The sequence below is a fragment of the Salmo salar genome, chromosome ssa13 (genome assembly GCF_905237065.1).
Source record: "Salmo salar chromosome ssa13, Ssal_v3.1, whole genome shotgun sequence".
Taxonomy (NCBI): domain Eukaryota; kingdom Metazoa; phylum Chordata; class Actinopteri; order Salmoniformes; family Salmonidae; genus Salmo; species Salmo salar.
Window position 1 is genome coordinate 29,054,026 of NC_059454.1, and position 65,042 is coordinate 29,119,067.

Here is a 65,042-nt window from a genome sequence, read left to right on the forward strand (position 1 = left end):
GCTTATTACTATAAGGCAGTAATTCACATTTAGATTTATCTGGATTAAGTTGTCTTTTCTGATTACCCATCTTGTACAGATTTGATGAAACATTTTTTCAATATTGTTTAGTTTTGAAATGCAAATAAAAACAGGACAGAAAGAGCGTCTCACGTTGGTCTTGCTAGAGGGAAAAAAGTGCCAGTTCTACAGTTTCACTCTGACTGGCACTGAGGTAGTTAATTAACTGTGACACGGTTGGCTTGAGAGGTAGCAAGAATGGGACAAGCGGCTTGAACGCTAGAGCTCAGAGGGCGGTGGAGGAAGAACAAACGCATAGAGCCTAACACCTGCCAGACGGTTTTACTATTTTAAGTGTTAATATTTCCTGGATTTGTCTATGCCTGGATTTGTCATTCCGGAGTTTTCAGAGGACGATGACTTAAATGGAAACGTGAGAGATTTCTAAAGCATCACGTAATTTCCATGCATGTAATTTGAGGAAAAGTGCTCTCTTTTCCTCAACTTTTTGACAACTTGCGAAACCTTACCAAGCAGTGGGTCTACGCGAAGCAGTGGGTCTACGTGAAGCAGTATTACACGTTTACATTGCCTACGGTGATACACATTTTCTACTATTAGTTTGGAGGCAGATTTCAAACGTTATCATTTTCGGAAGGCTAAACAACGCCACAGAATGTGACATCTACTGTCTATCGACGACGCCGACTGAGCATACCTGCATTCCAAGTGAGTTTGTTATTCATTTCTGTTTAGAGCACCTTTTGTCACGGGTAAAGTCCCATTCTTGTCTGCAAAACTAGGCTAGTTACTTTTCTTTCAACCCCATTGTAGTCCATATTGGTCTTTGGCATCTTCAGTCGCAGTTAGACCATAGGCTACGCTATACTTATAAAGTTTATGTATAACTCATCAAATCTTCATACGTCAGAAATAATTTGTAAATCATACAAAGAAATGTTGTTATAAAAAAGGTGTAAACCTACGTGTACTGCTTTGACAAATGTAGCAAAACCCTTACCATCCTTATAGCGTGTATTTGCCGCTTATGAATGACATGAAGCATCTATAAAACCATTATAAACATTTTAATAAGGCTTTACTAAGCTTTCAAAGACGGGGTTCAACCTTAGGTTTTGCCCCATCAGCCTCCCTCAACATGATCAAATTATGGCAAATGATACCACATGCGCTGACGTTTCCTCAGTCCCCACATTTTCAAATATGCCCACTTTCCTGATGATGGGGCATTTATTCAATTCTCTATCATCTCATTTTAGCTTTACTGATCTGACTGATAATTCTGGTAGTAAACTAGGCTATAAATTCACTCCCCACATGGCAGGCACACATCCACCTGAGTGATGTTATCTTCATTAAACAAACTCATGAGCAAACTTTTTGAGGACCAGAGATGAGGTTTCAGAATGCACATTATATGTTCCCCTCTTAGTGGGCCTATGTATAATTCATACTCATCCTCCCTGGCAGAAGTGCTTATGAATAATGCATTTTAAGTTAAAAGCACAACACTTTTTGTGACATAGGCTATCTGCCCATACTCAAATAATGTCAGAACAAATTATTATCCTCTTAGCTGGACTATTATTAGTATAGGGCCCCGTCTTATAGTGTTGTTTATGTTGTGTTTAATCTAAGAGATAAATAGGGTCTTTGTTCAGTGTAGGCCTACTAGTTCTTCACAAGTTGTATGGTCCTGTGACCTGTGGTCATGCTGCGAATTGTTCCCTACCTACACACTATTCCCTATGACACTGGTAAGTCTACGCCAGTACCTTATGAACAAATGACATAAAGCTGAAAAACACCAGCAGGGACACTGTAATTTCTGATAAGGAAATAATATAATAAAAACATCTATCTGAATTTACAGCAACAAAAAAATCTGCTACATTTTCTAAGCTGCTCCTTCTATTTTAGTGTGTCAAACAGTGTTCTAGCCTTGTGCTAGGTGTGAGGGCCTCGACAAATACACGAGGAAAAACATGAAAAAGCTCTCAGTAGTTTTCGCTCTTTACAGCCACGGTTGGACATCTATCATTTTAGTGAAATCATGTAATGGTTTTGCATTTTCAATGTGTGGCGGGAAAGGGGGGAAAATAAAGTAATGATAGCTTTAATTGCTCACACGTGCAATCCATGGAAAATGTATCTGAATAGTTCAAATGCAGATTATGGCCCTTAAATATTTACATTGTAGCTACCGCTACAAACATACCATTAACAACACGGTAACCATATTAACACCGTGCACTTTCATATTGCCATGGTTGTTGCACAAATACATTTTCCTCTCATATTCGACATCTGACAATGCAGCAAATGTTAATGTCTCGTTTTAGTAGTACTAGTCAGACATTAGCTTGAAATGCAGCTATAGACAGCTCCTATCAATTCTGAATGTCTATGAGACCTCATTATGTTGTCTTGACAGGTGCTTTAACACTGCACATGTCATAATGCTGGCAGTTGTTCGTTTTTGCCCCTATTTGTGGAATTAACTTGACATTTTTATCACATTGTCGCTTCCAATTTGAATCATTGTGTAAATTAAGCATTGTGAATATTCCATTCTATTTCTCAACATCCCGTGTACAAGTTGGATTCTGCATTATTGGTGCATTTTCTTTGCCCTCAGAAAGTTGTAAATATGCGAAGGTTAGGTAAATGCTTGAAAGTCAGGTTTGAAAGTTTGAAAACATGAAAGAAATCATATGTTAGGTGTATTGGAATATAGAATGAATTATGGAATTTGAGTTTGAAGTGAAAAGATTATGGGAGTGCAAAGGGGTATTAAATAAATTGAGTGTAGGATTATGAAATGTCTCTCTGCAGCTTTTAAAATGCATTATTTTCATAACCAGAATTTAAAATAATCCATCTCTGTATGGTCATTAATGTCTCTTGTTAATATGCACTTCTATGAACGTTTTCCTCTTATCTGAATAGCAAACTCTTACTTTTGGTTAGCATGTCTCTCTGTATAGTCTATACTCCAATCGCTCATGTTGAGCCTTGCTTGACTCAAAGCCATTCTGTTTCCTGAAACTTTATCTCCCCTTCTGTTTGAAATAGAAACAGGCTATGTGTAGGTTCTCATACTCCAGTGTAGGTTCATTTTATTTAGCAAAACCACCTATCCAACTTTGACTTATCGTTGAGTCCTGGCACAGTCGCCTGGCAATGGTTGGTTGAAACATTGTGAGCGACAATTTTCATTGCTACTATGTTTATGGCCAGCTCCTAAGTCATGTTTGTCCAACTGCAAAATATCTCTATTTTTATTTGACAGTTTTACCTTTTACCTTTAACTTTTATCTTAGTGTTTATCTTAGCTCTTCAAAAGAGATTGCCATAACATCTCCAAGAATCCCTGCGGATTAGATAGGCAGGTGAGAGTGTAAGGAGAAAGAAAGAGAAAAGCTATCTGTCTGACATTTTGCAATAAATAGTAGAAATATATTTTGACTTGTGTAATTTACTGTCGCACCTGATGTATATTTGTGGCATTATGCTTTTAATTATGCTAGGTTACCTGACACCCCGGCAGGTTAGAATGTTGGGCCAGTAACCGAAAGGTTGCTAGATCAAATCCCTGAGCCGTCAAGGTAAAAATCTGTCGTTCTTCCCCTGAACAAGGCAGTTAACCCACTGTTCCTAGGCTGTCATTGTAAATACGAATTTGTTCTTAACTGACTTGCCAAGGTAAATAAAGGTAAAATATATATATATATATATATATATATAAACATATATATATAAACATATATATATTTAAACATATATATATTTAAACATATATTTAAACATTTCAGTTTAGGGGGAATCTCAGCATTCACAAACTTTATTGCAGGGATAAAACATTGGTAGGTTTACTGGGACATATTTATCCCTACTTTGCAAACCTTGGCAAAACGATTTGTTTCATTTTTGTACTGTATGTAAATCATTTTGTGTTGCGTGTATGAAGGTGCTATACTAAGGAAGTTGTTATTATAGTTAGTAACACTTTACATAAAGTAGAGAGGTATAATGCTGTATTACTTGTTATAACCACGTATAAGCCTTTATAATGTCTTATTATAAGAAGGACTCTATAAAATCTGCCATGCGGAGAACGCGGATGGAATCACGGAATCCATACATTAAAACGGAATTCAACACTAATCAAAAATGTATTAAACTTAGTAGGAAATAAACTAAATATTTGTATTGAAAATGTGTTAATTTGGCCAAGTATATCATAAAGCATGAACCGAATGCATCAGTGATTCGTATTTCCTGCAACTTTCTGTAAGAGGCAATGATAATTCCCCCTCTGTGTGTATGTGCGGTGGGTGCGAGTCTACCCCTTTGTGCAGCCGTTAGAGATGATGCTAATGAAAGTCTTCTGGTAGATGGAAAGGCTTTCTCAAAAACCTTGTAAATTAATTGTTAACTACAAAGTAGCCTATGCTTACATGGCAGATTGATATCATGATTATCCAGTGGGTATTTGTTTCGCAAACTCTACCATCACATGTGTGCTACAAAAACACAGCTAAACAACAGCCTCTTGCTAGGTGCACACTGGAATTAAAGGGTAACTAGACCCAAAAATCAACATTTCAACAACAAAAATCCCAGACCTCAAAAGTGGTCTCCTGATGTAGTTTAAGCATTGTTGTCGACTTAGAAGGTGTAATTTTGAGAGCAAAAACCTGAAGGAAAAAAAACGGGAACCTGGAAAAACTAAACGGTGAAACTGGAACATGGGGAAAACAAAACGGAATCAAGCAACAAATAAAACAGATTTTATAAGGCCCTATACATGTATAATGTAACGGGCGTCGTAAGGATTAGACCAAGGTGCAGCGGGAACGTGTATACTCATCTTCTTTATTAAATCAAAAGAAGGAAAAACAAACAAATCACGTATACAAAACAACGAACGCCACTAAACAGTCCTGTCAGGTGCACAGACACAAAACAGGAAACAACTACCCACAAACCCCCATAGCACAAACACCCCTATACATAGGACCTTCAATCAGAGGCAACGAGGAACAGCTGCCTCCAATTGAAGGTCAACCAACAAACCCTAAACATAGAAGTAGAAAACTAGACTGAACATAGAAAAACACTAACCTAGAACATAGACCAAAAACCCCGCAACACTCTAAACAAACACCCCTCTTACGTAAGTACGTAGCCCAACAAACCCCGAACCACATAAAACAAACACCCTCTGCCACGTCCTGACCAAACTACAATAACAAATATCCCCTTTACTGGTCAGGACGTGACATATAAGGCTTATAATATGCCTCTCTATGTTGCAGATTTGCAACTAAGTACACTAATTGAAGGTAGACTCAATGATATGACATAGATGCAGAAAGTAAACAGCATAGGCTCAACTTCTCCGCTGTTTTGGTGCCCTGGCTACGACGCTGTGAACAGCGTGAAGCAATTCCGTGCACATGCGCAGATACTGTGGGTGACTGTGTGAGAGCGAAGTCTTGCATCTCTCTCATCTCAATATCTGTGGTGCTGCTCTTGGCAACATCATTTCGCTGAGTCTACCTTTAAATGTTCCATCTTGACGTTTGATGTAGGGTAACAACTGGAGGTGATCCACAGTGTATCAGAAGCCAACCACAAAGCTGGTGTCATGTAGATATATGTTCAGATAGGGACCTGGCTATGGTTCGTCATCACTTTCCCTGACAATCTCCCTGCCTTAAATTTGTCATCAAGGATTTGGGGCATTCAAGCAGTTGCCAGGCTCCAACTCACCACAAATACAACTGGTCTCTTGAGACGGTTGTCATGACAGCCTCAGTGAGTTTTGCTGGGGTCAAATGAGGGCCAGCCTGGGCCCTAGAGGTTAAGAGGAGGGGGAAGGGGGGAAGAGAGTGATTGTTGGGTATACCAGTGAGTGTGGCAGACTTAAAATATATAGGCCCGCTAATGTTGTTGCCATATTTAATTTTATGAGCAGTACCATGGTTAAATACATTCTCAAATGTTTTTGTCGTTTTTGTCCTGGGGTTTCTTTTTCCCCAAATGATTTTGTGACTAAACACAATACCCTAGATGTACTAGGCTGTATGATGCAGGAAGAGAATTGCAGAACCTGGCATGTTCTTTGCATTACTCCGGACAGCACTCTTTTTCAATCCTTGAAGTTTACCTCACCACATCAAAGACAATGTGGCACTCCATGAAAAAGACAAGTAGCTCTCAGGTGAGCAAGGGGCAGAGTTCTCTTTTATTATCAATGTCAGCCCACTGACAGTCAGAGATAGTATCAGACTGATTATATACTATTTATACCATATAAATATTGTATACTGCCAGCCACACAGCACTTGTGCCTGTCACCAGGACTTCAAAAGCAGAAGCACCTGACTTGACTTTAGAATGTTATCCCCCTCCCTCTCCCCTCCCTACCATCCTTCCTAAATCTGGTGCCACTTTTACAGGGAAAGGCACAATACAGGGGGCGTCAATGACAGCAGGCAAGGGGAGCTAATCCATGCAGCTGTCAGCCCGCGGGGTATTAAGCCTCCATTCTGAAGATTCTTGGCCTCCTGCCAGAGGTAGAGACAGTCTTTTTCAGACAGGCATGGAGTATAGGCATGGAGGGCCTGGTGCTAGGCCTCTGTATCCACTGTACTCAAACTGAAGTAAATTCTTTGAACCCAATGCACCATTCTTCAAGCCTTTTACTGAGTGAAGATGTAGCCAGCGACTGTGTAAATCTAGAGAGCCATTGATCATGTCTGGTGTCCCTGGGCCTCACTTTGATTGGCTCACTTGTTCACTGGTCTCTTGCCCCGTAGACTCAAGCTCTTGTGGACTTGGATACTATGTACTGTTGTTTTAGAGTTCAGTGTTACATTTTCTATGTTCTGATTTGAATAAAGAATGTTCTATTGAACATAGAATTCTGGATGTGCAGTGCAGCCTTGACTGTACTTGACTGTAATGTGTGTGAAATCTATATCTAAACACAGCAACCTTTCTGAAGGTCTGTTAAGCCAGGATTTGGGTCTGGCAAAAACAAACATGCATGTAAAAAATAAAACAAATAAAAAGATGTTCTGTCATATGCCAATCCAATGCTGGAAAACAGCTGTAGGGTATAAATAGTAGGGAAAGACGTTTTAGTAATTGCAAAGGAATCCAGTGTTTATTGTGTAAATCAAAAGAGTAAGCCCATTTGAAACAGGTGTTGGAATGTGACAGGAGGGTGTCCATAGATCGCCCTCTCTTTTTTTGCAAAATAGCTCTCTAATGCTCCATCGCTCATTTTGTACCATTACAGCACACATGACCTCCACTTTGAGGGAATGAGTTCTGGGGGGCTGGATTACCAACAGAGACATGAAAGGGAGGAACGATGGACTGCATAAATGTGGGGTGACGCAAATGCTCCCCTTTTGTGCTATCACATAAGGGGGAGGGCAGGGGGCATCCATGTGTTGTCCCCTTGCCCTCACTGTCCTTCTAGATTCAGGGAAACAGCAATGTTTGCCAACATTGTTTGAGACTATCTTTGGAGCTCTTTCGATTTTTAGTTGACGCAAACAAAAGCAGATGCAAATGTATCTTCTAAATGTCTTTTTTGTTGTTGCTGCCAGTAGTCTTGTAGCCAGACACCGTAATCTTGTGGATATCATTTTGTCAAAGAGTGGGCTTGGGTGAAGTGGAACAAGTATATGCTAGCTAACACATATAGCTCTGGTTACACCTGAATGACAGGTGACATTTCATGGACTATGACTTAGCTAGCTAGCTAGTATGTTCAGTCATCGTTTTTCTAATGTAGCATTTCTGAAACACTTCAATTGTGTTGATGCCAGCAGCTACCAAGCTTTTTGTTGTAGTTGAAAATATAGGCAACTCATTCCTTAAATTCACTGAGTTTGCCAAGTGTGACACTTCCCTTGTGAAATAGCCTAGAAATGAAGGCTATGCTGCCAGTAACACTTTGAAGGAAACTGGATCCTTTCAAATGTTTGTAGTTATTTCTTCTCGAAAAGTAACAAATTAGTTTCAAATTGAAGTTCAGTCAGTCCGTCTCTCACCCACTACTTGTCCTGAGTCTTGTGCTTGCTGACAGGCCTATTGTGGAGCTACAGGAGACATGGTCATGGTCGTGGAAGTGTAGTACTTCAAAGAGGAGCAGATAAGACAGCGGGAGCTTAACAGCCTTTGAAGGGAGGTGCTGAATCCAGTATTTAGACGCGCAGGAGCTTAACGGTCAACTCCAAAGTTCATCACTTGGCCTGGATTACACATTGGACCCTAGACCTGTGTGGAGGGAGCCTGGTTACAGCTGCTACTGGAGAGGAGCCACAACACACCCACTGTAGGACCCTCCGGACAGACCATAGCACTTTCCTCTCCTCAAACACACAATTGGGTTCTAGAACACTGGGCTCTTGATTTAGGCAATGATGTCATAACACATGAAGCCAAAAGTGACAAAAGAGACATCAGATTAACAGGAGACACTCCCTACAAACATAATATGCTATGTATGCATGGTGTCATGGTTCACCAAACAGACTGTTCTTGTGACGCGTCAGAAATAGGAATCATGATTGATTAAAAGTCTCAGGACCACGGCACAGGTGCATCCGCAAGTGGAGTGGAGGCATTGACAGTCTGTGAATGAAATATTTCTGCTGTGAGTCGGAGGCCCTCTGACTGGCCAAGCATTTGTCCCCTGAGCGAGGATGAAACATGCTGTACCCTCCACAGAATTAAATAGGTGTTGACACGTGCTGATACTGAAACAGACCAAGGGAGAACAGGCAGGGAGGCACAGGTCAGTCACTCCACACAGTAATGTTGTACGGATCCTGATTGGTGATACAGCATTGTATTAGAAGAAGTTTCACAGGGGTATTTGTTTGACTTTCATTATCCTATGATATATATGGCATGTGCTGTTGCCATTCTGGAGATAGAGAGAGAACGAGACAGACAGAAAGACAGAGAGAGAAACCCACCTGGTGTTGGGGAGATGGCGCTAACAGCAAGGGTTGGGCTTAGGTAAATAATGATTAGGTTTTCGGCAGACGATGTGGAAACATGACCCCCATTGACCCGTGCTGGCAGTCTCCGTCCCTCCTGGGGCCGCCCTCCAAGCCTGTCGCAGCTTTCTTTCCAAGAGGCCGTGCTAATGAGCTCTCACGTTGACAGCCCTGTCCCCGATCGGCGCGTGTGGAGAGGTGCTGCATGGGGACGACCACTCGGACCAACATCAGGGACTAATTGTTGGCCAAGCTAGCGGGCCCAGTCATAGAGATAAAACACTCGTTTTGTATGGCTAGTTTTATCTCTGTGGTCCCTGTACTGTTGGAGATGCAGTATGCATGGTGATATACACAAGCCTCTCGTGGGAACCTCTTTCCTTTTCCCCTGTGACCATGTGCCCTAGAAAACCATATGCAATCTGTCACTTCAACCAGCTCCTAATCTGCACTTCAAATCTGCAGGAAGGATTCAAACAGCCTTATGACCCACCCATTTTATGCCTTTATATTTTTCCGTCCATATCCACAGCTTTCCAGCCAGGAAAGTGCCTTTAGGAAAAAACAACCTCCATAAACCTATCGGTTATACGAAACAAATAAAACCAAGATCAGGAGGATTACTATGAATGTTGGCTTTTGGAAATGTATCACCATCTTTTATGGACACTAAACCCTCAAAGTCCTGGGTAAACTTCTGCCCTCTTTAGTCTTCGTTTGTATACTAGTGCATTCTGGGTCAAATTACAGTTTGTATACTTAGTGCATTCTGGGTAAAATTACAGTTTGTATACTTAGTGGATTCTGGGTCAAATTACAGTTGTCCAGATGTAGAATGATGAGAGTATGCACAATCAGGGAGCAGGCTGCAAATTAGAAACTCAAGTACAGTACTCTATTATCTCTGGTTATACCAAAGTGAAGGCCATTGATTAAAAAGAAAATGCTTGAGACAAATAGAAATCAATTTGATATGACTTATTCAATACATTCATGCCTCAAGGAAAGCCATGTATGTTGGTGAATTCCTGTGCCGTTGCAACATCAATTTATTGTGTAACTGTTAGTGATTAATGTAATCATTATACAGTATGCTAAGATCCAGGATTAGCCCTCAAGTATAGCCTGTCTCTGTTTTTTTATGGGACAATAATGGTGTGAAAAGTTGTATCAGCTGTGGCAGGTTTTCAGGCCCCAACATGTTTTCTCTAGGGTGCAGCACACAGCTCTTTCTGCACTACTTTAATGAGTCTGATTGCATCGTGAGATGTGGACAGACAGTAGTGTGTGAGATAGATGTTGATATGTTTTCAGGAGCCATGGCCACACTTCTGTCGGCTTAAACCTATGACAGGTTGGATTACGGGGTCAAGAATTTTGTTGCAACGCCAACATGGCGGATTCACTTAATCAACTAACGTTGAAGAATCATATTTTTTTTGGGTACATTTTTGAGACAAATATTTTTGGGACTGAAATGGAGTCTCTGACAAAATAAACATGTACAACTTTGCTTGAAAAGTCTGTACTAGCTTGTTTAATTTCATTCCTCTTTCATTGAGTTCCGTATGAGGGATCCTTTGATGCATTCCTTTGTTTGTCTCGTTCTGTGGATCTGTGCATTCCTTATCGCAATTGTGGTTTGCGTTGCTAGGACCACCCCATCTAGACTTCTAATGTGAACTGTTAGTCATTTGGAACTAACTCCAGAATACGGCTGTGAACCCCACATTATTTCCATGGACTTTTCACCACAGGTCATTGCATTGCCTATGAAGCGACCACATCTGACCACACAGGAGCATCTATGACATCATAAGCAGAGCTAGTGCTCCATTGTCCATTATGATGTTCCCTGTGTCTAGAAATGACTGTTCTGTTGAAAATGTTTCACCTATCTTTGCTCCGTGATATACTCCTTCTGCTATCCAGTCACTTGAAAGACTGAATGCCCTTTGCAAGCCACTGCTGGCAATTTTGCTGGTTTCACGGAAACAACATTTATTTTTGAGGAGAATTTCACTACGCTACAACCCAAAACTGAGGTTTAGCTAGCTTCTCGTTGTTTGTCTTCAAGCTTACACTTGGCAGAGGAATTGAGGCAGTGGAAAGGAACTTGATGGCTTTTTGTTGTTTATCTACTGTGGACACAGGTCCAAATTCATGACTCAAACGTGAAAATCCTACCTTTTTTGTGTGATTTGTTTTGCTCTCCAACATGTTTTGTGTCCATTCCCTCTCTCATCCCACTCTCTTGCTTTCTCTCTCTCTCTCCCTCTCTCTTTTACTCTTTTTTTATTTCCTCCTCCCATCCCCCTGTTATGTGGCATGGATACGCTTGTACAGTCTGGCACATCTCATTAGATCTATGCACTAGTCCTCAGGTCGAATAGATCAGTTGTAAAACATGCAGAACCAGCAATAGCTAATTGCAAATAGTACAGTAAGAACCAATGTTTCATGAATATGCTTGAACCAGGTTGGACTTTAGAGAGAGTAAACACACTCAAGTACTTAGTACCCTGCTCTTCTTTTCCTCTGAGGTTCTAGTAGTAACCATATTTTTTGTGCATTCTTCATAAAGAGTTGTTTTTTTCCTACCCTGCGACCATGTATCTGACCATCCAGATCTCCTCTTATCTTCAGCAGTTCAACCTATTTGAGAGTATGGTCTGTTTGCATTGGCGAGGCCCATGCTTCTGTCTCCACTCTCCAATGTGCAGGTGGAACTTCCTCTTAGACCAAGGCTCTCTCTGGGATGATAATAACATGCTCTCAGTCACCTGTGGCTTGTGATTAGAGGCTAACATGCTATATGCAGACTCAGACTCCTCCACAACACCCTGTCATGCGAGCTCATTGGGATGATTTATGTAATGCTTTTCTGATATTTAAAAAAGGCCACAATTCTTAGGATATATACTATATATACACACTATCGTTCAAAAGTTTGGGGTCACTTAGAAATGTCGGTGTTTTTGAAAGAAAAGCCAATGTTTTGTCCATTAAAATAACATCAAATTGATCAGAAATATAGTGTAGACATTGTTAATGTTGTAAATGACTACTGTAGCTGGAAACAGCAGATTTTTAATGCAATATCTACATAGGCGTACAGAGGCCCATTATCAGCAACCATCACTCCTGTGTTCCAATGGCACGTTGTGTTAGCTAATCCAAGTTTATCATTTGAAAAGGCTAATTGATCATTAGAAAACCCTTTTGCAATTATGTTAGCACAGCTGAAAACGGTTGTCCTGATTAAAGAAGCAATAAAACTGTCCTTCTTTAGACTAGTTGAGTATCTGGAGCTTCAGCATTTGTGGGTTCAATTACAGGCTCAAAATGGCCAGAAACAAAGACCTCTCTTCTGAAACTCGTCAGTCTATTCTTGTTCTGAGAAATGAAGGCTATTCCATACAAGAAATTGCCAAGAAACTGCAGATCTTGTACAACGCTGTGTACTACTCCCTTCACAGAACAGCGCAAACTGGCTCTAACCGGAATAGAAAGAGGAGTGGGAGGCCCCGGTGCACAACTGAGCAAGAGGACAAGTACATTAAAGTGTCTAGTTTCAGAAACAGGTGCCTCACAAGTCCTCAACTGGCAGCTTCATTAAATAGTACCTGCAAAACACCAGTCTCAACGTCAACAGTGAAGAGGTGACTCCGGGATGCTGGCCTTCTAGGCAGAGTTGCAAAGAAAAAGCCATATCTCAGACTGGCCAATAAAAATAAAATATTAAGATGGGCAAAAGAACACAGACCCTGGACAGAGGAACGCTGCCTAGAAGACCAGCATCCCGGAGTCGCCTCTTCACTGTTGAGTGTTGGTCCCATGTTTCATGAGCTGAAATAAAACATCCCAGAAATGTTCAATACTCACAAAATGTGAATTCTCTCAAATTTTATGAACAAATGTATTTACATGTCACGACTTCCGCCAAAGTTGGCCCCTCTCCTTGTTCATTCGGCGGTCGACGTCACCGACCTTCTAGCCATCGCCGATCCACTTTTCATTTTCCATTGGTTTTGTCTTGTCTCCATCACACCTGGTTCCAATTCCATCAATTACATGTTGTGTATTTAACCCTCTGTTCCCCCCCATGTCCTTGTCCGTAATTGTTTGTTGTAGTGCTTGTGCACGGTATGCTGGCTATTAGCGGGTTTTGTTTGACCCATTTATTGTATTTGTTCTGTTGACGGTGGTTTATGGTTATTAAACACAACCGTTGTAAATCAGTTTCCGCTCTCCTGCGCCTGACTTCTCTGCTGCCAGTAGCATCGCATTACATTTCATCCCTGTTAGTGAAGATTTTCTCCTTTGAGAAAATAACCCATCCACCTGACAGGTGTGGCATAGAAGCTGATAGAAGCTGATTAAGAAACTGATTAAATAGCACGGTCATTACACAGGTGCACCTTGTGCTGGGGACAATAAAAGGCTACCCAAAAATGTGCAGTTTTGTCACACAACACAATGCCACAGATGTCTCAAGTTATGAGGGCGCGTGCAATTGGCATGCTGACTGCAGGAATGTCTACCAGAGCTTTGCCATAGAATTGAATGTTAATTTCTCTACCATAAGCTGCCTCCAACGTCGCTTTAGAGAATTTGGCAGTACGTCCAACTGGCCTCACAACCGCAGACCACGTGTAACCATGCCAGCCCAGGACTTCCCCATCCAGCTTCTTCACCTGTGGGCTGAGGAGTATTTCTGTCTGTAATAAAGCTCTTTTGTGGGGGAAAACTAATTCTGAATGGCTGCACCCCTGCCCAGTCATGTGAAATCCATAGATTAGGACTTAATGAATTTATTTCAATTGACTGATTTCCTTTTGTGAACTGTAACTCAGTTAAATATTTGAAATTGTTGCATGTTGCTTTTATATTTTTGTTCAGTATAGCTTAATACGATTCACATATAGCTGATAATTATGAAGTTACAAGCTTGCTTTTTTTATGTAGGTATCTTGTTTTGTCTTTATTGGTCAAAGGTAATGCAGTAGCATGGGAGTGGGCAGTGCTTCTCAAATGTACATTTTTATGTGTTCTCCACAATCTTGTCCTCACAAGAGCGTACTCAAGAGAACGTCCTCGGAGAACGAACTCGGAGCAGAGAGTGTGGAGCACAGTAGTATGTAGATTGAGAAACATCCAATGTGTCATGTTCAAAGGCAGCCTAATGTCCTGATACCCTCCGGGACCATACAGAAGCAACAGACTGTGGAGAATGTTGCTGAGCAAGTCAAGCAGAGGCCCCACTGCTCTCATATTCACCATAACAGCAAGCATATAATGGAGCCTATTATTATGACTTAATTAAACAGTATTATGATAATGTAAGACTTGGGGCTCAACTCAGTCAAACTAGCAGTGAGGTGATTACGCACTAGCTCTTTTTCCCGTGGTGGAATAAAATTATGGTTTTGGTACTGTAAAAAAATACTACTGTACTACTACTGCATTACTACTACTGCTGCTACTACTACTGCTGCTACTACTACTACTACTACTACTACTACTACTACTTCTGCTACTGCTGCTGCTGCTGCTGCTTCTGCTGTTGCTGCTACTACTACTACTACTACTGCTACTATTACTGTGGTAATTTTGTTGGATAAGTATGGATGTAAGCATGTTGACAGAGAAAAGCAATATTATCATTTAGGGCTGTGATGATACCAGTATTGCAATATTTTTTCCATGGCCAAAATAAAAACACGAAGCAGACGAAACGCTTTGGTCCTTTAAAAATCTGCTGTATGTAAAATATTTTGTGCTATAATGTGACTCTGGATGACAACATAATGATGTTTGTTTCCAACGAACAGCTAAAAGCAGCAAGTAGCCGTGTTGTGTAAGCGATCGCCCTACTGGGTGACTACGAATGGTGGCTGTTTGCGTCAATTCAACATGTAGAATCGTCGTGACATGTTGTCTGATATTCTGGTCAGAGGCGATAGGACGGCCACACGCTCCTTTTAACCCTTCTTCTTTGTGGTGTGTCTGAGGTTAGGCGAAGGTGTTTATGTTCCGGTTATGATAACCCGTCATTAACCTTGGGTATATGTGTGGAAAATACAGTACAGCACCCACACCCTAACTTAAACAGACCTGATTTACATTAGATTCCGAAGCCTAGTGAGTAAGTGAGTGTGATCCTTATTGGTGGTTCTCTTGCTTTTAGACAGTCTCTTACTAAAGGAGTTTAAGATTTAAAGCAAGACAATGTGACTGGGATTTGTATTAGCTGCCAGGATTTGGCTGCAGTGTTTAAGAACTCTCAGTCTCGGAGTGCATACTTTCCTAATCTCCTTTGGAGTGTGTCACTCCCGGGAAGTCCTTGTTGCCCCACTCTCACACAGTCTTTTTTACTCCACCACTGTCCCAGTGACAGAGGAAGGGCACACAGGTCAAATAGAGATGGTCACTTTGTGCTGCTCCCTGGCTATTTGAGACCCAAGCTATTTCACAATAACCCAGTCATAGGAACGGGAACAAGACATTGTCCCAAACTGAATCATGTGGACAAGGTTGTGTTCTCTGTCTATGGCTTCTCTGTCTTGTTGTCATTGATTGTTATCCGATTTATCTGGGTGTCCCTGTTATAAAGAAGCCTCTGAATGTGGAGGACTTGATGAGGCTTCCTACAAAGTCATACAATTCAATGATTCGTTAATTGACAATTTCTCAGTATGTTAAATAGGATAGTTTTCTTAGTGTCAGCTTCCCAGACACAGTATTAGGCCTTGTCCTAACTAAAAAAGCACATCTATTGAAAGTGCTTCTCTATTGAAACATCTCTATTGAAATACTAGGTTTAATCTGTGTCAGGCAAACTGGCACCTAATATTTACTAGTACCCAACGTTTCTGCATCAGTTTGTAGTTGATTGTGCGCACTCTTTTGTTGTCCTGTTATTGATAGTGTTCCTGAAATGGGAATTTGTAGCGATTGACATGGTAATGATATCTCTCAGTAATGAGGTATTTTTATTCTTAACTCTGGTTCTGACAAAGAAAGCTCTGATGCTCACTGACCTGCAAACAGATTATTACAAGGGTCAAGGTGATTTCAGTGTCAGAAGACTGGAAGCTAATTTAAAACGTATCATCTGCTTTTTAACTTCTCAAATCTACTCTTTTCTGTGCAAGGGATGTTGCATTGGATGTGGAACTCTCTCTAAATGGCAGCAAATTATATGATGGTTTTAAGTGACATTCAGTTAATCTGTAATGCTTTTCCCTTTCCCCTTTGTAGGACTCCAAAGGTTAACGCTGCTGTCATTGCTATGGAGACCACCCAAGCCCTCCTCTTCTTTCTCCTGAGTTTATGTGTCTACAGTTGCCATGCCGACGCTCGGACTGCTCCCAGAGTGCATTTGTCTTACAAAGGTGAGCCTTACTTGTTTTCAGTGAGTGTTCACTTGACAGATATCGTTTGGGATATTCTTAGTGGGAAGATTTACCATCGCTTTAGTGAAATTCAGTGTAAATGAAATAAAAAGCTCTTTAAACTTCTAAACAGCCACATCTTTTCTTTCAAAGTAAAACAGATCTGGAGCTTAACTTAATAACTTTTTGTGGACTGCCTAAAGTTAATGCTGGTAAATGTATACACATTGGCGCTTTAAGGCTGATATTATAATAATTATCCAACAGCAATATTCCCCATCACTTAAGATAATTTGTCAGTGCATTTAACTATGACATTTTTGTTTTATGTGAAAGACATCAAAGTTGGGATCTTGAGAGCGACTTTTTCAATATAATACATATTTCACTTTATACACCAAAAAACAATGATAAAACGAAAGCAGGCACCCTTTGAACACAATAGTAATTTAGAAACGCAAAAGCTGACTGGCATTTTGACCCAAGAGCAAAAGGACACTTTCCCTCGATACTGACAATAAGATTCTTTCTCATCAAAAATACCTCAAAAATACCTGGCTGTGTCTCTGTGGAGCTCTGTGTCTGAATGTGCTATATGTAACTCAAACGGACACAGCTTGCCACCCTCTGTACAGGGGAGGGAGTACAGGATCTGTTGGCCCTCTGTACAGGGGAGGGAGTACAGGATCTGTTGGCCCTCTGTACAGGGGAGGGGGTACAGGATCTGTTGGCCCTCTGTACAGGGGAGGGGGTACAGGATCTGTTGGCCCTCTGTACAGGGGAGGGGGTACAGGATCTGTTGGCCCTCTGTACAGGGGAGGGGGTACAGGATCTGTTGGCCCTCTGTACAGGGGAGGGGGTACAGGATCTGTTGGCCCTCTGTACAGGGGAGGGAGTACAGGATCTGTTGGCCCTCTGTACAGGGGAGGGGGTACAGGATCTGTTGGCCCTCTGTACAGGGGAGGGGGTACAGGATCTGTTGGCCCTCTGTACAGGGGAGGGGGTACAGGATCTGTTGGCCCTCTGTACAGGGGAGGGAGTACAGGATCTGTTGGCCCTCTGTACAGGGGAGGGGGTACAGGATCTGTTGGCCCTCTGTACAGGGGAGGGGGTACAGGATCTGTTGGCCCTCTGTACAGGGGAGGGGGTACAGGATCTGTTGGCCCTCTGTACAGGGGAGGGGGTACAGGATCTGTTGGCCCTCTGTACAGGGGAGGGGGTACAGGATCTGTTGGCCCTCTGTACAGGGGAGGGAGTACAGGATCTGTTGGCCCTCTGTACAGGGGAGGGGGTACAGGATCTGTTGGCCCTCTGTACAGGGGAGGGGGTACAGGATCTGTTGGCCCTCTGTACAGGGGAGGGAGTACAGGATCTGTTGGCCCTCTGTACAGGGGAGGGAGTACAGGATCTGTTGGCCCTCTGTACAGGGGAGGGGGTACAGGATCTGTTGGCCCTCTGTACAGGGGAGGGGGTACAGGATCTGTTGGCCCTCTGTACAGGGGAGGGGGTACAGGATCTGTTGGCCCTCTGTACAGGGGAGGGGGTACAGGATCTGTTGGCCCTCTGTACAGGGGAGGGGTTACAGGATCTGTTGGCCCTCTGTACAGGGGAGGGGGTACAGGATCTGGACACTGGTGGCGCCCATGTCTCAGGAGGTCTGAGCTCGCCATGTAACACTAGAGCCACACGGAATGGAGGGGTGGATGGGTGATGAAGGGAGGAAGGAAGAAGATAAATCTGGTGAAGTAGATGGAGAAGAGAAGGAAAGAGAGTTTGAGATGAGAGGCATTGGAGAGAGTAAGGGATAGAAAGAGTGGTGAGAATGAGAAATGGAGACAGACATGGGTGTGGGTATTAGGGAAGGGGAGGGGTGTCACTGTGAGGGAGAGAGAGGTGACAGGGGGTGGTGGTCTATCCTGGGTTATTGTGTGCGTAGGTAACAGTGAAACGGATTCCTCTTCTGAGAAGCAGGATAGGGCACTGGTGTTACCGGGGTATAAATAGCCTGCCATGGTTGCTGTGTTTACCTCAGCAAACGCACAGGGAAGCCCCCTGAAGAACGCAAGGGCCCAGATCCAACAACCTGCTCCAATATGCAAGACAGACATGCCTGTTATGCAGAGCGGGGCCTGTCATCTTGTTCCAGACGGACTCTCTCAAGGCAGAGTGCAGAAGCTACTGCCACCTCAGTCGAGTTATCCTGCAATGAGTACGTTTACATGCACACTAATAATTCAAGATTAAACTGATTATGGCACTAGGCCAAGTATGTAAACACCTTACTCTGCTTACAGTTATCTTAATCGGTGTAAGGTCAAAATCGAACTATTAGGACATGTAAATAGCTTCATCGACGTTGCAGCTGTGTATTTGATCTACATGTGCCAGCACCGGTAGCGCGAGTGAAGTGAGTTTGGAAAAACTGACAAACTGTATCTTAGAAATAGTTTTCGCATACAAACTTTATATATCTGAACTCAAAATCCAAAAGGTTTCGCAAAATGAACATGGCCACTGTGGTAGAACGTTTATTTTGATTGCCGATATTCTGCATTTATCAAAAGTCCCATAGGTAGCCTGATTTCAGATGTGTCCATGTACACAGGATTTTTAGGGAAATCGTTCTTCTTGCATGTAAACAATTTAAAAAAACTATTATATTAATTTGACTATCCACAATAATCATATTATTGTGTGCATGTAACTTTACTGACTGTGTCTGAAATCAGTTTAATAACATTTTACTCCAGTGGGCTAAATCAGGGCCACACAGACTGTTTATTGGTAGTCTTAAACAAATCTACTTTGAAACAAAGTATATACACCACACACATACATTTTGGGCTTAAAAAAAGTTACCTGTAGCATGTTAGATATGAGTTGAAATGTATTCTGAGTTTTCATCCCAATATTACACTTTATATACATCACAGAAGACTGAAATATAACAAACAGTTTGAAATAGAAACACCAGATTTTTGGTGGGTTTTTTGAAATAATGGTTATTTATTCTGAAAAATATTAATAACATTCCACCCGTTACATTTTAGTCATTTAGCAGACACTCTTATCCAGAGCGACTTACAGTAGTGAGTGCATACATTTCATACATTTTCTTCTCATACTGGTCCCCCGTGGGAATCGAACCCACAACCCTGGCGTTGCAAACACCATGCTCTACCAACTGAGCCACACGGGACCATGAGGCCACTAGAGGGCAATTTGGTCATATTCTGAAACCCAGTATTACAGGCAGGGAAGAAAAAACACACACTGAAAATAATAGAATGGATGCATCATACGGTATGTTCCATCCAAATGTTAACGTGCAAATATCCATTTGGAAAACTACCTTTTGTCTGGCAATATTGTCCCCTATCTCCTTAAACCTTCACGGCATTCTTCTTCTACACAACTCGTCTGGTCTACTCTTTGTCCCCCCATTCGGCCTCTGTTGAAACAGCAGCCGTAGAGCATACTTAATGTCTCTTCATTCTAGGGTGGTTGATGGTTTTTCCATCGATCTCTGACACAGACCAGGCACTACCAGGAACTGAAGAACTTCCCAGAGTAGTCAACTACCTCCGGAATGACTATGACGCTTCTTGTGGGAAATACTTTCATTGGGAAAGAATAACAGCCACTGTGTCAATTAGAGGAAAACACACCGAGATCTGGGAAGAGGATTTAAATAACTTGGTGGGAAGGGAATGTCCAGTGCTTGGTGTCATAGTTTAAACTTAACATAACCCTGGACCCAAACATTGAATAAGAGGAATATTTATTTAAAGAATGAATATATTTTGTGTGACGATCCATTGATCAGCCATTCCAGGTGTAGAAATGCTGATGCTATCCATTTTCACTTGTGCTCAACTCAACACTGCATCTTAATATCCAATGATAGAATTTCAGAAAGAATATCTTCAAATTATTGCACTTCAGAAAGAGTCATATCCATCATATGATATCACTTCAGAAAGAGTCATATCCATCATATGATATCACTTCAGAAAGAGTCATATCCATCATATGATATCACTTCAGAAAGAGTCATATCCATCATATGATATCACTTCAGAAAGAGTCATATCCATCATATGATATCACTTCAGAAAGAGTCATATCCATCATATGATATCACTTCAGAAAGAGTCATATCCATCATATGATATCACTTCAGAAAGAGCAACATACTTTCCGCTTCCCTTTGCATTTGCAGCTGAGGACCCTTGTGCAGTGTATTGAGTTAGAGACACATTGTATTGAGTTAATGCAGTCACCATTCCTAGATTAAAAAGCCTGCAAATGGGCCAAATAGTCATATTAGGTAATGCTCTATTTGGAAATAGAATGTTCATTGGAACATTGATGGATAGAATACCAGCAAATAATCAAGGTCCAGCGGCTGAGAACCAAGCATTGCCTGATTACATTTCTTTCCCTTGAGAAGTTTTGTGGAATTCAGCCCAAAAGAGATACTTGACCGGCCAAGCCTTGTAAAAAGTCAGCCCCTTAAAGGACCCTTGTGTCAATAGCAGTCTCTGTCCCAACGAGCTGGCCACCTGCCAGGACTTGGCTTTCAGACACTAATTCAGTCCAAAGTGCTTCTAATGATTGAAAACTAAGGGACCGCTGTCAGGGGGGCCAGTGGTACGCTGTTGAGTCTTGCTCATTTAGTTGAGCCAGTCATTAGCTATAGGGCACACACCAGAAATCAGATAAAGAAAGTGAACATTTCCTCAAGGAGCCCCCATATGACTGGAAAGCATTGGAAGTAGTGTGGAAATAGCACCTGCAGTGGTATTGCCTAGTACCCAGACTAATACCAGGTTTAGCATGAGACCCCTATGGATGGTCCAAAACATTATCTATGAGACCTCTTGTCACTCACTCACTCACTCACTCACTCACTCACTCACTCACTCACTCACTCACTCACTCACTCAACTCACTCACTCACTCACTCACTCACTCACTCACTCACTCACTCACTCACTCACCCATCCCGGTGGATTGAGTTATTTGGGAGGTCCAAAAAAGTGATCTTGATTTAAATTCTACAGTAAGAAGTCAGACCAATCTGCTAGTGAGAGATACTACTTCTACACTTGGCAAAGTCCACATACTCTTTAAGTTGTTTCCATAGAAGTGAGAACACTGATAATCTTCTGTCACACTTTATTCTAGGCAAGAAAGTTAACAATAGCACTAGCAATTTAGGCATTCATTGGATATAGAGCCTACCAAACTACTGCAAAGTTAGATTTTTAGATTGTTTTCTACAAAATTGTCGGTCAATCGACCTAGATTCAGATAATAGGCGACATAATATGGTTACCTAATGGCTGTAAAATAAAAACATTTGTCATTATTTCTGTAAGTGCAAATAGATGACTAGGATTGGCACCAGAGGCCTGGTTATATTAACTTTATTTGTGAGCAGTCCTGATTCCTATAGCACCCGTTAGTTAGTGTTTGCAAGTGGAAAATGTGACCACTTTTTGTGCCTCACTAATAAATCCTATAACAAGACTATCTGGCAGCTCTTTTGGCCCTGGCACATTGGCACACATACAGACACACACACACACACACACACACACAGCCATGGCCAACTGGCAAACAAAGCTAGATTCCACTGTGGTAAAGAAGGAACTCCTCCCAAACCTTGCTCTGTCTCCATCCAGTGCTGCTCTAACATACTGTAGATTGGGGCTAAGGCAGGATTGTTATTGTCAGGATGAGCCCAGAGGTGATATGAAGTGTATTATTGTTTTTTTTATCGCTTTGGATGCCATTTTCACAAGTATGTGGTGAATTTTCAAAACTCTTAGTATACAACTCAGAACTGGTAAGACTTGTAACGCAGCAAGTCTCATATTCAGAACTTTTTCTTGTGCATTAATTTTGCTTGAAGACATCTTTCACCGCACAACCATTGATCCAAAATATAAATATACTTTGAAATACCATGACAACATTGATTTTAATCACCAAAACACATAATGATATCTTCTCAATTTAGTTATTTTAATAACCAGTTAATCCAATGGCTAAAAATGCAAGATACATGTTCCAAAATTGCCCTTTGAATGTAATATGCTCAAGAGAGCCAGTTTCATCGTAGCGCTTGATGGTTTTTGCGACTGCACTTGAAGAAACTTTCAAAGTTCTTGAAATTTTCCGGATTGACTGACCTTCATGTCTTAAAGTAATGATGGACTGTGGTTTCTCTGTGCTTATTTGAGGTGTCCTTGCCATAATATGGACTGGGTCTTTTACCAAATAGGTCTATCTTCTGTATACCACCACTACCTTGTCACAACACAACTGATTGGCTCAAATGCATTAAGACGGAAATAAATTCCACAAATTAACTTTCAACAAGGCACACCTGTTAATCCAGGTGACAACCTTATGAAGCTGGTTGAGAGAATGCCAATAGTGTGCAAAGCTGTTGTCAAGGCAAAGGGTGACTACTTTGAAGAATCTAAAATATTTAGATTTGTTGAACACTTTTTGTTTACTACATGATTCCATATGTGTTATTTCATAGTTTTAATGTCTTCACTATTATTCTACAATGCAGAAAATAGTGAAAATAAAGAAAAACCCTTGAATGAGTAGTTGTGTCCAAACTTTTCACTGGTACTGTAGGTCCTGACTGATGTCATTGCATGCGTCATCCATGGCCAGAAGGACGGTGGTACAGATGATGGATCTTAATTTGAGCCAGGTTCACATATCAGGAAAATAATCCTGCAGAAACAGGAAATGTGAATTGTTACAGTATGTGGATTATAATTAATGGATATTTTTTGCAGGGGTTGAAGAATTTTTTCTTTAGGGCAAATCAGGTTTAAATGTTAAAGTCGAAATTACAAACTTAAGAAGCCTTTTTAAACCTTAAATACACTACAAGTTTGCATTTCCTGCAGTGCAGGAAAATTCCTGCAACAACAGGATGATCAAATTAAGATACGGCATATGTACACTCATGGGGAAGGCAATCATATATCTTCCACCTGTATTGTAATCATATATTGTATTGTACTTATGTATTGTAGGGGTCATGTACGTGGCTCAGTTCGTAAGAGCATGGCACTAGCAACACCAGTTGTGGGTTTGATTCCCACTGGGATCACATCTGAAAATATGTGGACTAACTGTTGTCACTTTGGATAAAAGCGTCCGCTACAGAAATTGCCTGGCCAATACAGTACTGTATTGGCCTATGCAATTTTAGTAAAGCAGTGTTACATATTTACTGTATAGGGGATGCATTTGTTACATACAGTATATCTCTGATATTGTCAATATCAGGTTTGTTCAAATTTACTGTGAAGTAAAATCATAATAATCATCATCATAATAGTACATTAGAGTATATATCCTATTTTATATGTTTACACTTTACGGACCTACATTTTCATTATGTAGTTCTCCAAATCTGTAGTAGACAAACGTGTTTAAAATCTCTACTGTGGGTTTACCAAACTGTTAAGTGATTATCAATCAAGAGCAGTCACTTTAAGTAATAGTAAAATGTATTTTAACAAATGAGAAGAGAATCATATCAAAAGTAATGTGAGCATTGTATTGTTAAAGGCAATTAATTGCTTTATATGAATATGTATTTCTAGACACTGATTAAGTTTGGTGAAAAAGTGACTGTGTGATATTGTGTGTTCATCAATTAACAATGTACTTTGAGTTTTGAAACAACTGCCTTTTTGATGATCTTTTTTTAACTTACGAAGAGTTGTAAAAAGGTACCACATACTTGTGAAAATTGGAAATTGGAATTGGACATTTATTTATTTCACCTTTATTTAACCAGGTAGGCTAGTTGAGAACAAGTTCTCATTTGCAACTGCGACCTGGCCAAGATAAAGCGTAGCAATTCGACACACAACAACACAGTTACACATTGAAATAAACAAAACATACAGTTAATAATACAGTAGAACAAAATAAAACAAAAAGTCTATATACAGTGAGTGCAAATGAAGTAAGTTAAGGCAATAAATAGGCCATGGTGGCGAAGTAATTACAATATAGCAATTAAACACTGGAATGGTAGATGTGCAGAAGATGAATGTGCAAGCAGAGATACTGGGGTGCAAAGGAGCAAGATAAATGAATAAATACAATATGGGGATGAGGTAGGTAGATAGATGGGCTGTTTACAGATGGGCTATGTACAGGTGCAGTGATCTGTGAGCTGCTCTGACAGCTGGTGCTTAAAGCTAGTAAGGGAGATATGAGTCTCCAGCTTCAGAGATTTTTGCAGTTCGTTCCAGTCATTGGCAGCAGAGAACTGGAAGGAAAGACGACCAAAGGAGGAATTGGCTTTGGGGGTGACCAGAGAGATATACCTGCTGGAGCACATGCTACGAGTGGGTGCTGCTATGGTGACCAGTGAGCTGAGATAACGCAGGGCTTTACCTAGCAGAGACTTGTAGATAACCTGTAGCCAGTGGGTTTGGCGACGAGTATGAAGCGAGGGCCAACCAACGAGAGCGTACAGGTCGCAATGGTGGGTAGTGTATGGTGCTTTGGTGACAAAACGGATGGCACTGTGATAGACTGCATCCAGTTTGTTGAGTAGAGTGTTGGAGGCTATTTTATAGATGACATCACCGAAGTCGAGGATCGGTAGGATGGTCAGTTTTACGAGGGTGTGTTTGGCAGCATGAGTGAAGGATGCTTTGTTGCGATATAGGAAGCCGATTCTAGATTTAATTTTGGATTGAAGATGCTTAATGTGAGTCTGGAAGGAGAGTTTACAGTCTAACCAGACACCCAGGTATTTGTAGTAGTCCACGTATTCTAAGTCAGAGCCGTCCAGAGTAGTGATGCTGGACGGACGAGCAGGTGCGGGCAGTGATCGATTGAATAGCATGCATTTAGTTTTACCTGCGTTTAAGAGCAGTTGGAGCCCACGGAAGGAGAGTTGTATGGCATTGAAGCTCGTCTGGAGGTTAGTTAACACAGTGACCAAAGAAGGGCCAGAAGTATACAGAATGGTGTCGTCTGTGTAGAGGTGGATCAGAGAATCACCAGCAGCAAGAGCGACATCATTGATGTATACAGAGAAAAGAGTAGGCCAGAGAATTGAACCCTGTGTCACCCCCATAGAGACTGCCAGAGGTCCGGACAACAGGCCCTCCGATTTGACACACTGAACTCTATCAGAGAAGTAGTTGGTAAACCAGGCAAGGCAATTGAGAAACCAAGGCTGTCGAGTCTGCCAATAAGAATGTGGTGATTGACAGTTGAATGCCTGTTAACCGTACTGTTTGATGACTGACTTGCCCACACGACCTCTAACATAATTACCACACTGATGTTACCCTGGGTCTCGACCCCGCCCTCTGCAACTGGGTCCTGGACTTCCTGACGGGCCGCCCCTAAGTGGTGAGGGTAGGTAACAACATCTCCACCCCGCTGATCCTCAACACTGGGGCCCCACAAGGGTGCGTTCTCAGCCCTCTCCTGTACTCCCTGTTCACCCACGACTGCGTGGCCATGCACGCCTCCAACTCAATCATCAAGTTAGCAGACGACACTACAGTGGTAGGCTTGATTACCAACAACGTCGAGACGGCCTACAGGGAGGAGGTGAGGGCCCTTCAGGGAGTGTGGTGTCAGGAAAATAACCTCACACTCAATGTCAACAAAACAAAAGAGATGATTGTGGACTTCAGGAAACAGCAGAGGGAGCAGCCCCCTATCTACATTGACGGGACAGTAGTGGAGAGGGTGGAAAGTTTTAAGTTCCTCGGTGTACACATCACTGACAAACTGAAATGGTCCACCTACACAGACAGCGTGGTGAAGAAGTTGCAGCAGTGCCTCTTCAACCTCAGGAGGCTGAAGAAATTTGGCTTGTCACCAAAAACACTCACAAACTTTCACAGATGCACAATCGAGAGCATCCTGTCGGGCTGTATCACTGCCTGGTACGGCAACTTCTCCACCCACAACCGCAGGGCTCTCCAGAGAGTGGTGTGGTCTGCACAACGCATCACCGGGTGCAAACTACCTGCCCTCCAGGACACCTACACCACCCGATGTCACAGGAAGGCCAAAAGATCATCAAGGACAACAACCACCCGAGCCACTGCCTGTTCACCCCGCTATCATCCAGAAGGCGAGGTCAGTACAGGTGCATCAAAGCTGGGACCGAGAGACTGAAAAACAGCTTCTATCTCAAGGCCATCAGACTGTTAAACAGCCATCACTAACATTGAGTGGCTGCTGCCAACATACTGACTCAACTCTAGCCACTTTAATAATGGAAAAATGTATGTAATAAATGTATCACTAGCCACTTTAAACAATGCCACTTTATATAATGTTTACATGCCCTACATTACCCATCTCATATGTATATACTGTACTCTATACCATCTACTGCATCTTGCCTGTGCCGTTCAGCCATCACTCATTCATATATTTTTATGTACATATTATTATTCATTCCTTTACACTTGTAAAGGTAGTTGTTGTGAAATTGTTAGGTTAGATTACTTGTTAGATATTACTGCATGGTCGGAACTAGAAGCACAAGCATTTCTCTACACTCGCATTAACATCTGCTAACCATGTGTATGTGACCAATACAATTTGATTTGATTTGGACTGTGATTTTAAATAGCTCCATTACAACATTGGGAAGTAGGAACACTGGGGACACATACATTCTGTGGTGTTGATTCAGTTCAAGGCCTGAAATACGACTACTATACCCCAAACACCTAGTGATTCTAATCAAGTCTACAGTACACTCTTTTCACCATTCTGATGATGTCATCTGCTATGCTTTACTTCAGTAACACTCCTGGTTTGACTGGGTTTTACACACATTGTTTTGGCAGTGCTTGTTTTTATATGTGTGTGAATAAGAGAGAGGGGAAAAGACTCAGTAGGGCCTAAAAATCTGATTCAGCAGTAGGTTGAGCAACTCATCATGGTTAACCTCAGATGTATCATATTTGTTACATCCTACAGTAGGCCTACAGATGCAGGATCTTAATTTGATCACCCCCATGATAACTTTCCTGCATGCAGGACATTTCAAACTTGTTGTGTATTTGAGGTTTAAAAAGGCATATGAAGTTAGTAATTTCCTGTTGCTGCAGGATTATTTTCCTGCTGTAGCAAACTGGCTCAAATTTAGATCCTACATCTGTGTACCGTTATTATTATTCTCACATAATGTAAAGCTGTTGGTTAAAATATTAAGTTATTTGTTCCATTATTCATTTTAGTAATTGTTTCATTTTTGCACTACACTCCAGCATGACCTCTTGTGTCTCTAAAGCACAGACGGGTTTCTGTTTTGAAGTCACAACAACTACTGATATTTTGCTTGTTACAGTACTAGGTAGCTCTGCTAACAGGGGATGGCATTCAGTATATTTTTATTTAAATGTATTTATTCTTGATTTATTCAGGGTAGTCTATTGAGGCCAGGGTCTCATTCTCAAGGGCACCCTGATCACAGTAATACAACAATCAAATACAATGTGAAACAAAACAGTAATCAATACAATGTAAAATCGAAGAAAAATACAGCACAAAATGTAAGGAAAACTGCTACATTCCACAGTAAATGGGTCTTCAATCAACACTTTAAATTGCCCAAGCGGCACCAGAACATAGAAAATGTACTGACTTTTGTACATTTTTCCAACAGTGAGGTACATTAAAACTAAAAGAGGATTTACCTAATTCGGTGAAGACCTGAGGTACCTCAAGAGTTAACCAAACCTTTGAACGGGTTTGGTAACTCATGTTTTTATACTTCAACAACGAAGTTAGTCGGAAGCTTGTGTAGTAGAGTTTTGTAAACAAAAAGGGAACAGTGAAGTAGTCTACGGGACTTTAATGAGGACCAGCCAACCTTTTGATACAGAATGCTGTGATTAGTATTACGACTCTGCTAGTATGAGAGTCAGTGTGGTTGCTCCGCCGTGGCAGAGAGGACCAACAGGCTTCAGCACCACTCAACACAATGGCCTCTGCCTGTGAAGCTGCCCACGACACATACTTCACACTTTATTGTTGGTTTGCCATGGGAAGAAGATCATTTGACCGCTAACAGATGGAGGTCGGGAGGTGGAAAGGTTAAAGGTCTCTACAAGAAGTGTGATCCAGAATGATCCGGTTTGGAAAGATGGGCTACTGTAGTTCATACGGCATCAATGTGGCTGAGACAGATGTTATTGTGTGTGTAGCTAAATGCTAGTGTTCCTAGCTCCAACAGTGCAGTAATATCTAACAATACACAGCAATACACACAAATGCCCTTAGGACCCTGAAACAAAGTGGCCAAGTCCATCAGTGCTATCTTCCAAGAGAGAGACAACGTTGGATTCTCATTTTAATGATGGAGATTAATTATTAGATTGTGAGATTGTCGCTGCTTTACAAATGGAACATTGCGAAGTGAAATCATTTCTAAGCGACTGCTCCCCTCTATCCTCTTACCACAAACCAGCGGAAACTATGTCTCAGACTATATAGCGCTCAGTGAATTTCATTTAAGTCGTCAACTCTGCATGACCTTTGCATGATTCTACTCTTAGGTGATGCAGTTGTATAGTAGTGTAGGCATACCCAGCATATTGTAACTAAGTACATCTCAACATGCCTGTTTTGAGACTAGCCTTCCCTTCCCCACAGTATAGAAACAGCCTCAGAATGTCCATTAGTCCTGACCTTGATGGCCAGCAGGTGTGTCCTTTTTCAAACAGTCAGCCCTCTGTCCCACCCTTGCCCAAAGATAGTGGATTTTCGGGATAAACCCAGTTGGAATGGGATGAGAGGAGCCCTGAGAATAGAAGCCCGCTGCCCTGCCCGTCCTCCCTACGCACACCGAGCGGCCGGAATCCCAGGCGCTCCGCGGAGCGGTGACGGCCCGAATTCTACGGATTGTTTGCAGATCAGTCACACAGCTGCGAGAGAGACAGACAGACGGCCACACTTCACCACCTAGTTAGAGGGCCAGACAACGGCACCAAACACATTCACATGCCCCTCTCTGCTGCCCTCTCTCTTCTCTGATGTCCACACTCACATAGATCACACACACACACACACACAAAGAGTATGCATATACTCTCTCACAAGTGTATGGTCATTCATGAAGATATATCTGCCATAAAGATATGCATCTCTTCTACAAAAGATGCATCGTCACATACCTACGTAAATGTGGACCTAACAGGTCTGTGGTTAACTAATATCCATATCTTTTGAAAGGGTTACATTATATTTAAAGGTGTTTTAGTACAACTAGGATGTTTCTTTCTTAACTCGAAGCAAACATTTTTGTTTTCCAAACACAAATGAATCCCTTTTTTGTGGAACCTGGTGTGAGCTAAATGAAGGTTCTGCTTCCATGTAGGTTTACAGTGAACACCTTTTAGATAAAAAGGTAAAAAAAGATTCTCTCCATTGAGCATCGTCCAAAGCCTGTTCCCAGAACCTTGGCCAGCGTACGACCGTGACCTTACACCACAACGGCACAAGCTATTTTCATGTATTTAAAGTTTCGGACGGAGCCCAGACAGGTTATCAGTTGGAAGGGCAGTAATACCTGGTGAGATCAAAGTGTGTCTGGTATGAGGCTAACGTGAGTCATTTATAGATACTCCCCTCAAGCCTCCATCGCCAAACTAACACCCACTCTCGTATAGTTGGAGGGTGGCGTTGTCTTCACGCCCTCATAACCAGAATTGATGTCAAAAGTCATAGAGCTGCTCTCACCTGCACCCCCCTCCTGCAGGTCACATGAATATGAGGATTGAAATTGTCCGTCCAATAGAGAAGTGCCATTATTCTGTGTTATGTTAGACGGTTGACCATAAAACACATTACTTTGGATTGTGGCGTGGTATCTATCCCCATTGTGGCGTGGTATCTATCCCCATTGTGGCGTGGTATCTATCCCCATTGTGGCGTGGTATCTATCCCCGTTGTGGCGTGGTATCTATCCCCGTTGTGGCGTGGTATCTATCCCCGTTGTGGCGTGGTATCTATCCCCGTTGTGGCGTGGTATCTATCTCCATTGTGGCGTGGTATCTATCCCCGTTGTGGCGTGGTATCTATCCCCGTTGTGGCGTGGTATCTATCCCCGTTGTGGCGTGGTATCTATCCCCGTTGTGGCGTGGTATCTATCCCCGTTGTGGCGTGGTATCTATCCCCGTTGTGGCGTGGTATCTATCCCCATTGTGGCGTGGTATCTATCCCCATTGTGGCGTGGTATCTATCCCCATTGTGGCGTGGTATCTATCCCCATTGCGGCGTGGTATCTATCCCCATTGCGGCGTGGTATCTATCCCCATTGCGGCGTGGTATCTATCCCCATTGCGGCGTGGTATCTATCCCCATTGTGGCGTGGTATCTATCCCCATTGCGGCGTGGTATCTATCCCCATTGCGGCGTGGTATCTATCCCCATTGCGGCGTGGTATCTATCCCCATTGCGGCGTGGTATCTATCCCCATTGTGGCGTGGTATCTATCCCCATTGTGGCGTGGTATCTATCCCCATTGTGGCGTGGTATCTATCCCCATTGTGGCGTGGTATCTATCCCCATTGTGGCGTGGTATCTATCCCCATTGTGGCGTGGTATCTATCCCCATTGTGGCGTGGTATCTATCCCCATTGTGGCGTGGTATCTATCCCCATTGTGGCGTGGTATCTATCCCCATTGTGGCGGGCCAGTAAATCTGAGCTAGAACCCAAACTAATAGACACAATAAGAGACTTGATAGACACACAAAGAGACACGCACATAGAACAAACGCAGGCGCGCACACACACACACACACACACACACACACACAGCTGAACCCATCTTCAGTGCCTTCTCTCACCTCACACTTATAAAGAGGGAGGTGTTTGGCTCCCTCTGCTGTTTAATGTGTCACAGTGCATTAACATTGTCTGTCCTTGATGCTTCTCAAGCCAAGTCCAAGGTATTTCCTGTCCCCAAATGTATTCTGATCAAAATGAATGATGTCTGTCTGTCCGCCCATCTGTCTGTCTGTCTCTGTCTTCTATCTGTCTGTCTGAATGTTTGTCTGTCTCTGTCTGTCTGTCTGCATGTCTGTCGGTCTATGTCTCTGTCTGTCTGTCTGTCTGTCTGTCTGTCTGTCTGTCTGTCTGTCTGTCTGTCTGTCTGTCTGTCTGTCTGTCTGTCTGTCTGTCTGTCTGTCTGTCTGTCTGTCTGTGTATCTGTCTGTGTATCTGTCTGTTTGCCTCTCTGTGTGTGTGCTGGTCCAGAGCTGATGGAGACGCGGACGGCACGGCCCTTCTCCTTCTCCTTCAACACCAGTGACTACCGCATCCTGCACATGGACCAGGACCAGGGCCGTCTCTACCTGGGCAGCCGGGAGTACCTGGTGGCCCTGGACATGCACAACATCAACAAGGAGCCCCTCATAGTAAGCGCAAACACTATAATGACTCCTATGATAAATATTCCATAGAGATACATATTAATCCTGATGAGATTTTCCTGACCAAGATGGCTGTCAGGATCCATTCTACTGTTTTATTTAATTATGTTTCCATTTGTAGGCATATGAGTGCAAATAATAGTAACACTTTATGTCCACAGGTATAACACTTTATTATCTACTATAAGCATGTATGAGCCTTTGTGATATGGTATTATAAGGCTTAGAATATGTTATGTCTCTATGTAGAGGCACCAGATCTGAACGGTTGCATTTTGTACTCTTCTTCCTTCAGATTCACTGGCCGGCCACTACCCAGAGGAAAGGAGAGTGTAGAATGACTGGAAAGGGTGGGCAGGTGAGTGCCCTTTACCTCTTGACCATTAGCTTTGATGTATGAAAAGTGCTACACAAATAATGTTGTTGTTGTTGTTGTTGTATTTATGTAAAGTATGTACAGTGTATTGTAACTCTGTTCCCTCTGTACTAATCAGGGGGAGTGTGCAAACTTTGTGCGTCTGATCGAACCCTGGAATCGCACACACCTATACACCTGTGGCACAGGGGCCTATAAGCCTATCTGCACCTTCATCAACAGAGGATGGAGAGCAGAGGTACGGACACACACATGCACACAGACACACTCACACACAAACATACCTACCTCCATGTATTGTCCTCTCTGTGCAGGAGTACCTGTTTAGGCTGGTCCCTGGCTACGGGGACTCAGGGAAAGGGAAATGCTCCTATGACCCTCGACAGGAGAACGCTGCGGCCCTTATCAGTGAGACCTCTTCTTATCTGTTCATCATTACAGTTCCCACCACAGTCCTCCCTTATGGTACGTATAGCCATTATCATTATCCATTGTGCTGTTTCCTTCCCTGTGTATACAGATGGGAATCTGTATGCAGGGGTCCACGTTGACTTCATGGGCACGGACCCGGCCATCTTTAGAACCCTGGGGGACAGACCGGCTGTCAGGACGGAGCAATATGACTCCCGCTGGCTGAATGGTGAGTTGGCCCCTCTGACTCACAGGTGATACACTGAGCAACCCATGACTACTTTTCCCTCAGAAAAAGTCAGCCACACCAGCTGTCTGCGCCTAGGTACATCGCTTATATTTCTCTCTCTCGCTCTCTCACTCTCTTTCTCTCTCGCTCGCTCGCTCTCTCTCTCTCGCTCGCTCTTTCACTCTCTCTCTCGCTCGCTTTCTCACTCTCTCTCTCTCGCTCTCTCGCCCTCTCTCTCTCTCGCTCTCTCTCTCGCTCTCTCTCTCTCTCTCTCACTCTCTTGCTTACCCTCCTTTCTCAAATGGACTAATCTCCCTCACTTCATCTCCAGAGCCAGTGTTTGTTAAGATCCAGCAGATTCCTGACAGCTCCGAGAGGAATGATGATAAACTCTACTTCTTCTTCCGGGAGAAGAGTCTGGACGGTGCCGGGGGGGGCCAGCCCCAGTGTCCTGGCCAGGGTGGGCCGAGTATGCCTGGTGAGATACCCCCGTATATCCCCCCTGACCGCACAAACACACACACACACACACAAACACACACACACACACACACACACGTTTTGAAAATATACTGAGTATACCAAACATTAGGAACACCTTCCTGATATTGAGTTAAACCCCCTCCCCCCCCTCCCCCCTTTGCCCTCAGAACAGCCTCAATTCGTCAGGGCATAGACTATACAAGGTGTCGAAAGCATTCCACAGGGATGCTGGTCCATGTTGACTCTACTGCTTCCCACAGTTGTGTCAAGTCGGCTGGATGACCTTTGGGTGGTGGACTCATTCTTGAAACGCACGTGAAAAGCATGAAAAACCCAGCAGTGTTGAAGTTCTTGACACAAACCGGTGCGCCTGGCACCAACTACCATACCCTGTTATTTTGTCTTGCCAATTCACCCTCTGAATGGCACACATACACAATCCATGTCTCAATTGTCTCAAGGCTTAAAAATCATTCTTTATCCGTTCTCCTCCCCTTCATCTACACTGTAAGGGATCAATAAGGGATCATTACTTTCACCTGGATTCACCTGGACAGTCTGTCATGGAAAGAGCAGGTGTTCTTAATGTTTTGTACACTCAGTGTAAGTCTTCAAATTAAAGTTATGGTAATATCTTCGTTTCAAAGGATCTTCTCCCATTCTGTGCCCACTGAACACACAACCATTGGACCCTAGAATGCCAAATGGTGGTGGTGATGATATTGAGTGATCTTGCAAATGTAAATGTGTAAATGATTCCAAACTTTGTTTCACCTCCCCAGAATGATGATGGGGGTCAGAGGTCACTGGTCAACAAGTGGACGACCTTCCTGAAAGCTCGGCTGGTGTGCTCAGTGATAGGGCGCGATGGTGTGGAGACCTATTTCGACGAGCTGAGTGAGACTGATTTTCATTGCTACTGCATTGACAGCAGGCTGCAATTCAATCAATTGCAGATAAAGAAAAAGCACAATGCTGCTTTACTCTGAATGTTTACAGCCTTTAGCCTGGTTTTGACATTTGTTTATAGAAAAGGCACTGTTTTTCTTGTTACTATTTTCTACATTGTAGAATAATAGTGAAGACATTAAAACTATGAAATGACACATATGGAATCATGTAGTAACCAAAATATATTTTATATTTGAAATCTAAAATATATTTTGATTTGTTTAACACTTCTTTGGTTACTACATGATTCCATATGTGTTTTTTCATAGTTTTGATGTCTTTCTATTATTCTACAATGTAGAAAACAGTTTAAAAAAATGAAAAACCTTGAATGAGTAGGTGTGTCCAAACTTTTGACTGGTACTGTATGTCAACATGCTTCCTTTCAGAGGATGTCTTCATTCAGCCAACACAAGACCTTCGCAATCCTGTTGTGTACGCCGTCTTTTCCACTGCGGGGTAATATATCACTTGAATCATTCCAAAATGTTGCCCACAACCATACATTCTATGTCCTTTGTTAGTGCTGAACTGAAAGCAAAGCCTGCCCACCCAGTAGTTCTCCGCGTCTGAAATTTTAGAACCTTGGGTAGTTTATTTTGACGACTCTCTTCCACCACCATTCCACCTCTTTCCTTAGTTCTGTGTTTAAGGGCTCAGCCGTGTGTGTCTACTCTATGTCCGACATCCGCAATGTCTTCAATGGCCCTTTCTCACACAAGCACGGACACAACTACCAGTGGACCCCCTACACTGGAAAGATCCCCTACCCTCGCCCTGGAACAGTACGTACACTCAGTCCCAAATACTTCCAGGAAATACTGTATATCTTTCCATTGGAATGTAGCAACATCATAATGAGATAACAGATTAGAATCTCTAAAATGAATGGTAGATGATTTGACTACTTGACAGTAGCCTAATAATCAAACAAATTATGGATAGTGTTTTTTGAGTACTGTATGTCCTCTATAGCGTCAAAGTGGTTAAATCTAGATCAACAAATAATCTATAGAAAGAATATGCCAAACTGTCAGCGTCTTTGTGTGGTCAAAATCAAATAATTCCCATGATGCAACATACAGCAAGATGTGCTACATGACAGTCGTATTCATTTGTGCACATCGTTGTGTAATGGAAAACGAAAAGATGCAGTTCTGATAGACAAGTCCTGATATTCCTTCCCTGTTTCAGACTGTTTTCTTCCATTTAGTGCCTACTGAACATGATCTAGTTCAACCAGAGCTCTCTGTCTTCTTCATCTACAGTGTCCAGGAGGAACGTTCACCCCAGGCCTCCGCTCCACCAAGGAGTTTTCGGATGAGGCGGTGAACTTTGTGAGGGCGCACCCCCTCATGTACCACTCTGTCTACCCCATACACAAGCGGCCTCTGGTGGTGCGAACAGGGGTGGACTACCGCTTCACCTCCATCGTGGTGGACCTGGTGGATGCTGTGGACGGGAGGTATGAGGTGCTCTTCCTGGGCACTGGTGAGTCACGCTCTAAGCCAGGTTGTTCCTCCTTTTTACTGAGGGGGAAAATCAGGGGCCCTATGTATCAAGCATCTCAGAGTAGGAGTGTTGATTTAGGATCAGTTTGCATCTCATATTATTGCCTTTTAGATCACAATGAATAACATTATATGGACGGGGGGGGGGATCTGATTCTAGATCAGCATTTATACTCTGAGACGCTTGATACATACGGCCCCAGATTGGGTCAAATCCTAAATTGAGATGTGTGTGTGTGTACAGCTGGAACTGGGTAATTCATGCCTTGATAATAGAAATCATAATTTGATTAATATCAAATCATCTTCACGTACCTCAAGTTAGGAGTTAGCTCTCAGTTAATCATTTCCTTTGAGCTCAGTATCTTCTTCTAGGTTATTTAGGCTATCTGTGGTACTATGTACACTATGAACCGCTCTCTCCTCTTTTTTGTAGATCGTGGGACAGTCCAAAAGGTGATAGTACTTCCTAAAGACACTAGCACAACGGAAGAGCTCACGTTAGAGGAGGTGGAGGTGTTCAGGGTAATGACAATAATTGTACTATTTCATGTGAATCACTGTCTAGTTTGATTGAATATGTGAAGGGAGATGGGACAATCCAAAAGCTTAATTCTGTAATATTATCTTTTCCTGACCCCTTATGTGCTCTTCCTTTTTGCAGACTCAAGCTCCTATTAAGACTATGAAGCTATCATCAAAAAGGGTAGGCTTCATCAATTATAATTTGCTCATCTATGATTACTGCTATTGTTGTTGTTGTTGCTGTTGTTGTTATGCCTCTGATAGCCCTTCCTCTCCCATTCTGACATACAGCAACAGCTGTATGTGTCGTCAGAGATGGGGCTTACCCAGGTGTCCCTGCACAGGTGTGGCGTCTATGGGAAGGCCTGTTCAGACTGCTGCCTGGCCAGAGACCCTTACTGTGCCTGGGATGGGGAGACCTGCTCCTCCTTTAGCCCCTCCACCAAGAGGTTAGGCACCTCAGCACCAATTAAGGGGTTACATAACATGCTTGTACTGTATTAGTTTAGATGTTTAAAATAGGATATCATTCCATCCAAACTGAATAGTGGGTTTTAGGCATAATTCAATGTTGTGATAATGTATAGTTATCCACTGTTCCTTTTCTTGTTCACAGGCGGAGCAGAAGACAGGATATTAAGCATGGAGACCCCTTGCGGCAGTGCAGAGGGTTCAATGCAAAAGGTATGTGATCACAGCCAAAGCACTGAACATTATACAAAGGTATCACAACAAAATCTCACAAATGAGTTATCCACTGTTAATGGAGTCAAAAGGCCTTTGATTCAGATGTGTACTCCACTGTATTTCTCTGATTCTCTCCCCTTCAGTTGAGAAGCGTCTCAGTGAAACAGTGCAGTTTGGGGTGGAGGGGAGTAGCACGTTCCTGGAGTGCCAACCCAGATCTCCACAAGCGACAGTCAAATGGCTCTACCAGAAACCAGACGGCAGGAGGAAAGTGGTACGACAAGGCCTAAGGGACCGTTAAGTTCAGATAGCTTTTGTATGATGGCTGTAGATAATGTCGTCTTCTCCTTTTCTCTCACAATGATGTTCTTTATCTCCCTCTCTCCCCCTACCCCAGCTGAGCCGAGACAGAGAGGTGCTGAAGACTGGTCACGGCATCCTGCTCAAGTCTCTGAGCCATGCCGACGGGGGGCTGTACAACTGCCTGGCCACCGAGAACAACTTCAAGCACACGGTGGCCCGCGTGGCCCTCCGCATCCTGGACCGGGAGATTGTGGAGGCCCTCACCTCCCCGGACGGCCCCCCGGAGGACCAGAACCCCCATCACCACCGACACCCCCACCACCACCCTCCGCCTCCACCACCCCCTCCTCACAACCTGCCCCCGCAGTTCTCCTCCCAGCCGGAGATCCGCCTCATCAACCAGTACTGTCAGTCCTACTGGCAGCAGCTCAACCTCAACCTGCCCACCAAACGCACCAGCAGGAGGCACACTGAGAGCCAGCCAGAGCCAGCCCCGGGGGCCCCTAGCCACTCCTAGACCCCATCTCCCTCCCTCTACTTTACTGGTACCCGGGCCAGGCCCTGTAGGGCCACTGTGGCCCTGCACAATGGTAACAGGCAGACTCACTCATGTTGTTGTGATTTTGTTGTTGTTGTTGTTTATCTCACTCCCATTTAGGGTTAGTCTCCATGAGCCCAATCCTAACTTTAGATCTGTGCACATAGCTCTGTGGTTTCTTGCAAAATTGGTGTTACACACACGGAGTGTTTGGTCATATGAATCTTTAGATTAATCTGCAAATGTACTACCCTATTCCGTCCAAGCTAGTAACCTGGTTAGTAACTAGTAACTAGTTAGTAATTAGGAACCTGAATAGAATCCCTGTTCCCATAAGCCCAGGTATTATCAATTGGATCACTACTTATGTTATATTATAAACTGGGTGGTTCGAGCCTTGAATGCTGATTGGCTGACATCTGTGGTATATCAAACCGCATACCACAGGTATGACAAAACATTCATTTTTCCTGCTCTAATTATGTTGGTAACCAGTTTATAATAGCAATAAGGCACCTCGGGGGGTTGTGGTATATGGCCAATATACCACGGCTAAGGGCTGTGTCCAGGCCCTCTACGATGCTTAGTGCCTAAGAACAGCCCTTAACCGTGGTATATTGGCCATATACCACACCCCCTCATGCCTTATTGTTTACGTATGTCACATTGTATTGTATCACTCAGTGTAAGACATTTTAGAAACTGCAGAGGATTTTGTTAGTGTACACAATAGTTGCCTAGCCACCACCATGGTTGTTAGGTGATATAGAGACAGGGTATCATATGAATCATTGTCAAATTTGTCACATGTTGTATGGCTGCCTCAACCTCACTTTTTACAATCCATTTGTTCCACTGAATCTAGTTGATGAAACATGGGCAATTTAATAGTATTAAGTATATTATGTTTCCATTCTAAATATTGTTACAATAGAATCCTGCCAATGTCAAATCAGAAAGAATAAGGCTCAGTTTTGGGTCGTTCTTGAATTGCGGTGGCATCTGGCCCTGGCCTTTCGGAAAAAATACTTTTTTAATGTTTAAAAAATGGGTTCTATTCTAAATCAACTAATGTGGTAGTTTAATGATTAATGACTAATTATTTGTACCATTATGATTACATTGTGCCACCAGTAGGAGTAGTGACAGCAATGACTGTCACACCAATGACACATTTAAGGTAATTGAGGATTTTCTTAAATGGAGGCCACAAATGTTCAAATCTAAGGTCACAATGTCATTTCCCTTCATTTAAATTGAGTAACACCAATGACACTTTGCATTTACACATACTAAATGATCAATGGAATCCTCAAATTTGTGACATACTAAAAGGGTGTGATTAGCTAATAACTTTCTTTAATATAGACCACTCCCCCAAAAACAATTTGCCACTCGGGGGATTGCTAAATGTCCTTCTACAACACCAATGACATAAAACTTAGGGTCACATAATATTTGTAAAAAAAAATAACAAATATTGGTTTTATTGATCTTTGCCAGGGATGGGCAACGGCGGCTCACTTTTGTAGGCCCGTGGATCAACCCCCCCCCAACTTAATGTTGAGAGTTAAAATAGTAGAATACACAAGGTTACATTTTGTAATTTGGTTGTGCATCAGCAGTTTTTCTCTTATGTTAGTCACTGACAATTACTTAATTAGCTCATGTTTAGGTTGGCAGGTAGCCTAGTGGTTAAGAGTGTTAGGCCAGTAACCAAAAGGTCACTGGTTTGAATCCCTGAGCTGACTAGGTGAAAGAAATCTGCTGATGTGACCTTAAGCAGATCTATGTCAGGTTTGGACTTTTCATGAATCCACTGCTCTTTCTCTCACCCACGCCATGAAACATATTTATTTTTGAGACTGTACATATTCCTGTAAGTTCTGCACTTTGGTGGTGGGGGTGTAAGGGCTGGGATGGGGTAGGGGATATTATTATGATCTATTGTTGATTGACAGGACCAATATTCACAGAAAGAGGCTTTCATGTAAAATAGGTAGACCTTTTTGGAAATGAAAAATATGAATATTTGAATGAATAAATGATTATGGATCGGAAGCCATAATACTGTAGTTCAGCAACGTGCTGAGCAAGCCACTTAACCCTACTTGCTCTGGATAAGAGCATCTGCTTAAATGTTTCACCAAAACATTTTTTTTTTGATAGCTGGCTAAACTAACTCACCTATCTAAATCTGTAGTAATCATGATCGAAATACATACTTTGATTTTGTTAGTCACACTCACTCAGATATAATAGGAAATTAGCTGTAAAACTCCAAATGATTATCTCCTCTCCATGGCAAAATGAGTAGAATTGCATGAAATTTGTGGGCCCCTCATGATGAGTTCAGATTTTTGGTGGCCCCCACCCCCATCCAAGTTGTCCATCCCTGATCTATATAATATATGATATACTTTTGTTTACTTTCTAGCATTCGAAATAATAGATAGATAACCCTAAAACATGTTACTACAACTCTACTCATCACTACTGGGACAATCCAATTTGCTTTCCCTAAATACTTTAAACAATGCCTAAACATAAAGTCTTGCCGTATAAAGTACTTGCATTATAATTTGTCATTTATAAACAGTTCAATATAAACAAAAGCATGTATGATGTGTAACTATTTGTCTTTTTCAATCGTTCTTCATGGTGGCAAAAGCGATGGACGCAAATGCCACCGCAATTCAAGAATTACCCGTTTACATGTTTTTCATCTGCCATTTCTTAAGATTCTGATATAATCTATTTTAAAACATGACATGTCACAGAAAATGTGGATTATCAGACACACCTGCTTAATTTGACCAAACATTTGTTAGCAGGAAGAAACTGACCAAATTAGTCTCTACTTCTTTTTATTGGTTGGACTCCTGGGGTTATGCAATTTTTTATTTTTTTTTACCCAATACTATACTTACTGAATACAAAACCATTAGTGTCAGCTAAAAAGCTATCCAAGTCTCATGTTTGAGTAAATTGCTTCGACCTTGTGCTTCTTTCTGCTCAGCACTTCAACAGTGTGTTAGGCAGAGACAACATTTTGGACCAAACACTGTTCCATTCTCCAGCCAAGACTATCGAGGGATTAAAAAAGGAACATGTAAATAGAGCAAGTTTGGTTTGGAATGATTCATTCAGAAAAAGAGATTCATTAGCCGTTGATAATTACAGTGAGAAAAGAAAATGAAGACAGTTAGTATAGGGGTTTGCCATTGTGTTGCTTCGAAATGGCAGTACATATTCTCTCTTCAGTGGGAGTTACATTACTTTTACAACAGCTTGACATCAGATGAGAAACTGATCCAGCAGAAACTGGACTGGGAGGCTCTTTAAAATGTGACTATGTGACATGGCCACACTGTATTTTTCTTGTCCTCTAGAGATGAGTCATTAGTATATTCACTAGCACTCACCTGGCTCTATCATATGCTTTTGTTGGATACCACACGTATTCAGTGCATTCATATGGTATGAATACATGTAAAGGACTTTTAGATCTCAGATCTATGTCAGGTTTGGACTTTTCATGAATCCACTGCTCTTTCTCTCACCCACGCCATGAAACATATTTATTTTGAGACTGTACATATTCCTGTAAGTTCTGCACTTTGGTGGTGGGGGTGTAAGGGCTGGGATGGGGTAGGGGATATTATTATGATCTATTGTTGATTGACAGGACCAATATTCACAGAAAGAGGCTTTCATGAAAAATAGGTAGACCTTTTTGGAAATGAAAAATATGAATATTTGAATGAATAAATGATTATGGATCGGAAGCCATAATACTGTAGTACAGCAACGTGCTGACAGATTACTCAACTCTGAAGCCAAAGAATCTTCTATTTGAATGAAAACGTGTTCTATTTAAAGGTCCAATGGAGCCATTTTTATATCAATATCAAATCCTTTCTGGGTAACAGTTAAGCACCTTACTGTGATTGTTTTCAATTAAAATTGTGAAAAATAAACAAAAATAGCTTCTTAGCAAAGAGCAATATTTCAAGCAATAATTTAGCTTGGACTGTCTGGGAGTTGTGGGGCCTAATTGGAGGAGCCTAATGGGAGGGATATGTAACCTGAAGGTTTAAAACTCTAATAACTCTAATAACTTATACTGCCTGGCGATGTAGCCAGGCAGGCCAAAACGCCATCCCACTAAAACAGGCAGAAATTTCAGGTGGTCTTTTCAAACAGCTCTTACACTAAAAGGGCATTATCATAATTTTCACAATTTCACAGTATTATTCCAACCTCATAGTGTAGAAATATAAATCTAAACCACAGAAAATCACGTTTTTGACTGCACTGGGCCTTTAACATACTTTTCACCATATTCACATTCTTTGTGGCTTTACATGGCTTCCTATGTCTTTTCTTAGCTATAGAGTTTGAATCCAGAAATGTCTACCTGTCTCGTTTCTGGAATATCATTTGTAATAAAACAAAAGTCACTCAAACAAAACAATGTAACGCTTGGTACCATATTCCTTCTAGAGTATGTCTGTGAGCTGATTCAAGAGTGACATGAGTAAATTAACATTTTAAAAGGGAGTTACGGGTGAATAACAAACCCATTTCATTCAGTAACTACAAAATTATTTTGTTCCAAAAACGATTAATTGGTGTCAGCCATCTTGGCCATTTAGAGAGGCCTTTCCACTCCCTGCTGCGCCTAACCAGTCAGCCAATCAGAGGGAAATTCCACTGTGGCTTAGTGCAGGTCACAACCCTTCTCAGAAGGAATACTGTGTATTTAACAGTTCTTTGTCTTGTTGTTTTTTGGGCTTGTGTGTTTGTCATTGAGCTACGTTGACTATATCTGCGTTTTTTCTTTGTACTCGTAGATGTGTTTGTGTTAGTTTAAATTGATATGGTTGTTTGTAATAAATATTATTTTATTATTATGATATGTTTTAGCTTTGGTATTTCAGTAGAGATTAATGATATAGTGTATCCAGATTGGGGAATGTTTGAATTTAGTCTCCTTCCACTCTCTTCAGTTAGTTTCATGTTTTAATGTCACACTGAATTGCCTTTCTTGCAAGTTCTAACCCCAACAATGCAGTAATCAATAACAATGTAATACTAAAAATAACAAGCTCAAACTAAAGCACAAAAGATATAAAAATAAGAAACAAAGAGAACACTATAAAGTAAGTAAGAAGGGTCAGTTCCAGTAACATATTCACAATGTGCAGGGATACTGGATCGATATGTATAGGGAGGGGTAAGGCGACGAGGCATCAGGATATATGATTAACAGGGTAGCAGCTGTGTATATGATAATTGTATGTGAGTGTGTGTATAGTCAGTATAAAGGTATGTGCATATAGGGCTGTGGCGGTCATGAAATTTTGTCAGCCGGTGATTGTCAAGTAAATAACTGTCGATCTCACATTAATTGACCATTTAATTAACATAAACACATTTAGCATCTCTTGGCTTCCACACAGAACCTACAAGCCACCGATGCAGACCTTTGGAACATTTACATTTAAAAAAATCTAATAAATCCATGTAATATAGCCTACACCTTCACAATAAATCCATAATTTATTTTTCACAGGTTTAAAGAAACATGAGCGCTCGGGGGCGTCCGCATGGTCCCAAAGCACACCGTTGCCTCGTTTTGTATCACATTCCAATGATAAAACTGGGGGCGACAAAAATGCAATTTCAGAATGTGGGGGTAGACCTTTTTGACATGTCCCCCACCGTCCCCAGTGAAAGTTGTGCCCCTGTATTTCAGAAGAAGAGAATAGCATTGTCCTTATGTAAGGTCCTGATCTGGCTATGCCAAATGGCTGTGGGCTACACTAGTTCATTTAGCAGACAACATTTTATTAGAATTCCGTGGCATTATTTTAGAGTATGAATTGAGAATTTCTCAAAGCTTGTACTCCTGAGTGGTGCAGTGGTCTAAGACACTGCATTTCAGCTACAAGAGGTATCACTGCAGTACCTGGTTCAAATCCAGGCTGCATCACATCTGGCTGTGATTGGGAGTCCCATAGGGCGGTGCACAATCTCCTTGGTTTGGCAGTCATTGTAAATAAGAATTTGTTCTTAACTGGCTTGCCAGGTTAAATAAAGGATATTTTTCTCCAAACAATTTGCTGTATAAACTTCATCAGTCTCTCATTCACAATTTTATAAGCACTTGATAATGCTTCGAATTTCCTTGCTGCATCCCCTTTATGTGGCCGTAATGCACCCTAAAAAATCCATGCCTTTTGCGTCCAGTGGCCATTGTGCCCTTGGCCCTTAGTGCTGCGTTGTGCCCTTCTCACTGAGTGCTGCATGTTCTGAAGCACCTCTCACTCACATGTCTCTCCCTCACGTGATCAGGTCTTTCTCACAGGCTACAATTGAAGACAGACAACATCGGGGATGCAACTGTGTGCATCCTTATCCAATTCCACAAGACATGCCAGTTGTTCAAACAGACAGCTCTGTGCATTCAACATGTCAATACCTCTCATAAATACCAGTAGTGATGAAGTCAATCTCTCCTCCACTTTGAGGCTGTAGGACCTGCCTGGTTGATAGTGCTGTTAAGAAGGTAGCTACTGTTGTATCAAATCAAATTTATTTTTTATATAGCCCTTCGTACATCAGCTGATATTCTCAAAGTGCTGTACAGAAACCCAGCCTAAAACCCCAAACAGCAAGCAAAGCATGTGAAAGAAGCACGGTGGCTAGGAAAAACTCCCTAGGAAAAACTCCCTAGAAAGGCCAAAAACCTAGGAAGAAACCTAGAGAGGAACCAGGCTATGAGGGGTGGCCAGTCCTCTTCTGGCTGTGCAGGGTGGATATTATATCAATATGTTTTGACCATGACTGTTTACAATCCAGGGTTACTCCAAGCAGTTTAGTCACCTCAACTTGCTCAATTTCCATATTATTTATTACAAAATGTAGTTGAGGTATAGGGTTTAGTTAATAATTTGTCCCAAATACAATGCTTTTACTTTTTGAAAATAAAATATTTAGGGCTAACTTATTCCTTGCCACCCACTCTGAAACTAACTGCAGATTTTTGTTAAGTGTTGTAGTCATTTCAATCGCTGTAGTAAATAACGTGTATAGTGTTGAGTCATCCACATACATAGACACACTGGCTTTACTCAAAAAGATTGAAAAAGGTAAGGGGCCTAGACAACTGCCCTGGGGAATTCCTGATTCTACCTGGATTATGTTGGAGAGGCTTCCATTAAAGAACACCCTCTGTGTTCTGCTAGACTTGTAACTCTTTATACACAATATAGCAGGGGGTGTAAAGCCATAACACATATGTTTTTCCAGCAGCAGACTATGATCGATAATGTCGAACTGAAGTCTAACAAAACAGCTCCCACAAAACTTTTTATCATCAATTTTTCTCAGCCAATCATCACTCATTTGTGTAAGTGCTGAATGTCCTTCCCTATAAGCGTGCTGAAAGTCTGTTGTCAATTTGTTTACTGTAAAATAGAATTGTATCTGGTCGGCTATTTGAGCCAGTAAAGGTGTTTTTACTTTTCTTAAGTAGCGGAATTACTTTTGCTTCCCTCCAGGCCTGGGGGAACACACTTTCTAGTAGGCTTAAATTGAAAATATGGCAAATAGCAGTGGCAATATCGTCCACTATTATCCTCAGTAATTTTCAATCCAAGTTGTCAGACCCCGGTGGCTTGTCATTGTTGATAGACAACAATAATTTGTTCACTTCTTCCACACTCACTATCTGGAATTCAAAATTACAACGGTTGTATTTCATAATTTGGTTAGATATACTTGACTGTGTAGTGTCAGCGTTTGTTGCTGGCATGTCATGCATGTTTGCTAATCTTGCCAATAAAAAAATCATTAAAGTAGTTGGCAATATAGGTCGGTTTTGTGATGAATGAGCCATCTGATTCAAGGAATGATGGAGCTGAGTTTGCCTTTTTTCCCAACATTTCATTTAAGGGGATCCAAAGCTTTTTACTATCATTCTTTTTGTCATTTAGCTTTGTTTCCTAGTGTAGTTTTGTCTTCTTTTTATTCAGTTTAGTCACGATTTCTCAGTTTGCAATACGTTTGCCAATCGGTTGTGCAGCCAGACTTATTTGCCATTCCTTTTGACTCACCCCCCTCAACCATACCATTTTTCAATTCCTCATCACTCCACGGGGATTTAACAGTTTTTAGTCATTTTCTTAATGGGTGCATGCTTATTAGTAACTGGAATAAGCAATTTCATAAATGTGTCAAGTGCAGCGTCTGTTTGCTCCTCTTTACACAACACGACCAACAAATATTTTTTACGTCAACAACATAATAATCACTACAAAACGTATTGCATGACCTCTTATACACTATATTAGGCCCAGCCTTTGGAAATTTGTTTTTCCTAGATATGGCTACTATATTGTGATTACTACATCCGATGGATCTGGATGCTGCTTTCCAGCAAATTTATGCAGAATTTGTAAAGATGTGATCAATAGATGTTGATGATTTCATTCTTGTGCTGTTTGTAACTACCCTGGTAGATTGACTGATAACCTGAACCAGGTTGCAGGCACTGGTTACAGTTTGAAGCTTTTTCTTGAGTGGGCAGCTTGATGAAAGCAAGTCAATATTTTAATCACCCAGAAAATATAGCCAGGTAGGCTATATTCCTCCTCTTTTTAATAGAGGCCATCACTCTGTTTTCTCGCACAATTGCATAGCCTATAGAAAAGTTGCACAACATGGGCTCATAGGCTCTCATGAAGTGTTTGATTACATTTTTTAAACATTTGCATTGATGTCAGAGTGATTAGAGGGACAATAGAATGCTGAGTACCAGGCAGTTAGCAAGTTCGGAGGCTACTAATGACCGCAACAGCCCTATGTGCTGAATGTTTATATGTGTGCATAGTGTGCCCTGTGAGTGTGCAAAAATAAGAATAAAATACAAAGGTCAATTCAGACAGAGCACCCCCCCCAACCAACCCCCCCCCCACACATATAGTTGAGGTATAGACTCAGTTTATTAGGTACACTCCCCCGTTCACGAAAATGGTTAGCTGCAACAGACAGTGTGTCACGTGGCCGTGGCTTGCTATATAAAGCAGGCAGACAGGCATCTAGGCATTCAGTTACTGTACAATTGAACATTAGAATGAGCTCCCACAATTCTCTCAGACTCCTCCTGTAGAGCGGGGTGTGCATCTGCGTCTTCTGTGGCCTACAGTAGGACACACAGACACAGACACCCAAACTGTTTAAATTGGTTCTGTGGTTCTGTCACTAGATCTGCTGTAAGCTTCAGAAGAGTCTCAACCAAACATTTGTTTGTTGTAGTAGAGGGTCAATTAGTTCTGAGAACGGCCTATCTGGTCATATAGTAGACATAGGTTCAAATACATGCGTATTTAAGTATTTGTATTTTAAATACTTATTTTCTGTCTATTTTAGTACATTTCAAATAATGTGGCTGAATCAACTACTTAAATTTTAAGTATTTTAAAGTATTTTCTAATAATTTCCAATAAATACTATTTAAACTATTGAAATCCGACTTTCCAAATATATTTCAAATACCCCTAGGAACAAACAGACCTGGATTCAAATGCAAGGAGTATTTAAATATTTGTATTTCAAAATACACTATCAAATCAAATTGTATTTGTCACATGCGCCGAATACAACAGGTGTAGACCTTACAGAGAAATGCTTCCTTACAAGCCCTTAACCAACAATGCAGTTTTGAGAAAATACTGAAAAAAAAGTATGAGAGAAGAAAAACAAATAATTAAATAGCAGGGCTATATACAGGGGCTACCGGTTCAGAGTCAATGTGTCAATGTGCGGGGGCACCAGTGTCGAGGTAATTGAGGTAATTATGTACATGCAGGTAGGGTTATTAAAGTGGCTATGCATAGATAATAGAGAGTAGCAGCAGTGTAGGGGGGGTGGGGGGAATAGTCTGGGGAGCCATTTGATTAGATGTTCATGAGTCTTATGGCTTGGGGGTAGAAGCTGTTTAGAAGCCTCTTGGACCTAGACTTGGCGCTCCGGTACCGCTTACCATGCGGTAGCAAAGAGAACAGTCTATGATTAGGGTGGCTGGAGTCTTTGACAATTTCTAGGGCCTTCCTCTGACACCGCCTGGTATAGAGGTCCTGGATGGCAGGATGCTTGGCCCCGGTGATGTACTGGGCCGTACACACTACCCTCTGTAGTGCCTTGCGGTCGGAGGCCGAGCAGTTGCAATACCAGGCAGTGATGCAACCAGTCAGGATGCTCTTGATGGTGCAGCTATTAAACCTTTTGAGGATCTGAGGACCCATGCCAAATCTTTTCAGTCTCCTGAGGGGGAATAGGTTTTGTCGTGCCCTCTTCATGACTGTTTTGATGTGCTTGGACCATGTTAGTTTGTTGGTGATGTGGAAGCCAAGGAACTTGAAGCTCTCAACCTGCTCCACTGTAGTCCTGTCCATGAGAATGGGGGCATGCTCGGTCCTCCTTTTCCTGTAGTCCACAATCATCTCCTTTGTCTTGAATAGCATTCTCACATAGGTGTTCCTTTTGCCCAGGTGGGAAAGGGCAGTGTGGAGTGCAATATAGATTGCATCATCTGTTGGTGTGGTATCGAAATTGGAGTGGGTATAGGGTTTCTGGGATAATGGTGTTGATGTGAGCCATGACCAGCCTTTCAAAGCATTTCATGGCTACAGACGTGAGTGCTACAGGCCGGTAGTCATTTAGGCAGGTTACCTTAGTGTTCTTGGGCACAGTGACTATAGTGGTCTGCTTGAAACATGTTGGTATTACAGACTCAGACAGGGAGAGGTTGAAAATGTCAGTGAAGACACTTGCCAGTTGGTAAACGCATGCTCGGAGTACACGTCCTGGTAATTCGATCTTAGTCCTGTATTGACGCTTTGCCTGTTTGATGGTTCGTTGGAGGGCATAGCGGGATTTCTCATAAGCTTCCGGGTTAGAGTCCCGCTCCTTGAAAGCAGCAGCTCTGCCCTTTAGCTCGGTGCAAATGGAAGAATATGTTCCGAAGAATCCCGGAACATATTCTAGTCTGTGCTTGCAAAACAGTCCTGTAGTTTAGCATCTGCTTCATCTGACCACTTTTTTATAGACCGAGTCACTGGTGCTTCCTGCTTTAATTTTAGCTTGTGAGCAGGAATCAGGAGGATAGAATTATGGTAAGATTTACCAAATGGAGGGCGAGGGAGAGCTTTGTACGCTTCTCTGTGTGTGGAGTAAAGGTGGTCTATAATTCTTTACCCTCTGGTTGCACATTTAACATGCTAATAGAAATTTGGTAAAACTGATTTAAGTTTCCCTGCATGAAAGTCATCAGCTACCAGGAGCAACGCTTCTGGGTGAGTGTTTTCCTGTTTGCTTATAGCGGAGTACAGCTCATTGAGTGCGGTTTTAGTGCCAACCTTGCTCTATGGAGGTATTTATTTATTTATTTATTTATTTATTTAACCAGGTAGGCTAATTGAGAACAAGTTCTCATTTACAACTGCAACCTGGCCAAGATAAAGCAAAGCAGTGCGACACAAACAACAACACAGAGTTACACATGGAATAAACAAACATACAGTCAATAATACAATAGAAAAAGTCTACGTACAGTGTGTGCAAATGAGGTAGGATAAGGGAAGTAAGGCAATAAATAGGCCATAGTGGAGAAATAATTACAATATAGCAATTAAACACTGTAGTGATAGATGTGCAGAAGATGAATGTGCAAGTAGAGATACTGGGGTGCAAAGGAGCAAAATAAAGAAATAATAGTATGGGGATGAGGTAGTTGGATGGGCTATTTACAGATGGGCTATGTACAGGTGCAGTGATCTGTGAGCTGCTCTGACAGCTGGTGCTTAAAGTTAGTGAGGGACATATGAGTCTCCAGCTTCAGTGATTTTTGCAGTTCGTTCCAGTCATTGGCAGCAGAGAACTGGAAGGAAAGATCAGCCAAAGGAGGAATTGGCTTTGGGGGTGACCAGTGAGATATACCTGCTGGAGCGCGTCCTACGGGTGGGTGCTGCTATGGTGACCAGCGAGCTGAGATAAGGTGGGGCTTTACCTAGCAAAGACTTACAGATGACCTGGAGCCAGTGGGTTTGGCGACGAATATGAAGCGAGGCCCAGCCAACGAGAGCATACAGGTCACAGTGGTGGGTAGTATATGGGGCTTTGGTGACAAAACGGATGGCACTGTGATAGACTGCATCCAATTTGCTGAGTCGAGTGTTGGAGGCTATTTTGTAAATTACATCGCCGAAGTCAAGGATTGGTAGGATAGTCAGTTTTACGAGGGTATGTTTGGCAGAATGAGTGAAGGATGCTTTGTTGCGAAATTGGAAGCCGATTCTAGATTTCATTTTGGATTGGAGATGCTTAATGTGAGTCTGGAAGGAGAGTTTACAGTCAACCAGACACCTAGGTATTTGTAGTTGTCCACATATTCTAAGTCAGAACCGTCCAGAGTAGAGGTTGACCGATTAATCGCAATGGCCGATTAATTAGGGCCGATTTCAAGTTTTCATAACAATCGGAAATCGGTATTTTTGGACGGCGATTTAGCCGACTATTTAAAAAATATATATATTTTACCTTTATTTAACTAGGCAAGTCAGTTAAGAACACATTCTTATTTTCAATGACGGCCTAGGAACGGTGGGTTAACTGCCTTGTTCAGGGGCAGAATGACAGATTTTTACCTTGTCAGCTCGGGGATTCAATCTTGCAACCTTACGGTTAATTAGTCCAACGCTCTAACCACCTGCTTTACATTGCACTCCACAAGGAGCCTGCCTGTTATGCGAATGCAGTAAGAAGCCAAGGTAAGTTGCTAGCTAGCATTAAACTTATCTTATAAAAAACAATCAATCAATCAATCATAATCACTAGTTAACTTCACATGGTTGATGATATTACTAGTTTATTTAGCCTGTCCTGCGTTGCATATAATCGCTTAGGTACAAGTTGCTCCAACCATAAACATCAATGCCTTTCTTAAAATCAATACACAAGTATATATTTTTAAACCTGCATATTTAGTTAATGTTGCCTGCTAACATGAATTTCTTTTAACTAGTGAAAATGTGTCACTTCTCTTGCAACAGAGTCAGGGTATATGCAGCAGTTTGGGCCGCCTGGCTCGTTGCGAACTGTGAAGACTATTTCTTCCTAACAAAGACAGCCGACTTCGCCAAATGGGGGATGATTTAACAAAAGCGCATTTGCAAAAAAAGCACAATCGTTGCACGACTGTACCTAACCATAAACATCAATGCCGTTCTTAAAATCAATACACAGAAGTATATATTTTTAAACCTGCATATTTAGCTAAAAGAATTCCAGGTTAGCAGGCAATATTAACCAGGTGAAATTGTCATTTCTCTTGCGTTCATTGCACACAGAGTCAGGGTATACGCAACAGTTTGGGCCGCCTGACTCATTACGAACTAATTTGCCAGAATTTTACGTAATTATGACATAACATTGAAGGTTGTGCAATGTAACAGGAATATTTAGACTTAGGGATGCCACCCGTTAGATAAAATACAGAACAGCTCCGTATTTCACTGAAAGGAAAAATGTTTTGTTTTCGAGATGATAGTTTATGGATTCGACCATATTAATGACCAAAGGCTCGTATTTCTGTGTGTTAATATGTTATAATTAAGTCTATGATTTGATAGAACAGTCTGACTGAGCGGTGGTAGGCAGCAGCAGGCTCGTAAGCATTCATTGAAACAGCACTTTCGTGCGTTTTGCCAGCAGCTCTTCGCTGTGCTTCAAGCATTGCGCTGTTTATGACCTCAAGCCTATCAACTCCCAAGATTAGGCTGGTGTAACCAATGTGAAATGGCTAGCTAGTTAGCGGGTGCACGCTAATAGCCTTTCAAATGTCAATTGCTCAGAGACTTGGGAGTGGTTATTGTCGATGTGTTCCTGGTTCGAGCCCGGGTAGGAGCGAGGAGAGGGACGGAAGCTATACTGTTACACTGGCAATACTAAAGTGCCAATAAGAACATCCAATAGTCAAAGGTATATGAAATACAAATCGTGTAGAGAGAAATAGTCCTATAATTCCTATAATAACTACAACCTAAAACTTCTTACCTGGGAATATTGAAGACTCACGTTAAAAGGAACCACCAGCTTTCATATGTTCTCATGTTCTGAGCAAGAAACTTAAACGTTAGCTTTCTTACATGGCACATATTGCACTTTTACTTTCTTCTCCAACACTTTGTTTTTGCATTATTTAAACCAAATTGAACATGTTTCATTATTTATTTGAGGCTAAATTGATTTTATTGATGTATTATATTAAGTTAAAATAAGTGTTCATTCAGTATTGTTGTAATTGTCATTATTACAAATAAATAAAAAAATGGCCGATTAATCGGCACCGGCTTTTTTTGGTCCGACAATAATCGGTATCGGTATCGGCATTGAAAAATCATAATCGGTCGACCTCTAGTCCAGAGTAGTGATGCTGGACGGGCAGGCAGGTGTGGGCAGCGATCGGTTGAAGAGCATGCATTTAGTTTTACTTGCATTTAAGAGCAGTTGGAGGCCACAGAAGGAGAGTTGTATGGCACTGAAGCTTGTCTGGAGGTTAGTTAACACAGTGTCCAAAGAAGGTCCAGAAGTATACAGAATGGTGTCGTCTGCGTAGAGGTGGATCAGAGAATCACCAGCAGCAAGAGCGACATTATTGATGTATACAGAGAAGAGAATTGGCCCGAGAACTGAACCCTGTGGTACCCTCAGAGACTGCCAGGGGGGAAATAGAGACCTATACAGACCTATATCTAGCCTACCCTGCCTTTCTAAGGTCTTCAAAAGCCAAGTTAACAAACAGATCACCAACCATTTAGAATCCCACCGTACCTTCTCCGCTATGCAATCTGGTTTCCGAGCTGGTCATGGGTGCACCTCAGCCACGCTCAAGGTCCTAAACGATATCATAACTGCCATCGATAAGAGACAATACTGTGCAGCCGTATTCATCAACCTGACCAAGGCTTTCGACTCTGTCAATCACCACATTCTTATCGGCAGACTCAACTGCCTTGGTTTCTCAAATGACTGCCTCGACTGGTTCACCAACTACTTCTCAGACAGAGTTCAGTGTGTCAAATCGGAGGGCCTGTTGTACTGACTGAAATCCATTGGGGGCTCCTAGATCAGCCTTGGTCAGTTTAACTCCCTTCTTTTCCTTCTTTCCCCTCTGAATGGTTATACAGGCAGGGGCAGGGGTTAGCACGGCTGGGAAGCGATAGCACAATGCCGGATGTCAGGGTTCTGGATGTCTACAATAGCTAGGCTCCCAGAATGCATTGCATGGGCTGATGGCACACAAACAAGGTCTTAATAATAATAATTTATACAACTTTTATAGTACTTTTTATTACAAACAGAATTTCAAAGCGCTTGTTAAGCAAAATTAACAACATAATTGTTGTAATTGTATAATAGCTCATAGCTAGATGGTCAGCGGAGGTGGAGGTCAGAGGTGGTGGTCACTCCTCTTGGGTCACCGTTGATATCAAGACTTGATCTGCACTCATTTAGCTATTGAAAAATAAAAAGGTTGTACAAATATTTACATAAAAATAATTAAATATGATTAATTATACCATGGCATTGTTGAATACTTGTTTCTGATTGGCTTGAAGGGCATTCTAGTGTGCATTATTTCCCTATAACGCACACTATATCAGCAAGACAGAATTCAAACGCTATTTCATGTTTATATGTTTTATGTTTGAGCTGCTTTTCAAAGCAAAGTCGAATTGAAAACATTATTGGCATTGTTGAATTCGATTGACATAATAGCAAGCTAGGACTGATGGTTAGGTTAGCTAAAATAGCAAGTCTGTTTGTTTGGTTACCAAGGCAACTATTGTAGCTTTCTAGTAAACTAGATCAATCCTTCAGTGGATGTTGAACACATTTCTACCTGCAAATCAACACTTTTCTAGTGGCAAATGTGATAAATTATAGCCATGGTATAAAAGGGAAATTCAATTCAGGGCTCTATGCGTTGTCTGGAAAATAATGCAGTTCCACCCTGCTAGCACATCGTGGAACACACCATCGTCGTAGTTAATTATTTTCAATAGAACGCATAGCCCCTTGTTGGTTATCCCTTACATATTTACATAATTTACATGAGCTCTCTGCCTAGGCTGCCACTAGGCACCATGGCAACTAAAAAACCTTAGGTCTTATGGAAAGCTTATGCAGTGGCAACCTATTCCAGTTCACAGATAAATTGAAAACAGTGTTTTTTTCATGATGAGATGGTAAAACGTACAGTGCCTTGCGAAAGTATTCGGCCCCCTTGAACTTTTCGACCTTTTGCCACATTTCAGGCTTCAAACATAAAGATATAAAACTGTAATTTTTTGTGAAGAATCAACAACAAGTGGGACACAATCATGAAGTGGAACGAAATTTATTGGATATTTCAAACTTATTTAACAAATAAAAAACTGAAAAATTGGGCGTGCAAAATTATTCAGCCCCCTTAAGTTAATACTTTGTAGCGCCACCTTTTGCTGCGATTACAGCTGTAAGTCGCTTGGGGTATGTCTCTATCAGTTTTGCACATCGAGAGACTGAAATTTTTGCCCATTCCTCCTTGCAAAACAGCTCGAGCTCAGTGAGGTTGGATGGAGAGCGTTTGTGAACAGCAGTTTTCAGTTCTTTCCACAGATTTTCGATTGGATTCAGGTCTGGACTTTGACTTGGCCATTCTAACACCTGAATATGTTTATTTGTGAACCATTCCATTGTAGATTTTGCTTTATGTTTTGGATCATTGTCTTGTTGGAAGACAAATCTCCGTCCCAGTCTCAGGTCTTTTGCAGACTCCATCAGGTTTTCTTCCAGAATGGTCCTGTATTTGGCTCCATCCATCTTCCCATCAATTTTAACCATCTTCCCTGCCCCTGCTGAAGAAAAGCAGGCCCAAACCATGATGCTGCCACCACCATGTTTGACAGTGGGGATTGGTGTGTTCAGGGTGATGAGCTGTGTTGCTTTTACGCCAAACATAAAATTTTGCATTGTTGCCAAAAAGTTCGATTTTGGTTTCATCTGACCAGAGCACCTTCTTCTACATGTTTGGTGTGTCTCCCAGGTGGCTAGTGGCAAACTTTAAACAACACTTTTTATGGATATCTTTAAGAAATGGCTTTCTTCTTGCCACTTCCATAAAGGCCAGATTTGTGCAGTATACGACTGAAAAATAGAAAAATAGAAAAATCTATATACAGTGTGTGCAAATGTAGAAGAGTAGGGAGGTAGGCAATAAATAGGCCATAGAGGCGAAATAATTACAATTTAGCATTAATACTGGAGTGATAGATGTGCAAGTAGAGATACTGGGGAGCAAGAGGGTAAGTAATAATATGGAGATGAGGTATTTGGGTGTGCTATTTACAGATTGGCTGTGTACAGGTACAGCGATCGGTAAGCTGCTCTGACAGCTGATGCTTAAAGTTAGAGAGGGAGATATAAGACTCCAGCTTCAGAGATTTTTGCAATTTGTCCCAGTCATTGGCAGCAGAGAACTGGAAGGAAAGGCGGCCAAAGTAAGTGTTGGCTTTGGGGATGACCAGTGAAATATACCTGTTGGAGCACGTGCTACGGGTGGGTGTTGCTATGGTGACCAGTGAGCTGAGATAAGGCAGAGCTTTACCTAGCAAAGACTTATAGATGAACCTGGAGCCAGTGGGTTTGGCGACGAATAACCATGAGGCCAATGGTGACTTTAAAACAGTTACAGAGTGTAATGGCTGTGATAGTAGAAAACTGAGGATGATTCAACATTGTAGTTACTCCATAATACTAACCTAATTGACAGAATAAAAAGAAGGAAGCCTGTACAGAATAACAATATTCCAAAACATGCGTCTTGTTTGCAATGAGGCACCAAATAATACTGCAAAACATGAGGCAAAGCAATTCACTTTTTTGTCCTGAATACAAAGTACTATGTTTGGGAAAAATAAACTGTCCATCAGGAGCTTGTCCATCAGGAGCTTCATGAAATGGGTTTCCATGTCCGAGCAGCCTAAGATCATCATGCGCAATGCCAAGCGTCAGCTTGAGTAGTGTAAAGTTCGCCGCCACTGGACTCTGGAGAAGGGGAACGCGTTCTCTGGAGTGATGAATCAATGAATCTGGGTTTGGCGGATGCCAGGAGAACGCTACCTGCCAAAATGCATAGTTCCAACTGTAAATTTTGGTAGAGGAGAAATAACGGTCTGGGGTTGTTTTTCATGGTTCGGGCTAGGCCCCTTAGTTCCAGTGAAGGGAAAGCTTAACACTACAGCATATAATGACATTCTAGATTATTCTGTGCTTCCAGTTTTGTGGCAACAATCTGGGTAAGGCCCTTTCCTGTTTCAGCATGACAATGTCCCGGAGCACAAAGCGAGGTCAATACAGAAATGGTTTGTCGAGATCGGTGTGGAAGAACTTGACTGGCCTGCAGAGAGCCCTGACCTCAACCCCATCAAACATCTTAGGGATGAATTGGAATGCCGACTGCGAGCCAGGCCTAATCGCCCAACATCAGTGCCCAACCTCACTAATGCTCTTGTAGCTAAATGGAAGCAAGTCTCCGCAGCAATATTCCAACATCTAGTGGAAAGCCTTCCCAGAAGAGTGGAGGCTGTTATAGAAGCAAAAGGGGGACCAACTCCATATTACTGCCCATGATTTTGGAATGAGATGTTTGACGAGCAGGTGTCCACATACTTTTGGTCATGTAGTGTATGCTGATTGTAACTTATTTTGTGGAGGTAAAAGTGGTGGTCCTCTTTGTTCTACATGGACATCAGCATTCATTTGGACAGGTGAAGGTGCAGAGATTAGTTAGACTTTAACTAACTGACCTTGACGATTGGCCCTCTGGTTGATCTTGTCCTCCATGGGGATTTGGAACATCTCGGCCTCTTGTTCACTGTCAAAATTAAGGCCCACCTGACATTCCTGTGGCATAACATCACCCATTTTTATTTCAAACTACATGGGTTACCAGTGTAATATGTACTGCATATTACATGATGCCAGTAAAACATTGCCTTTTGTTGTAGAAAAATGATTTGAAAAAAATGAAAAAGTAGAAATGGATTATGTGTCTGCCCCTGGATACTGAAGGCACACTCAGGACAGGTAGACTTGAGGGGGAGCATATGAGAGGGGCACTGTATATGAAACAGACACTGAGGGTGCAACCAGGTAAAGCTTAAATAATGAGAAACCCTGCCTGTGACCTGAAGGGCTAGGCATTAGCTTAGCATGCTAACACAGTCCTGCAGTTACACACAACCGAGTCAGTTACATACACACATCAGCAGCAAAGGTGTGGAAGAATGACTGAGGACTATGGCACGTCAGCTGGTTGTACAGGTCTTGTTCCCATATCCGCTTCCCCTCCTATAGAAAACACAGTACAAACATGCACAGCCACGTGGCTAAGACTGATTTGGACACATGACCCGCAATGTATTTCAGCTGAGGTCTGTGTTATTCATATTTTTTCTCAGTGCATACATATGCAATGAATTGACCATGAATACATGGATGGATAAATACAGTATTGTCCATAATATAGCCATTGTTGATTACATAGTTTGAAGTGACAATCTACACAAAGAGCATACTGTAGCAGGGTAAATAGGATTGTTTAGGATTTTCCTTGACGAAGCACACGATCCCAGTGTGCTTTTGACTCCACTGACACGGAGTGTGAGGCAGGGCCATCCAGAACTGGACCATGGCTGTGGCCAGAGTCTGAAGAACAACAAGAGCAAAAAAGTGCAAACCAGTCAAGGAGAAATGCTAAGGATGCTTAATGCTAAAAGTTGGTACTTTAATCAACGAGACTAGTTAGTGATCCCCTGATCAATGCTAATATTCCTCCAGAGGGTTATCCCATCTCTTTGTTGTCTCTGTGGACTGGACACCAAGCTGGTAACCTCATCCCCAGGCTATTGTGGATGGTGGAAGTGTCTGATGCGCAAGACTATCACCCTCAAGACATTCACCTTTCAAAAGGTCTCAAGCTATATTAGAGTTGAACCCATTGAAGTATATGTTGAACCAGACAGATGTAGATCTTAATTTGAGCTAGTTTGCTACAGCAGGAAAATAATTCTGCAGCGACAGGACATGTGAATTATTATGTGGATTATCAATCAATCAAATGTATTTATAAAGCCCTTAAATCAGCTGATGTCCCAAAGTGCTGTATAGAAACCCAGCCTAAACCCCCAAACAGCAAGCAATGCAGGTGTAGAAGCACGGTGGCTAGGAAAAGCTCCCTAGAAAGGCTGGAACCTAGGAAGAAACCTAGAGAGGAACCAGGCTATGAGGGGCGGCCAGTCCTCTTCCGGCTGTGCCGGGTAGAGATTTTAACAGAACATGGCCAAGATGTTCAAATGTTCATAGATGACCAGCAGGGTCAAGTAATAATAAATCACAGTAGTTGTAGAGGGTGCCTCAGTTGGCTTTCATAGCCGATTATTCAGAGTATCTCTACCGCTCCTGCTGTCTCTAGAGAGTTGAAAACAGCAGGTCTGGGACAAGGCAGCACGTCCGGTGAACAGGTCAGGGTTCCATAGCCGCAGTAAGAACAGTTGAAACTGGAGCAGCAGCACGACCAGGTGGACTGCGGACAGCAAGGAGTCATCAGGCCAGGTAGTTCTGAGGCATAGTCCTAGGGCGCAGGTCCTCAGAGAGAGAGAGAAGGAGAGGGGAGGAGAGGAGAGGGAATTAGTGAGAGAATACTTAAATTCACACAGGACACCGGATAAGACAGGAGAAATACTCCAGACATAACAGACTGACCCTAGCCCCCCCTGACACATATACTATCGCAGCATAAATACTGGAGGGGTCGGGAGACACTGTGTCCTCGTCCGACGATACCCCCGGACAGGGCCAAACAGGCAGGATATAACCCCACCCACTTTGCCAAAGCACAGCCTCCACACCACTAGAGGGATATCTTCAACCACCAACTTACCATCCTGAGACAAGGCCGAGTATAGCCCACGAAGATCTCCCCCACGGCACGAACCCAAGGGGGGGGGCGCCAACCTGGACAGGAAGATCACGTCAGTGACTCAACCCACTCAAGTGGTGCACCCCCCCTAGAGATGGCATGGAAGAGCACCAGTAAGCCAGTGACTCAGCCCCTGTAATAGGGTTTGAGGCAAAGAATCCTAGTGGAGGGAGGGAAACCGGCCAGGCAGAGACAGCAAGGGCGGTTCGTTGCTCCAGTGCCTTTCCGTTCACCTTCACACTCCTGGGCCAGACTACACTCAATCATAGGACCTACTGAAGAGATAAGTCTTCAATAAGGACTTAAAGGTCGAGACCGAGTGTGCGTCTCTCACATGGATAGGCAGACCATTCCATAAAAATGGAGCGCTATAGGAGAAAGCCCTGCCTCCAGCTGTTTGCTTAGAAATTCTAGGGACAGTTAGGAGGCCTGCATCTTGTGACCGTAGTGTACGTGTAGGTATGTACGTCAGGACCAAATCGGAAAGATAGGTAGGAGCAAGCCCATGTAATGCTTTGTAGGTTAGCAGTAAAACCTTGAAATCAGCCCTAGCCTTAACAGGAAGCCAGTGTAGAGAGGCTAGCACTGGAATAATATGATAAAAATGTTTGGTTCTAATCAAGATTCTAGCAGCTGTGTTTAGCACTAACTGAAGTTTATTTATTGCTTTATCCGGGTAGCCAGAAAGTAGAGCATTGCATTAGTCTAACCTAGAAGTGACAAAAGCATGGATTAATTTTTCTGCATCATTTTTGGACAGAAAGTTCTGATTTTTGCAATGTTACGTAGATGGAAAAAGCTGTCCTTGAAACAGTCTTGATATGTTCGTCAAAAGAGAGATCAGGGTCCAGAGTAACACCGAGGTCCTTCACAGTTTTATTTGAGACGACTGTACAACCATCAAGATTAATTGTCAGATTCAACAGAAGATCTCTTTGTTTCTTGAGACGTAGAACAAGCATCTCTGTTTTGTCCGAGTTTAAAAGTAGAACATTTGCCGCCATCCACTTCCTTATGTCTGAAACACAGGCTTCCAGGGAGGGCAATTTTGAGGCTTCACCACGTTTCATCAAAATGTACAGCTGTGTCTTGTCCGCATAGCAGTGAAAGTTAACATTATGTTTCTGAATGACATCACCAAGAGGTCAAATATATAGTGAAAATAATAGTGGTCCTAAAACAGAGCATTGAGGAACACCAACATGTACAGTTGATTTGTCAGAGGACAAACCATCTACAGAGACAAACTAATATCTTTCCGACAGATAAGATCTAAACCAGGCCAGAACTTGTCTGTGTAGACCAATTTGGGTTTCCAATCTCTCCAAAAGAATGTGGTCATCGATGGTATCAAAAGCGGCACTAAGGTCTAGGAGTACGAGGACAGATGCAGAGCCTCGGTCTGACACCATTAAAAGGTAATTCACCACCTTCACAAGTGCAGTCTCAGTGCTATGATGGGGTCTAAAACCAGACTGAAGTGTTTAGTATACATTGCTTGTCTTCGGGAAGGCAGTGAGTTGCTGTGCAACAGCTTTTTCAATTTTGAGAGGAATGGGAGATTCAATATAGGCTGATAGTTTTTTATATTTTCTGGGTCACAGTTTGGCTTTTCAAGAGAGGCTTTATTACTGCCACTTTTAGTGAGTTTGGTACACATCCAGTGGATAGGGAGCCATTTATTATGTTCAACATAGGAGGGCCAAGCACAGGAAGCAGCTCTTTCAGTAGTTTAGTTGGAATAGTTGGAATGTGCAGCTTGAAGGTTTAGAGGCCATGATTATTTTCATCAATGTGTCAAGAGAAATAGTAATAAACAACATGAGTGTCTCCCTTGATCCTAGGTCCTGGCAGTGTTGTGCAGACTCAGGACAACTGAGCTTTGAGGGAATACATAGATTTAAAGAGGAGTCCTTAATTTTGCTTTCTAATGATCAGGATCTTTTCGTCAAAGAAGTTCATGAATTTATCACTGCTGAAGTGAAAGTCATCCTCTCTTGGGGAATGCTGCTTTTAAGTTAACTTTGCGACAGTGTGACGTTCGTCGTTAAGGGTAGACCAAGGCGCAACGTGAGTTGGGTTCATCATATTTATTTCCAAAGTGAACCAGCAAAAACAATAAACAATACAACGAACGAAAAGCTAGGCGTGCAAACACATGCAACACAAAGACAAGATCCCACAACTGACTGTGGGAAAAAGGGCTGCCTAAGTATGATTCCCAATCAGAGACAACGAATGACAGCTGCCTCTGATTGGAAACCATACTCGGCCAATCAAAGAAAAAGACAACATAGACATACAACACATAGAATGCCCACCCCATGTCACACCCTGACCTAACCGAAAAAGAGAAAAATGGCACACTCAGGTCAGGGCGTGACAGACAGTATCAAAAATACATTTTGGATTGTTCTTATTTTCCTCAATTAAATTGACAAAATAGGATGATCGAGCAGCAGTGAAGGCTCTTCGATACTGCACGGTACTGTCTTTCCACCTAGTCGGAAGACTTCCCGTTTGGTGTAGTGCCATTTCCGTTCCAATTTTCTGGAAGCTTGCTTCTGTGCTCGGGTATTTTCTGTATACCAGGAAGCTAGTTTCTTTTTTTTGGTTTTTAGGGGTGCAACTGAATCTAGGGTATTACTCAAGGTTAAATTGAATTCCTCAGTTAGGTGGCTAACTGATTGTTTGTACTCTGACGTCCTTGGGTAGGTGGAGGGAGTCTGGAAGGGCATCTAGGAATCTTTGGGTTGTCCAAGAATTTATAGCACGGCTTTTGATGATCCTTGGTAGGGGTCTGAGCAGATTATTTGTTGCGATTGCAAACGTAATAAAATGGTGATCCGATAGTCCATGATTAAAGCGCCAATCCCGTTAGTGGGATAGATTTGACAACATCCGGTGAAATTGCAGAGTGCCAAATTCAAACTACAGAAATATAAATATTCAACATTCACGAAAATATAAGTGTAATACATCAAAATAAAGCTTAACTTCTTGTTAATCCAGCCGCTGTGTCAGATTTCAAAAAGGCTTTACGGCGAAAGCACACCATGCGATTATCTGAGCACAGCGCCCTGCATACAAAAACATGAAAATCGTTTTTCAACCAGGCAGGTGTGACACAAAAGTCACAAATAACGATATTATAAATGCCTTACCTTTGATGATCTTCATCTTTTTGCAATCCCAAATGTCTCAGTGACACAATGAATGGTCGTTTTGTTCGATAAATTCCTTCTTTATATCCCCAAAATGTCCATTTATTTGGCGCGTTTGATTCAGAAATACACCGGCTCCAACTCGCCCAACATGACTACAAAGTATAAGTTACCTGTAAACTTGGTCCAAACATTTCAAACAACGTTTTTAATCCAACCTCAGGTACCCTAAAATGTAAATAATCGATAAAATGTAAGACGGGATAAACAGTTTCCAATACCGAAGAAAAACAACATGGCGCACGCTCTTGTTCACACGCACCAAAATACCAGTGACCTTCTGAGTGACACATGGAATGAATAGCACTACTTCTTCATTTCTCAAAAGAAAAACATAGAACAATTTCTAAAGACTGTTGGCATCTAGTGGAAGCCATAGGAACTGCAATCTGGGCCCTAATAAATCAGTTTTCCCATAGAAAAGCATTGGAAAACACAATGACCTAAAAGAAAATGTCCCTGGATTGATTGTGCTCGGGGTTTCGCCTGCCAAATCAGTTCTGTTGTACTCACAGACATTATTTTAACAGTTTTAGAAACTTTAGAGTGTTTTCTATCCAATACTACCATGCATATGCATATCCTAGCTTCTGGGACTGAGTAACAAGCAGTTTACTTTGGGCACGCTTTTCATCTGGACATGAAAATACTGCCCCCTATCCCGAAGAAGTTTAAGAGGAAAAACATTAAGATCCACAACATTTATTCCAGGGGACAAAACTAGGTCCAGAGTATGACTGTGGCAGTGAGTAGGTCCGGAGACATGTTGGACAAAACCCACTGCGTCGATGATGGCTCCGAAAGCCTTTCGGAGAAGGTCTGTGGACTTTTCCATGTGAATATTAAAGTCACCAGAAATGTGAATATTATCTGCCATGACTACAAGGTCTGATAGGAATTCAGAGAACTCAGTGAGGAATGCTGTGTATGGCCCAGGAGGCCTGTAAACAGTAGCTATAAAAAGTGATTGAGTAGGCTGCATATATTTCATGACTAGAAGCTCAAAAGACGAAAACACAGTCGTTTTTCTTTGTAAATTGAAATTTGCTATCGTGAATGTTAGCAACACCTCTGCTTTTGTGAGATGTAAGGGGGATATGGTCACTAGTGTAACCAGGAGGTGAGGCCTCATTTAACACAGTAAATTCATCAGGCTTAAGCCATGTTTCATTCAGGCCAATCACATCAAGATTATGATCAGTGATTAGTTCATTGACTATAACTGCCTTGGAAGTGAGGGATCTAACATTAAGTAGCCATATTTTGAGATGTGAGATATCACAGTCTCTTTCAATAATGACAGGAATGGAGGAGGTCTTTATTCCAGTCAGATTGCTAAGGCGAACACCGCCGTGTTTAGTTTTGCCCAACCTAGATCGAGGCACAGACACGGTCTCAATGGGGATAGCTGAGTTGACTACACTGACTGTGCTAGTGGCAGACTCCACTAAAATGGCAGGCTGGCAAACAGCCTGCTGCCTGGCCTGCACCCTATGCCTGGCCTGCACCCTATGCTTGGCCTGCACCCTATCTCATTGTGGAGCTAGGGGAGTTAGAGCCCTGTCTATGTTCATAGATAAGATGAGAGCACCCCTCCAGCTAGGATGGAGTCCATCACTCCTCAGCAGGCCAGGCTTGGTCCTGTTTGTGGGTGAGTCCCAGAAAGAGGGCCAATTAACTACAAATTCTATGTTTTGGGAGGGGCAGAAAACAGTTTTCAACCAGGGATTGAGTTGAGACTCTGCTGTGGAGCTCATCCCTCCCCCTGACTGGGAGGGGGCCAGAGACAATTACTCAATGCTGACATCTTTCTAGCTGATTTACACGCTGAAGCTATGTTGCGCTTGGTGACCTCTGACTGTTTCATCCTAACATTGTTGGTGCCGACGTGGATAACAATATCTCTATACTCTCTACACTCACCAGTTTTAGCCTTTGCCAGCACCATCTTCAGATTAGCCTTAACGTCGGTAGCCCTGCCCCCTGGTAAACAGTGTATGATCGCTGGATGATTTGTTTTAAGTCTAATACTGTGGGTAATGGAGTCGCCAATGTCTAGGGTTTTCAATTTGTCAGTGCTAATGGTGGGAGGCTTCGGCGTCTCAGACCCCGTAACGGGAGGAGAGACCAGAGAAGGCTCGGCCTCTGACTCCGACCCATTGCTTATTGGGGAGAACCGGTTGAAAGTTTCTGTCGGCTGAATGAGCGTCACCGGTTGAGCATTCCTACAGCATTTCCCTCCAGAAGCCATGAGAAAATTGTCCAGCTGCGGGGACTATGCAAGGGGATTTATATTACTATCTGTACCTATTGGTGGCACAGACGCTGTTTCATTTCCTACACTTAAATTACCCTTGCCTAACGATTGCGTCTGAAGATGGACTTGCAGCACAGCTATCCTTGCCATAAGGCGATCGATCTCCTGTATATTATGAGTACAGCGCCTGCAATTAGAAGGCATAATGTTAATGTTACTAACATTACTTAGCTTCGGCTGGTGGAGGTCCTGACGAACCACGACCATATAATGCGTCCGGGGTGAAAAGGTTGAGTGAATAAGTCGAGCAAATGGGAAAAAATGTAAATATAAAACAGTAATTAAAAAATAATAACCGTAAAGTTGGCAGGTAGCAAAGTAAGGTTAGCAACAAACCGCACAGCAGCACATAAACAAGTCTACAACTTGTACTTGATTGATTAATTAAGGTTATAATTAATGGACATTTTTTGAAGGAGCTGATGCATGTTTCATAAGGGAAAATCAAGTCTCAAATGTCAAAGTGGAAAT

General features: G+C 42.2%; 1 pseudogene across 1 annotated transcript; it reads left to right on the forward strand.

Annotated features, from left to right (window-relative positions):
* The first annotated feature begins 236 nt into the window (after positions 1-236).
* On the forward strand, positions 237-42,860 carry LOC106566829 (semaphorin-3F-like; annotated as a pseudogene). Its single transcript, XR_006758545.1, has 18 exons — positions 237-729; positions 16,314-16,447; positions 31,750-31,910; positions 32,221-32,283; positions 32,420-32,539; positions 32,616-32,709; positions 32,822-32,941; positions 33,273-33,419; positions 34,207-34,321; positions 34,765-34,834; positions 35,016-35,160; positions 35,644-35,866; positions 36,323-36,411; positions 36,551-36,592; positions 36,703-36,860; positions 37,028-37,095; positions 37,242-37,372; positions 37,496-42,860. The product of XR_006758545.1 is annotated as a semaphorin-3F-like (transcript).
* The last annotated feature ends 22,182 nt before the right edge of the window (positions 42,861-65,042 follow it).